Raw genomic sequence first — 72,089 nt, 5'->3', positions numbered from 1 at the left:
CCCCAAAGAGGCACTTGGCTCCACAACACAGTAAAAATCTTCACTCTCAACCCCCCCCCAGACATCTTTAAATGCTGGGAAAATCAGAAGGAAACAAGCAAACCAGGTGCTGCTCCCCTCCCCCACCTCCCTGCCCCGAATTGAAATAGGCATCTGCAAAAGTCTGGACAGTTCTAATCCATTTTCACTGGCAGATGGCTGCAGGAGGCCATGGCAGCTGAAAACAGGGTTGGGAGCCTGTTTTTGCTGGCAGAGTGCTCAGGCCACCACATGTGTCCCGGACAGGAGTGACGTTAAGATGGCTAGGGGCACCCTGATCACCCCCACCCTGGCCCTCCAAGGGCGAACACAACCCTGATGCGGCTCTCAGTGAAATCGACTTTGACACCTCTGCTGTATTAGAAGTGCATTTGACTATAATACCCTTGAACAGGGTATTAGAAGCGCATTTGACTACAATACCCTTAGGTTAAGCAACCTAAAGACTATGCAACCAATCACAGGGTGTCTTCCCTGTGACTTCTAGAATTTTATCCAATCATAATTGGTACAAATTGAGTTTTTTTCTGCATTATTTTGAAGCAAGAAATACAATATCTATACCCTGGGGGTTTTTTTAAAAGCAAAAACAAACTAAGGGAAAAATACCAGAAAGTTTTATTGTTGCAGCCTAGTTATTATTCCCTAGTTATTTCAACTCTCCTTTTCTGCCTTGCAAGAGATAGTGAAGACAGACCTCAATCAACAGGACATTCCTCCCATTCTTGAGAACTGATGTAGTACTCCAGGACTAAGAAAATTGGTTTTACCTTTTGTCAATATTTTTATTTATTGGATTTGTATGCCGGCCATCTCCGCAGACTCGGGGCGGCTAACAACAATGATAAAAAACAACATGTAACAATCCAATTTAATAAAACAACTAAAAACCCTTATTATAAAAACCAAACATACACACAAACATACCATACATAACTTGTAATGGCCTAGGGGAAGGAATATCCTAACTCCCTCATGCCTGGCGACAAAGGTGGGTCTTGAGTAATTTGCGAAAGACAAGGAGGGTGGGGGCCGTTCTAATCTCTGGGGGGAGTTGATTCCAGAGGGCTGGGGCTGCCACAGAGAAGGCTCTTCCCCTGGGGCCCACCAAACAACATTGTTTGGTCGACGGGACCCGGAAAAGGCCAACTCTGTGGGACCTTATCGGCCGCTGGGATTCGTGCGGTAGAAGGCGGTTTAGATGGCTGAAGCCATCTAAACCCTTTTGTTATTAACTTATGCAATAGAAATAATCTATCACATGGTAGCATACTGTATCTCATTTATGTATATTATCAGTAAAACTCACTGTTCCCATAGCAACAAGCATTAAGAAGCTTAGCTGATCTTTCTTGAAGGGGAAGCCTAAAACATGCTTTTGTATAACACATGTGCTTGCACTGACACATATACTTGTAACAGATGAAGGACTGATTCTTAAGCTTATAAATTTTCTTAAGTTTATGAATTCTGCTTTCATAATTGTAGTGAATGCTCTTATACTTAAACTTTGTTCCATGGATGGAAATTTATGAGAGATTCAACCTCGGAATAAGGAGAAATTTCCTGACAGTGAGAACGATTAGTCAGTGAAATGCTTTGTCTTCAGAAGTGGAACTTTTTAAGAAGACTGTTGAAGTAGTATAATGTCTCCTGCTGGAGCAGATTGGACTAGAAGACCTCCAAGATCCCTCAAGATATTATTCCATTCGATTCTAATCTGATTATGATTATGATTCTATTCGATTCCATTCTCTATTCTATTCTCTATTCTATTCTCTATTCTATTCTCTATTCTATTCTCTATTCTATTCTCTATTCTATTCTAAAATGTGTATCTTTCAGACATCACGTTTATGAATTCTGCATAAGAAAATGCCATGCATTTTATGTATTCCCAACTCATTCCATATCACAGAAAATTGTGTGGACTAGTTTTATCAAGCCAATGATAAAATAAACAGGGAACAGAGACAAAGTTCCTGCTGTGAGGAATGGTATTTCTCCCCTAAATGAATTGGCACCAAGTAAATCTGCAGTATATAGAAACCATGTGTCAACCTGACTAGGAGTCCCATATGCAAAAGCTTCCTTTCTGGTACAGTTCAAAAGTAGCTACCATGGGTCAAATATCTTAGTGAGCTTAGACTGTGATTCTTACCTGACCCTTAGTGCCTTTTATATTGTACTCTCTTTCTGATGTTTTATACATTAAAGTGAAACAGAAATAATAAATAATACAGCTGTTAGTTGGCCTCTACATTCCTCGTCTGGCAAAGAATAACAAAAGTTGAAGTCCAATACATCTGGAGGGCAGGTAACAAGACAGGAAAGAATGTAAGCAGTTACTAGAATAGAAACTGCTACAGTAACTAGGAAAGTCTTCCTCCAAACTTTGTCTCTGTTCCCTGTTTATTAACCATCGGTATGATCCAAACCACAAAGTGTTATAAAGGGAGCAAATATTGGATTAAAAGAGGAAACAGCTTCTAGGACTACATACCTGAAAGACAGATTAAAAACAAAAATAAAATACTTTTGGAGTGTGTTTTTTTCCTGTTTTGTTTTTTTGTTTGTTTGCCAATCACATTGCTATTAATCATTTTTACCCTTGTCAAGAAAAGAATTCTGACAGAAGACAATTTAAAAGCTTTATCTTCCCTGGACAACTAGCAATACCAAAAGAGTCTTCCAGGACATTAACTCCTCTGATTAACTTATCCAGGGATCTATGACAATTCACCACAGCCAACTCTCCACAGGACTACTTTCCATGGCCAACTCACCATGGGATAACTCACTGTGAGACAAGAATTGCATTATTATCAAAGAAATGGTGGAATAAAATCATTTTAAAAAGGATGCAAAAGGAGATAAAGAATGAATTGACTGTGGTGAGTTAGCTGTGGCAAGTTGTCCCATTCCATTATCCAGAGTTCTCTGTGAGAATGTGAGAACAGTCACAGACTATTATGTAAATCACAGGTGGGGAACCTTGGCCCTTTTATGACTAGTGGACTTCAACTCCCAGAATTACTGAGGTGGCTCGGGAATTCTGGGAGTTAGTATTTAAATAGATAGCATTTAGATTTACGTATCGCTTCACAGTGCTTTACAGCCTTCTCTAAGCAATTTACAGACAGTAAGCATATTGCCCTCAACAATCTGGTGCCTCATTTTACTGACCTTGGAAGGATGGAAAGCCGAGTCAACCTTGAGCCTACTAAGATTCGATCTGCCAAACTGCTGGCAGCCAGTGATCAGCAGAAGTAACTTGCAGTACTGCACTCTAACCACTGCACCACCGAGCCTCTTGAAGGCTTCAAGCCATAAAAGAGACAAGGTTCCTCACCCCCTGTTGAAAATGGTTCTGACATTTCAGGAGTAATAACCATGACTATGTGGAATTGTTGTATCTTACAGTGAAGCCCTTAGTCCAGCAAGATTCACACAAATGATTCAAGAAAGAAAGATTCACACAAAGTTTCTTTAACCAGCTTCAATGCCAAGAAATAGGAGTGAAAAGATTCAAAATCTTGAAAACTGAGGCAGAAACCTTTCAACCTTCTGTTATTAGCGAGTCCATTTTCACCGAAGATCTTAAATCATTTTTCCTAAATGTTTCCATGAAGGAATGAGACTACATTTATTAGATAGGCCAATAATGGTGTCTTTCCAACACCCAATTGTTTGTGCTTAAGGACTCTTTCTTTTTTAGTTTCAGCACAATCTCCTAGACATTTTCGGAATTGAAGTTGTAAAGGTGACGATTCAATCAGAAATAGTAAAACTGAATTCACAGAAGTGGGCAGAAGTATTGATTGCCTCCTTCCGACATCTAAGAGGTACAAAGATATTGATCTATGGTGCAATCTATTCATAAATACATCCCATTGAACTGAAAAGTCTTATTCCAGTATGTGACATTTGCTGGCTCTGCTTTAAGTTAAAAGTCCACGGTTGAGTCATTTCAGATGGCAACTAAAATCTTATGAATACACACAGTAAAGCAGCATGCATAAAAGAATAAGCCTCCACAGGAAAGGATATTATTAATAAATAAAACATAAACTGATTTATTAAGAGTTATCTGCTGGCTCTCCAAGAGCCAGTTTGGTTTTGTGGTTAAGGCACCAAGCTAGAAAGTGGCAAGTTCAGCTTTAGTCATTCAATGAGTTTGGACCAGTCATTCTCAGCTCAACCCACCTCACAGGGTTGCAGTTGTGGGAATAATAGGAGGAAGAAGACTTACTTACTTACTTACTTACTTACTTACTTACTTACTTACTTACTTACTTACTGATTTGATTTGATTTGATTTGTATGCCGCCCCTCTCCGTAGGTTGAATATGTTATCACCTTGGGTTGTAAAAAGAAATAATTAGGCATTAATACACAAGTGTCACAACTTACATGTGCTTAGATCAAAGCCTTTCTCACTGCATTTTTGGTGGAAAAGCCAAAACCACAGAATAAAACAGTGGGGGGGAGGTTCAAACCTCTCAGAATCACCTAGTCCAGGAGTTGGCAACCCAGGGCTCCAGAGCTACATGCATCTCTTTTGCCCCTCTCCTCCAACTCCGTTGGGTGATCACACCACTGGCTGGTCCACCCCTCTCCCTCCCCTCTCAGTCACTCCTCACCTGGCTTGAGAAGGTAATGATGACGGCGAGGGGTGGAGACTCACTCTATATTCCAGAGTGGGAATGAAGCACCCCTCTACTTGCTGGGTCTCACAGGTGCTTCTTCTGGAGGAAGGGAGAGAGAGAGAGAAGAAGAGTGAGACAGAGACAGAGAAAGAAAGAGACAGAGAGAGAAGAGACAGAGAAAGAAAGAGACAGAGAGAGAAGAGAGAGAGAAAGTGACACAGAGAGAGAAAAAGAGAAAGAGAGATGACACAGACAAAGAAAAAGACATGGAGAGGAGAGAGAGAGAGAGATAAAAAATAAGAGAGAGGGAGGGAGGGAGGGTGGGAGGGAGGGAAGGAGGGGAGAGAGAGACCTGTTTCCCACAGAAAACACCGGGAGCCACAAAATCTGGGTAGACATGGCTGGGGGTATGTCATGTGACTGGGTGGAAGTGATGTTGAGTTGGCCACGCCCATTGAGGTTTCGTGGCTCCCGGTGTTTTCTTTTCTGTGGGAAATTGGTCCAAATAGCTCTTTAAGCGTTTAAGATTGCAGACCCCTGCCCTAGTCTAACACAATCTTATGTAGCTGCTTAGTAATACTGCTGTGATTGCTTATTTTCCAGAAATAAACGTCCCCCTGGGAAATAAGCAATTACAATTTTGCCTTTATTTAGGATTCTCCTGCTTAACCGTGGGACGTGAGGTTAACAGACCATGCCTTAGAGCAAGTAACAGAAAAATGCAACTGATCAAAATGAATACTGTATATTCTCTGTTGCCACTTTATGTCTGTATAGCATGAGATTTGTGTCTAGGGAATTTAGCCCTCTCTCCTTCTTTGGCGAGAGAACAATCTCAGAGGAATAAATAACACAATTATAAAAAAAGGGAGAAAGAAAAAGTAAACATGATTGAGTTGTTTTAAGTAGTCACATGTAAAAACAAGACCTTGACCAGCACATACGAAAATAATAATAACCTTGGCTCATTGGATATTAATCTACATTTACCCAAGTAACAGTTCCTTTGAATCAAAAATTCCTCTCTGATTCAGATGTACTTGTTTGTTTTCAGGAAATACTCGGCTTAAATCCTCAGCCCAAATAAGAGATTGTTAAGAGGGCAGTTTCAATTTTCCATGCCTTCTCCCCACTAGGCACTTTTATTTATTTATTTTTATTTTATTTTTATTTGTTTGTTTGTTTGTTTTGTCAAGTACATATTAGAGGTATGTAAAGATATAATAATATTCATGATACTAGTAACAAGAAAAATAAGAAGAAACATTAGATATAATAATATGCATGGTACTATTAGAAAAAAAAAAAAAAGAAAGAAACATTAGGACCAGGGACGGAAGGCACGCTGGTGCACTTCCTTCTCTCAGTCTTTTCAACTTCACAGGAAGGGGGTTTGAGAAAAGCACTTGTGAACAACCTGGCCATTTGGAAGAGAGGCTGGGAGGACATTTTGTCCTATCTTCTGACTGAGCCAGCAGAACGTCTATTGCAATGGTAATGGCTGAGAAAAGGAAAGTAGGAGGGGCTAAAGCATTAAGGGACTGGAAACCAAGACTTATGAAAAGAGACTGAGGGAACTGGGCATGGATAGCCTAGAGAAAAGGAGAGCCAGAGCGGACATGATAGCAGTCTACAAGTATACGAGGGGATGTCACAGAGAGGAGGGGATCACTTTATTCTCCAGGGCACCAGAGGGCCGGACGAGGAACAACGGCTGGAAGCTGACCAAGGAGAGATTCAACATGGAGATAAGGAGGATCTTCCTGACGGTCAGAGCGATCAACCAATGGAACAACCTACCAGCGGACGTTGCGAACTCCAACACTCTGGACATTTTTAAGAGAAGATTGAACTGCCACTTGACTAGTGTGCTACAGGGTTCCTGCTTGGGCAGGGGGTTGAACTTGATGGCCTTCATGGTCCTTTCAACTCTAACAATAAATAAATAAATAAATAAATAAACAAACAAACAAACAGCTAAATAAATAAATAAACAAATAAACTAACTAACTAACTCACTCACTCACTCACTCACTCACTCTTAACCCTGGGCAATTCCCACTCCCACCTCCTTTTTCTGGTTTTCACATCCTCCTAAGGTCAGATTCTCATTAAAAATAAATTGTGGAAGTTTCAGGCATGTTTTTTTTTAATCCCAAGAGCTAAAAGCTGAAAAGCAGAGCCCAATGTTCTTTTTCAGCCACATGCTCTCTGTTCTTTCCTGCCAAATGCAATCCCAGGCCACAAAGCAGAAAGAGATGAATCCAATCTTTGCCTTAACATCTAGGCTGAAGTTGCTCATCTCATCCTCCAATTATCCTGCATTTCTCAAGAAATGCACAGAGTCCCCTGTGACTGATTCTAAAGCCTCTGTGAAGATAGCAAAATAGTAGAAACGAATCTGGCAATATAGCAGTCACTTAGCAGAGGAACTCAGAAAGAAAGGTAGGCTGGAACATTGGATCAAGAAAAGATAACAACAAATTTGTAGAGCATTCCTTGTAGCAAATTCTTAATTATTAGAATATATTCTGCTTTGAAAAGCACAAGTAGTGGGGAAAAAATCTTTCTCAAAATAATTGCTAAATATAAGTATCAGCGATTCCTTACATATTATGCTTGTAAAATTACACATTACATTTTAGCACAGATACATTCTTCAATCTGGTTATTGCAAAATACGAAAAACACAAACATAAACTTTGGCGGTCTCATATACTGTAAGTTCTGCTAATTAATTAATTTGTTTTATAACTTTATTTTTTTATTATTATTATTTTATTTATTCTTTGTCCAATATACAATACATATGAAAGAGAATAGACATTAAGTAATATATATAAAGATAGAAAGTAAGAAAGAAGAGAAGTAGAAGGGAAGGAGAGAAAATATATGATATATGAGATAAAGAAAGACAATTGGACAGGGGACGATAGGCACATCAGTGCACTTATGTACGCCCCTTAAATCAAACATTGTAACTCTGGATGGCAAGAGTTAGAAAGATGCAATTATTAAGCAGTGTTGTTCATTTTAATTGTTTTAAATCTAATTATTATTACAGTGTTAAATTTTATCTTATTTTTCTCCCAATATTATATGGTAAATTGAAAAAAAACTCAATTGAATTTGATTCCTGGTGACTCCATGGACATGTTTATATAGTTATTTTTCCAAGATCCACCAAATTTAGCTAGGTGAAGATAAGACTTCCTTCCAGTTAGAAGCAAATTCTGATCACTTCATGGACATGCACAAATATTTTTGGTTTGTCATTGTCTTCTGCAGTTTTTTTTAAAGATCTATTATTCCTAGTATTTTCATGTTGTCTCTCATCTAAATATAATGAAACCTCATTATAAGTTACAAGAGCTTAATTCAAAGCCAGGACACAGACCATAGATAGATAGATAGATAGATAGATAGATAGAGAGAGAGAGAGAGAGAGAGAGAGAGAGAGAGAGAGAGAGAGAGAGAGAGAGAGAGAGAGAGAGAGAGAGAGACAGACAGACAGACAGACAGACAGAGCTGTGCCTTAAAATTCCTCCTTAGTTAATTTCAATAACCAAAACATGTGAAATATTTTCTGTATTTCTGTTTAAGGGGCAGGTACAGAATGCAAGGGCAAATCAATATACATACAGATAGAATAGCTATTTTTTAATTCTAAAATCAACTATAAAATCAAAATTCAATTACTGAAGAATAAACTTGCTTCTAATAGATGCAAGTTAATAGCTATTCTAATATGCTACATTCACAGTTAATTATGTTAATTTCATAGCCATCAGATAACAATATCATAATGTACTCCTAAAATAGTTAGTGATGCTGCAGATCCCCAGCCAATGAAGGAGCACATCTGGAAGGTTGCAGATGCTTCAATCCATTCCACCATCTGCCACTCCTTTTAGGATGCTTTCATAGCAACAGTACTATTTTATTTATTTATTTATTTTGTCCAATACACAATGAGGGTTTTAGTGGGTATATATCTATATACACATAGTAAAATACATGATGAAGGTTATAGAGGAGATACTCATAGTAAAATATATTTAAGAGATAATAGAAAAGAAGTTATAGTAATAGAACATATCAATGAAAGAATAGAAGATATATAGGAATAGAAGAAAGGTATAGGAGATATAGGAGAGCAATAGGACAGGGGATGGAAGGCATTCTAGTGCACTTGTACACGCCCCTTACTGACCTCTTAGGAATCTGGATAGGTCAACCGTAGATAATCTAAGGGTAAAGTTTTGGGGGTTTGGGGATGACACTATGGAGTCCGGTAATGAGTTCCACGACAACTCAGTTACTGAAGTCATATTTTTTTACAGTCAAGTTTGGAGCGGTTAATATTAATTGTTCTTCTCATCCTTCCATAACCTTTGAATTGCTCTCAGACCTACTGATCACACAAGCCCTTATAAGCAGAAAGCCAATACAGTACTAACATTCCCTAAATTTTGCTGAAGATGTTACCTAGCCTGGTAATGAAATGTTCAGAAACTAATCTACAAGCTCAGAGAATGAATCTCATAACACACACAAAACCCCCATAGTCCTCATGTTTTGACAGTAATGGAACCTCCTCATTCCACACTTGTATTTTACAAATAGTCGTAAAACAGGCCACCCATATGATCAATCTTATTTGCAATTTTTGTTTGCAACAGTCATTAACCAAATATGGTAGTCATAAAGCAGCTACTTCAATTGTTAAGCCAAGCAATGGTTTGTTATGGTAAGGTATTACCACAACTTGGAAGTAAATGCCAGTTTTCAGCAAAACCACTGTAAAATTCCCTGCAGGATAGCAATAGCGCTCAAACTTATATACCACTTCACAATGCTTTACAGCCCTAAGTGGTTTACAGAATCAGCATATTTCCCCCAACATTCTGGGTCCTAATTTTACCAACCTCGAAAGGATGGAAGGCTGAGTCAATCTTGAGTCAGTAAGGATTGAACGACTGGCAGTCAGCAGAATTAGCCTGCAATACTGCATTTTAACTACTGCTCCACCCCAGCTATTGAGCTGCATATACAGCCATAAAAATGGCTCACTTGCTGAGAGCCTGAATTGCAGTCATGTGATAGTGGGGGGTGCGGTTGGAGCTTTGAATCCAGTCATAAATAAGGTCAATATGTAATCAGTCATAAGTTGAGGACAACCTGTATTTAAATTTTAACTCAAAATATATGTTTTTAAAACAAGGATTAAAAACTAATAAAAATGAATATAGGAAAAAGAAATCAAAGGGAAAGCTAAGAGCGAAAGAAAGAAAACAAAAAGATACAAAGAGGCTTCCGATCGTGTAAGTACAAGTATAAATTTAACCCTTCTTCTAAAATTAGATCAAGTCTCTTTTCTTTCTTCTAATCAATTCTATCTAATTGTCAAAATCATAAATCACAACTTTATTCTTTTTGTTTTATGCCAAAAAAAATCAATAAGGGGTTACCAGGTAGTAATATATGTAGATATTGATTTTTGCCTAATCAAACAATTTGGCCATCTCAGCAGGTTCTATCATTTTCATCAATCATTTCTCTCTTGTAGGTATTGCCAAACATTTCCATCTTTGTGTATACTATAATCTTGCCGTGGTTATCTTACACAAAAACAAAGTTCCATGACATTTCTCCAACTGCTTGTCTCATTAGTCTCAAGAGGAAGATTCTTTAAAATCCTTTGAATCTAAAATTCTTCTAGCTTTTTGCACATCTGCAAAGCACAATAAAAATGATCCTTGTTCACATTTCCAAAAAGCTTGAAGTGCTTTTACGTATTTCAGACAATTTTTCTGGTGTCATATATCAATAATGATGCTCATTTCCCTATACCTGGACAGTAAGGGAATTTATCTCTAAACAACCATCCCCATAGCACAACACTACTATGTGAGTGAGAAAAGAACTGCAAAAAAAACCCTTCCAGCAGATTATGTCCAAATCATAGCTCTCTAGGGAGAAATGCTAAATATTAAAACTGCTTGAGCTTTGCCTGACCTCATACTTTTTGATACTAAAGCTTGTTGCAGAAAACAGTATGTTTCATTGTTACAGAAAACAGCAATACTAATATTATGGTGTAATCAGCGAATAAGATGAATAAAGAAGGCTGAACGCCAGATAATTGAGGCCTTTAAACTATGGTGCTGTAGAAAACTCCTGCGAGTCCCTTGGACTGCAAGGTGAACAAACAAGTCAGTCTTAGAGATCAATCCTGACTGTTCTTCAGAAGGCCTAAAGATAAACCTCAAATACTTTGGCTACCTAATGAGAAGGAAGGACTCAGTGGAGAAGAGCCTAATGCTGGGAACGATTGAGGGCAAAAAAAGAGTGGGACAACAGATAATGAGGTCACTGGATGGAGTTACAGTCGGTGTGAGTTTAAATGGACTCAGGAGGAGGATGGTAGAGGACAGAAAGGCCTGGAGGAATGCTATCCATGGGTTATCGTGATGGGTCAGACACAACTTCGCGACTAACATAGAAACATAGAAACATAGAAGTCTGACGGCAGAAAAAGACCCCATGGTCCATCTAGTCTGCCCTTATACTATTTTCTGTATTTTATCTTAGGATGGATATATGTTTATCCCAGGCATGTTTAAATTCAGTTACTGTGGATTTATCTACCACGTCTGCTGGAAGTTTGTTCCAAGGATCTACTACTCTTTCAGTAAAATAATATTTTCTCATGTTGCTTTTGATCTTTCCCCCAACTAACCTCAGATTGTGTCCCCTTGTTCTTGTGTTCACTTTCCTATTAAAAACACTTCCCTCCTGGACCTTATTTAACCCTTTAATATATTTAAATGTTTCGATCATGTCCCCCCTTTTCCTTCTGTCCTCCAGACTATACAGATTAACAAAAAAATCGGTGAATTGAGCAAGATGTGCTGCATGAACCTCAATAAAGCTCAATAAAGCTTTTGAGCTGAATGAGCATGGTTTCTTTTTCTGGTGTCTATGTATATATTGCTGGCAGTTGTGGATGGCATCTTCAGAGGCAGAGTACTTTAGGGAGTATTTCTGGGAAACCCACAGGGAATTAACAGGGACTTTTAAGTCCTGTTCAGTCCCTGTTGTTAAAGCCAGTATCAACTAATCTGTTATTTCTGACAAAATACTGCCTATATCAGGATACTTGGGAGTATCTTAAAATTTGAAGATTCGAATATAAATCATTAAAGCATTTTATATATGTTTAGTGAATACTTGTATCAAACTGGCAATTTAGAGTAATAAAAACTGGGTAGGAAGCTGAACCAAAAGCCTAAGTAAACATAAGTTTGAATTTATCTTTGTATTTCGAGTTTCTTTAAAAACAGTAAAACTTTTCAGAAAACCTTACATAAGTACATGTACAATAATTACGTTTCTATACATGCTCACTGAACTGAGACAAATACTAAGCTACCTTTTTTTTTACTTAGGTAAATCCAATGTTTGCCTTCCCAATCTCGTGACCACCAGTTGTATTCCAACTGCAATTCCAAAACACTGGGCTCCATCACCACGGAGACACCATTTGGAAGGTCTCTGTTAATGTATGAGCAGAGTAATCCTTGTTTAACAAAGTTGTGCACACACAGAAACGTTTAGATTGAGATTAGTTGGGGACAATTACTCAACCTACCACAGATATACTAATTTGAATTAGTTTACTTTGAGAAATAACATATTCAGACAGACAGTCTAAAGTCATACACATAGTAAGAATAACAATCCAAATATTACCGAGTACATAATCTTTGTTACTAGTTGTCTTTGTCATACTCAGTAAACAAGGATACCAAGCCTAAACACATTTTAGCGATCAAACACTTGTAAGAGCTCATGTTAAGACTTACAAAGTGGCGCTCAAGGCGGCAAGATGCGCGTATCATGCCGCCTTGACTGCATCAGCGGAATCTCGCCTGGCCGTTCTGTTTAGGGTGACCGGCTCCCTTCTTAACCAGGGGGGAGTGGGGAGCCCTTGCAGAGTAGTGCCAAGGACTTTAACATTTTTCACTGATAAAGTCGCTCGGATCCGGGCAGACCTTAACTCTGATTGGATAGCAGAGTCGACTGACAATGAGTCAGTTGAGGTGACTGGGGCCCGTACTTGTCCATCTGTCTGAGAAGAGTTTGATCTGGTGACACCTGATGAAGTGGACAAGGCCATTGGAGCTGTGAGTCGGCTGGCGGGACCAAGGGGAAGAGCCTTCTCTGTGGCGGCCCCGACCCTCTGGAACCAACTCCCCTCAGGGATTAGGACTGCCCCCACCCTCCTTGCCTTTCATAAACTTCTTAAAACCCACCTCTGCCGTCAGGCATGGGGGAACTGAGACATCTCCCCTTGCCTATGCAATTTTATGTATGGTATGCTTGTGTGTATGCTTTTTATATAATGGGGCTTTTTAGGCTTTTAATGTAAAATTGTTATTTTAGACGTAATATTAGATTTGTTATTACATATTTTTTTATCTCTGTTGTGAGCCGCCCCGAGTCTGCAGAGAGGAGCGGCATACAAATCTAATAATAATAATAATAATAATAATAATAATAATAATAATAATAATAATAATAACTACAATACAGAGAGATTGCAGAGAAAACACAGAGCAATCCTAACAGTGAGTAGGCATTGACAATGAGTAGCTCAGACAAAGAGAAACAGAGAGGGTGATTCAGAGAAATAAACTATGAACTCTAGCTCCCTCATGTGGTAGTCTGTAACACCTGCAGCCAATTAGTTAATTATATTAATTGGATTTTAGTAACTTATATTGTATATTGTTTTCTTTGATGTGTTGTGAGCTACCCCCAGTTCTCAGAGAGGAGTGGCATACAAATTGAATGAATGAATGAATGAATAAACATTGTCAACCCAATAGTTATGGGCAGAGTCCCAACAGTCTCATCTTGAAGAGGGGCCCTAGTCAAATTTACTAGGGCCACCAGGTATAAAAAATGCTTGAAAGCTGCTGCCAAGTAGTGATGGTTCAGATTTATGCTCCCTTGATCGACAGCCCTGCATTTACAGAAATGAACAGGAGAACCGAATTGCACCTTAGCAAAATCATATGTAACCCTATTCCAAGGGTGTGACTTTTTTCCCCAAGAGGCAACTGGTCTCTTGGGGTTCTATTTTGAAGATGTTTCGCTTCTCATCCAAAAAGCTTCTCGGATGAAAAATGAAACGTCTTCAAAGAAAAAAACTAGAAAGTCCAATTGCCTCTTGGGAAAAAAAGCACCTTTGGGACAACCAGGACCTGGGTGACTGAGAATCTCCACAGACAACCTTTACCTGTCTACCGTCACTCCCCCTCCCCCCGCCATCTCTTCTTGCTTGGGTTGTATTTCAGAGCGCCCACATTTTATTTATTTATTTGTCAAAACATGTACAAGATAACAGGTGTGGTATAAACGTAAACAAAAGCAAGTAGGTGTAGGTAAATTTGGACAATAGGCCAGTAAAACAGGGACGGTAGGCATGGTGGTGCACCCCCTTTACTGACCTTTTATGGAAGGGGTTGAGGTCGACTAAAGTTTTTGGTGTATGGGGCAGAAACCATAGAATCAGGTAGTGCATTTCAGGCATTTTGTTGTGAGCCGGCATGGAAATCTTTAATAACAGTAACAGTAACAATATCAATAACAGAGCACTCTGTTTCTGAAGTTATATTTTCAGCAGTCGAATTTCAAGTGGTTTACATTGAGTTTGAATCCATTTGGTGCAAGTATGTTGTTGAGGTTGAAGATGAAGTATTCATTGACCCGTAGAACATTTTATGAAGTAAATCTAGATCAAATCGAAGGCGGTGTAGCTCTAGGTTTTCCAAGCCCAAAATTTCAAGTCTGGTGGAATAAGGTATTCTGTTATTTTTTGACAAGGTATTCTTGTCAAGCCGGTGTCGGCAAGCGCTTCACACAGCGTCGACTCTCGGTCGAAGAGGGACTCAAGAGCCTCACGCATCTGCGCAGGGGCGGCCTAAGCCAAGCACCGGCACATCGAGGAAGCCAGAGGGCCCCCTGGTGCCCGCCGGCCGACGATGCAGCGAAGGCGGGCTTTTGCCGAGCGAGGCGGCGCTGACTCAGCCAGGGCCGAAGGAAGCGCAGGGCAATGGCGCTCAGCCCCCCCGAGCGGCAGCCGGGCCCGCCTGAACCCCCATGCCCGGCGGCGCCCCAGCAACAGGAAGACGAAACCGACGCCGAGACCACCCTCGACCCCCAGCAGCTGCGCAGCCTGGAAGCGGAGGCCGGCGGGATCCCGCTCCACTCGCCTTGGACCTTTTGGCTCGACAAGTGAGTGCAGGCGGGTAGAGACCGGATGGGGAAGCGGGTGAGAAAAGAGGGAGAAGCCGCTGCCTGCGCCCGGGCTCGGCGGTGGGGCGGGAGGGCGTCGTTCCCGGGCTCCCCGCGCCGTCGCCGCTGCCGCCGCCGCCTCCGGTGCCGCCGGGGAGAGAGTTGGCCTTTGTTGGCTTTCTCCTCGGCCCTCCCCCCTTCCCCACTGCGCCGGCAGGTCTCCCGCTTTTTCAAGGGCGAGGAAGGCGAATTGCCCAAGCCCAGGAAACCGGAGTCTTTCTTGCTCCCCTTTTGGCTCAGCATCTCTGGACCTCAGCCGGGTTCCCCTGGGAAGCCGCGTCTGACTACCTGCAAAATATGCCCTCGGGCTACCACCTCAGTCTACTGTCGTTCGCCTTCGGCTATTTCTGGCAACGTCGAAAGCCCCCGCCGCAGCTGTCACGATGACGGGAGAATAAGTAATTTTGAAAGCGAGGCTTTTAAAGCAAAACGCCGAGGGGTGGGTGAGGGAGCTCTGCGGTGGTCACTCTTTTCCCCTCCCCCGCAGGCTTGTAAAAGTGGGCAGAAATTCAACAAGTGCACCTCCCTCGGATGCCCACCAGAGGTTTTTTTTTTTGGAAAGCACAAGAAGGCTGGCTTGACTTAGTGCCTCACCTCTAAATTTTAAAAAGTGCAGCTTGTTTGTGGACAGTTTCAGAGAAGGTGTGTATGAAGATACCCCAGCTATCTAATAACACAGGTCTAGGGGGGGGGTTGTAATCATCGCAGTTGACCTTGTACTTTTCTGAATCATTTTTTTGTTCCAATTTCAAAAATGTATACAGTTTTTCTGTAGCAGGTATAGTTTCCACAGAGCAGCATCATTAACATAAAGTATAGGACAGTGTTTCCCAACCTTGGCAACTTGAAGATATTTGGACTTCAACTCCCAGAATTCCCCAGCCCCCATTTGCTGGCTGGGGAATTCTGGGAGTTGAAGTCCAAATATCTTCAAGTTGCCAAGGTTGGGAAACACTGCTACAGGACAGTGATGGCAAACCTATGGCACAGGTGCCACAGGTGGCATGCGGAGCCACATTTTATTTATTTATTTATTTATTTATTTGTTGGACTTGTATGCCGCCCCTCTCCGAAGACTCGGGGCGGCTCACAACATGTAAAACAGTCACAACAATCCAATTAATTAAAATTTAACGATTTAAGAAAAGAAACCCCATATGATAACAGACACACACACAAGCATACCATGCATAAATTGACGTGCCCAGGGGAGATGTTTAGTTTCCCCATGCCTGACGACAAAGGTGGGTTTTGAGGAGTTTTCGGAAGGCAGGAAGAGTAGGGGCAGTTCTAATCTCTGGGGGGAGCTGGTTCCAGAGAGCCGGTGCCGCCACAGAGAAGGCTCTTCCCCTGGGACCCGCCAACCGGCATTGTTTGGTTGACGGGACCCGGAGAAGGCCCACTCTGTGGGACCTAATCGGTCGCTGGGATTCGTGCGGCAGGAGGCGGTCTCGGAGATATTTGCTGGCACACGAGCCATTGCCCTAGCTCAGCTCCAATATGCATGTGTGTGCCGACCAGCTGATTTTTGGCTTGCACAGAGATCCTCCAGGGGGGATGGGGGACAGCATTTTTACCCTTCCCCGGCTCCAGGAAAGCCTTTGGAACTTGGGGAGGGTGAAACACGTGCCTACTGGGCCCACCATAAGTTGAGAAATGGTCTGTTTCCGGTTTCCTGAGGGCCTCCAGGGGTGGGTAAAGCTGTTTTCACCCTCCCCAGACATTGAATTATGGTGTGGGCACTTGCGCATATGCGATAGCACACATGCACACTCTTTCGGCACCTGAGGAAAAAAAGGTTCACCACCACTGGTATAGGAAATATACTAGCAACATTAAGAAAACAGTAACGTCAATATAATCCAATAACGTAATAACAAATTTTGTGTGATAGAGCAAAACTAGGCATATTTTTGCAATCAACACGTCAAACTCCATAAAACAGACATATTTCCTTTGCTGATAATTTTTTTGTGTTGACCAGTATCATTCATCTTTTATGGCTTAGCTTTAGATATAAATTGAGTTACCGTTCCCCACCCCTCACCCCAAGAATTACAGTTGGAAGGGACCATGGAGGTTTTCTAGTCCAACCCCCTTCAGGCAAGAAAGCCTTGTACCGTTTCAGACAAATGGTTGTTGAATCTCTTCTTAGAAACAAGTGGCTAAGCGGCTTGATTCTAGTTAACAAAATCAGAGAAAATGGTTGACTTTTGATATTTCAGGCAAGTTTGCTGAACTGAGTGCCTGCTTCTGAATTCTGAATATTAAGCATCACACTAATGCTATTTTAGAGATTTAATTCATTTTTCTAGAGGTCCATGACCTATCAATCTTATCCTAAATATTTATTTGTTTGTTTATTTATTTGTGCAATTTATATGCCACCCAACTCCAATTGGACTCTGGGCGGCTTACAGTAATAACAATAATAAAAACACAGTGTAAAATGGATCACAATAACAACAATAAAAACAATATAAAAATGCATTAATAACCCTTAAAAACCAATGGTCTCAGGCCCGCCGGAAAAGCCAAGTCTTAATGGCATTCTGGAAGACCAGTAGGGTGGGGATAGTGCGTATCTCCGGAGGCAGTTAATTCCAAAGCGTTAGAGCCACCACAGAGAAGGCCCTGCCCTGCTGTCCCGCCAACCAACATTGACGGATGGGACTTAGAGAAGGCCCACTCTGTGGCCCCTTATTGGCCACTGGGGAGTATGAGGTAGAAGGCAGTCCCATAAATAGTCTGGTCCTGATGTTCTGGACTGCAAATTCTATCATCCTTACTAGGATATTTATGATGGAAGATCTTAGGGGTTTATTATTATTATTATTATTATTATTATTATTATTATTATTATTAATTTGGGGTTGTGAGCCACCCAGAATGTGGCATAAGATGGGTGGCTATTTGTATATTTAAATAAATTAAATAAATAAAAGTTTACTGATGGCAGTTATACCCAGTGTATTTTAGAGAATTTCATAATAGTAAAAACTGCCTTAAAGTAGGGATTCCCTGGCTGGAAAAAAGTATTTTAGAGTGCTTTGATGTGAAAGTTTTGTATGTATCTCACTTACCCAAATAATGAAGATAATTTAAGGGGAATGTTAAATGGTTTGGTTGGTTTAGTTGAAAACACATGGGAGACCTTCAGGATATTTGTAATAGTAGTTTTAAAAAAGATATACTAGTTGAATCATAATTATCTTTAAGAAGAAGCATACACCCTAAGGAGACTTATGGTATTCATCCTCTGCCACTCCTAATTCATTATAGTATTATCTTTTAAAAAAATAAAATCAAAGACTAATAGGCAAGGCTTCTAGATAAAATTCTTGCTTGCACAGGCCTGAGCTAGTTTTGAAGGAATTTAAATTTTGAATTTTACTACTTCCTGTTTAAGCATTATATTGCTTTTTTTTAGTCTATAAACCTGACCACTTTAGTTCAAGCTGAACTTTTAATAAATTGTTATCTGTCCCATACTTTCTATCTTGATCTCTTTCTGCATTCTTTCTCATTCAATATTTTAAAATTGGGCTGCCTGAGAATCTATACTCCCTACATGTTAGTAAACACAGAAAAAACACACCCCTTGTGCCCCCTCTCCATTTTGCTGCAAACATAATCATTTCTAAAAATAACAAAGTATTTTTCTGGCACATTTATAAATCATGTTGACCTTTTCCCAGATTAAAACTCCCTCCATCAAAAATAATGTCAGTAATTCCCAAATTAGGCAGATATGCTTGTTTGTACTGAATCAAATGATGGTTGTGATTTGTTCGGTTTTTTCTAATTCCTTGATATCCCAACACTTATTTCCCTCCCAGCCCAGTCAGGTCATGTAAAAGTAGTTGAGTTTCTTTACAGAACTGGAGTTGTAACTTGAGAAAGAAAGGAGTCCTTAAGGAATAAACAGCTTCCTCTGAGGCAAGGCACTCTGGACTAAAATATTTAGGACCAATTGTATTTTATTAGCACTCTTGCCTGCTAAAGAGCTTGTCAATAGAAAAGGGACAAAACCGGATGATTGGTTTCCCATTTGAAATTTAAAATGGAGTTCAATCTGACTTTTTAAATTATTGTTGTGAGCCGCCCCAGTCTTCGGAGAGGGGCGGCATACAAATCTAATAAATTGAATTGAACTGAATTGAACATAGGGTCATAGAGTGCTGATTTATGGCACTTATTTTCCCATACATATTAATTTGTTACTTAGTGAAAGTCTCTAGGTATTTTGAAGTATCACAAACAGTTAAAAGTACTTGGAATGTAAGTGTACAGGGAATAGCATTCTGTACTCCCAGTTTTCCTTCCTTTTTTAAAAAGTTAGATTCCGGCATCTTCATTATGCAATTAAGCACAAACCATTATAATCTCATTCTGGAGTACTTTTCTTCCCCCAGTCATTAAGAGGCCACACTGATTTGATGGCAAGTAATCAAAATCACGATGATGATAAGGATGCCTAGATTGGCACTTATTCCAGACTGATGTTTTCTTGCAGTCTTTGAATTGCACAGGTCTTAGGTCAGATTTTTTCTTTCTTTCCATGAATGTGTCCCTGTTGATTGAAAAATAAAGGGCTATAATAAATACCCTGCTCAGAATGTTATTTTGGAATCAAAACCAGTGAGATGGAGGTCACAGATGCCAACATCAAAAAATCCTGGTTTAATAATTACAATTGGGATTAGCAATCCTATCTCTTAGCAGAATGGTCTTTAAATGAAACAACTCATGGCCATACCCAATTTACAATTTCATCTCTACAGGGATTATTAAGTCAATCACCTAGGGCAGGGGTCCCCAACTGCCGGTCCGCGGACCAGTACCGGGCCACAAGGCATGTTGCACCGGTCCGCGGAGTCAGCAGCTGCTGTGGAGCCGGCGAGTGCCAAGCTGTTTCCTATCTCTTTCCCCTCGCGTTCACTCAGGACCGCCGTTTCCCTCGGGCTGAGAAAACTTTTACTTGCTTGCTTGCTTTCTTCCTTTCCTGTCTTCTCTTGTCGAAAGTGGTCTATTTCCTCCTTGCGAAGCCCTCGCAAAGCCCTTGCTCTGCCTGCAGCTCAAACGGAAAGGCTTTGGCATTGTGCAGCTCTTTTTTTGCTAGGCTCCCCCACCCTATTCCCGGGGTCCTGGGTAGGAGCGAAGCCAGTGGTGTGCGTGTGACCATGAAACCCCCACCACCAGCTCCGGTAATTTTCTTTTGGAAGGATTCCTTGCTGCAAGAAAATTACCGGATCTGGTGGTGGGCACTCCAAGCAGGCAGCGATCACAAAGGAAGGTGACTGTGTCCATGGAGGCACCTCCCCCTCCTCTGGGATTCCTTGCTGGAATCCCAGCCGGAGCGGGCGATGGCGGGGGGGGGTGTCCTCTGAATCTGCTGAAAGGCAAACGGCGGTCCCGAGTGAACGTGAAGGGAAAGAGACAGGAAACCGCCCCTTCCTACACTTCCTCCCTCTGTCACCTCGGTTCCCCCGCAAAATTAAAAAGGGGGGGAGGGAAGAGAGACAATGGAATGATAAGCTATACCCTCATGCTTAATCCCGCCCAAAACCACACCCCTTTCCGCCCCCACCAGGCCATAGAAAAATTGTCTTGCTGAAACTGGTCCCTGGTGGAAAAAAGGTTGGGGACCACTGACCTAGGGCTATTAAACATGGTGTTACTACCGATAGTTCTTGACTTACTATAGGTAGGCCTTTAATTACAATCACAGTTGAGCTCAAAATTTCAGTTGCTATCCCCCCCTCCATTTTTACACTCTTTTTTGCTATGATAGTTAAGTGTACCATTATAGTTGTTAAAGGTTATGTTCCTCCATTGAATTTGCTTGTCAGATGCTCCTAGGAAGATTGCAAATGACAATCCCAGGATCCCGGTACCCTGCAACCATTGTAAATGTGCTCTGGTTGCCAGGTGTGTGAATCACGACTAAAGGGATACTGAAGCTGGCCTTAAACCTTCATTTTCAGCACTGCCCTAAGTTTGAAGAGTTGTTAAACAGGGAAGTGGTGAAACTGGGAGGGAGGGAAGGAGGGAAGGAAGGAAGGCATCAAAGACGTAGAATAGTGAGAATAGTTTAAAAGGTCTTGTTAAAATGATGAGTTCTTCTCCTGCATGAGAGGCAGAATGAAAGCGAAGAAACCACTGCAGAGATCTCTACTGTTCATTTATGTTTCAAGGTTTTTAATTAAGTAGAAGAACATTCAAATAGACAAGATTCCAAAGTTAAAGTATAATCTCCGTTTCGGACTATAATTCTGTAATAGAGAGATAGTTGAGTAAATATTTTCTAAAATTAGAGTACATGTACATTTCCTGAGAATAACCATAGTAGCTAGAAGACTATTAACAATATTGCTTGTAGTAAATATAACCCCTTATGTATTGTTTTATATAAAACAATACAAATTATTGTTTATTCATATCTGATATGAATTAGATTCACAAATATGTAGAGAATTGATGGAATATACTCTTGCAAATAATATCAGAGAAGATAGTCATAGTAATATTGAAATTAAGAACAGGATTTTTCTAAAATAATTTCCATATTCAGATAGCCCTTGGTTGGCAATTGGAACCAGAATTTTCACCACTAAGTGATGTAGTTGTAAAGTGTGACACCCTATGACATATTGTTTAGTGAAGGTAATAGGGATAGTCTTGTTGTCGTTGTAATCCCAGGACCATGCAGGCTGTTAAGTGGGAGAAAATTGTGGGTCAGTGTGCAGGAGTCGTGAAGTAGGATTGCTATAAACAGGCGCGCTACTATGCATGGGGGTGCCATGGTAGATGGAGGGTGCTGCAGGGAGGGGCAAAAGAATGTTGGGATGCCATGTGGATGTGTGTGCTATAGAGCATAATGCTGTGGGTGTGTACATTGTAATGGAGTATTGGCAGGGAGAGAGTCCTACAGAGTATAAAGTGCCTCAGTTTCCCTGGGAGAAACAGTGCATGGGGGGTGCTGACTTCCTCAATGATTTTGCTTGTGAGAAGCTAGCAAGGAAGATAGTTACATCATAATTACTGTGTTATGATCTCTGCAATGTTATGTCACTGGACCTGTGTCCCTCCTGGCTGGTTTCGGCCAGTAGGGAGGTGACATGGAGTTGGGTCCAGGAGATTGCCAACGCTTCATTGAGGGAGGGGTCCTTCCCAGCTCCCTACAAAGAGGCACTTGTGTGCCCCCTCCTCAAGAAGCCTTCCCTGGACACAGCCGTATTAAACAACTATTGTCCGGTCTCCAACCTTCCCTTTATGGGAAAGGTTGTTGAGAAGGTGGTGTTGCTTCAGCTCCAAAGGTCCTTGGAAGAAGCCGATTGTCCTAGGCCCTCGACAGTCAGGATTCAGACCCGGCTACAGCACGGAAACTGCTTTGGTTGCGCTGATGGATGATCTCTGCGGGCCTGGGATAGGGGTTTAACCTCTGTCCTAGTGCTCCTTGACCTCTCAGCAGCTTTCGATACCATCAACCATGGTATCCTTCTGTGCTGACAGGAGGGGTTGGGAGTGGGAGGCACCATTCTACGGTGATTCTCCTATCTCTCTGGTCGGTTACATTCGGTGTTAGTGGGGGGTCAGAGGTTGACTCCTAGGTCCCTACCTTGTGGGATACTTCAGGGGTCGGTCCTCTTCCTTCTGCTGTTTAATATCTACATGACTACTGGGTGAGATCATCCAAGGGCACGGGGTGAGTTACCATCAGTATGCTGATGATACTCAGCTATACATCTCCACCCTGTGTCCACTCAGTGAAGCAGTGGAAGTAATGTGCCGATGTCTGGAGGCTGTCAGAGTTCTGGATGGGTGCCAACAGGCTCAAACTCAGTCCAGACAAGACAGAGTGGCTGTAGGTTCTGCCTCCCAAGGATATGTCCATCTGTCCATTCATTACCCTGGAGGGAATTGCTGACCCCCTCAGAGAGGGTCCTCAACTTGGGCATCCTTTTCGATCCACGGGTGACTATAGAACACCATCTTTCGGCTGTGGCACAGAGGGGCGTTTGCCCAGGTTCTCCTGGTGCACCAGTTGTGGCCCTATTTGGACAGGGAGTCTTTGCTCACGGTTACTCATTTCCTTATCACCTTGAGGTTCAACTACTGTAATGCTCTCTACACGGGGCCACCTTTGAAGAGTGTTCGGAAACTTCAAATTGTTCAAAATGCAGCCGAGCGGTTATGGGCCTTCCAAGGCATATCCATATTTCACCATCACTCCGCGAACTATATTGGATGCCGATTAGTTTCCAGACACAATTGAAAGTGTTGGTTATGACCTACAAAGTCCTCCATGGCATCAGGCCAGACTACCTCCAAGACCGCTTTCTTCCACACAAATCCCAGCACCCGGTCAGGTCCCACAGAGTCGGCCTTCTCAGGGTCCCGTCAACCAGACAATGTTGTTTGGTGGGGCCTAGGGGAAGAACCTTCTTTGTGGAGGGCCCAGCTCTCTGGAATCAGCTCCCCCTGGAGATTCGCACTACCCCCACCCTCCTTGCCTTCCATAAAAATTTGAAGACCTATCTATGCAGCCAGGCTTGGGGCCATTAGATCCTAGCCCCCTGATCAACAAGTGTTTTAATATGTTTTGTGAGTGAATGGTGATGAATGTTTTTAAACTATATTACAGCTTTTTAAATTCTTTTTAGTCATATTAATTGGATTCTTAGATGTATTTGTTATGTTGTTTTGATATGTTGTGAGCTGCCCCGAGTCCTCGGAGAGGGGCAGCATTCAAATCCAATTACAGTAATTGAATGAATGAATGAATGAATGAATGAATGAATGAATGAATGAATGAATGAATGTGACTTTGCTTCTGAGCTCCCAGATCATGATCATGAAGTTGTGATGGCCACAGCTTCATGAACCAATAGTAGATCCCCCTTTCTCAGTGCTGTCGTAATTTTGAGCAGTCACTGAATGAGTTTCACAAGTTGAGGACTGCCTGTGTATTATTTTTTGATTGCTGTCCTTCAATCTCCAAAGCTGCAAACACTAGATTAAAATAGTGAGCCGATTACTTTGGGTTCATTACCAATTAATGCTGTCTACTTAAGCTGGTGCATTCAAAGTCTGCCAAGGTTTTCTAAGCAGATGTTAGGAATACTGCAACATTGTCCCTGGCCCATTTATTGAACTAGACAGCTGTTGGATTTCTTCCAAATCTACTCGCTGAAATATCAGCATTCTTGGATCTCCTGTTCTTAACATTTTGCTTCTGTACCAGTCCGATGTTCTATAAATCAGACTGTGAGCTTATAAAATTCTGCTGCTATGTATTGTTTAATTCCTCTTATGCTTTTCCCACAACTATGATTTGCCCAAGTGTTACAGCAATTAGTTGGCAACACAGATGTTACAGTTATGAAGTTTCATAATTAGTATATCCTCTTGGGCATTCCAAACCTGAGATTTCTTGGAACTGGAATACTGTATTGGATTACATACCTTGCACACACACACACACACACACCCCTTAGTTTTACAAAGTTATTCTGCCATTCTTGCCTGTACTATAAGTTTGTGTTCATATTTTGCAGTATACAGTATTGGTCTCCTAAAATGCCTATTTAAACAGGAAGTGGAAAACACAGTCCATAGTTGACAGTACTTTTACTAGACCCCTCCATAATGCAACAAATGATGTGCAAACGTTTGGATTTCCCAACATTCCTGTTGATCTAAATGGTACATAAAGCAGTATTATATTTATTGATTTGATTTTACTTCTATGCCGCCCAATCCCATAGGACCTGGGGCAGCTAGATGGAAAAGAGAAAAACGATTCAAGTGCTGTGGAATTTTCCTTGGTCACAATCAAGGAAAAGCTTTAAATTGGAACTCTTTTAATAATATACATAGTGTTCTTTCCTTGTGGATTAGAACCCTTAACCTGTTTTGTATTATGGGAAGATTCCGGCATTTTCTAGATTTAGATATATATTTATTTTAACTTGTTTTTAAAATCATAAATAAACAAAATCACTAATTTTACTAATACCTAATTGTCTTTGCTCTCAAATTGTGATTCAGTGCTGCTATCTTCAGAGTATTTCAAGAGAGCCACATTTATTAAACTGCTGTTAAATGACAGTCCTCTACAATGGAAATCACTAGAGAATCACTGTTTAACCCTTTTTTGAAAAATGATTTGCTATTGTCTTTGGATCAACTCAATCGTGTCACATGATGTATTGCGACGTATCACAATGTTTTTTGCCTTGGTGGAGCCGGAGTGGGCGTGGCCTGTGTGTGACACATCCTGCCCCTGGGCCGCAAGATTGACACCCTTTCTATGGTATAACACAAGTGAGAAGTTATTGTTTGGGTCCACACAATCATATTTACTTACAAAAAAGGAAATTTCTCTAACTTGAGAGGGTTAACAAAAGAGACTAAAAGAAAATAACCAAATAAAGCGAAAATATTTACAATGTTTGGACAGCATCTAATATCACAATAAAACCCGAATGTATTCCACAACCAAGTCCAGGAAGTGGTCAGCATGGCACTCGAGCAATGCCCAATAAGCTGTTAAAACTTCTTGGACATTGTACAAAACTTAAGTATAAAACTTTCGGGAGAAATAAGAATTTTCTCCAAAATCAAAACAAAGAGTAGCACCTACTTTGACCAAAAAACTATAAAATCATAATAAGAAATATAAATTAATAACTTCATTAAAGAAAAACAAAGAGTAGCACCTACTTTGACCAAAAAACTATAAAATCATAATAAGAAATATAAATTAATAACTTCATTAAAGAAAAAAGAAATGAAAAGGAAAATAAATAAATTATTTAAATAAATTCAAAGAAGAAAACTAAGAGAAGCAGTCAGGCTGTGTGAAAGGGATGTCCAAGAAGGTTATGGAGATATTTTAAAAGCCTTTGGCAAAGTTCAAAACTCCAGAGCAAATTAGTAACTATGGAGTAAAAAGCCTATCCATATATATATATAACTGGTTTAAAAGCTTTTGCCTTTTAGAATTGTCTTATCAACAGCAATGGAATATGCTTGTAAAATAGCATTAAAAATCTTAGAAAAAACATGGAGATGTGGGAATATATCTATATCTGCAAAGATCATACTTATGCAAGCCATGGTATTTTTTGTGACTATGGAAGTAAAAGTTTCCTTTTTAAAAAACAAACAATGTTGATACTGTTGAATTTTTAATTTTGGAAATTCTGAGACTGCCATACAAGAAAATAAATAAATGGGTGATAGAACAAATCAATCCACAGTTATTATTTGAGGCAATGGCCATGCATACCATGCTTTGGACACATTAGTAAAAGACCTGGTACTTTGGAAAAACCTGGATAGAATTATTAGCAGCAATGGATACCATTGGAAGAACTGAAGATAAAATAAAATTCAGTGATGAAAAAAGTAAGGTTCTACATTTAGGCAAGAAAACCCAAATATATAAGTATAGAACAGGCAGTACCTGGCTCAATAATAATAACTGTGAGAGGGATCTTTGAATCCTAGTGGACAATCACTTAAATATGAATCAGCAGTGTGCTGCAGCTGCCAAAAACAGTCAACATTAATTATCATGAATTAATAGTAGATAAAATCAAGATCACGTGAAATGTTAATACCACTTAATACCATATCACCTTAGTACCACCTTGGTAAGACCACACTTGGAATACTGCATCCAGTTTCTGTTGCCACAAGGTAAAAAAGAAGTTGAGAATCTAGAAAGAGTGCAGAGAAGAGCAATAAAGATGATTAGAGGACTGGAGACTAAAACATTTAAAGAATGGTTGCTGGAATTGGTATAACTAGTTTAATTAAAAGAAGGACTAGAGTGACATGATAGCAGTGTTCCTATATCTCAAGGGTTTCCACAAAGAGGAAGTCAAGCTATTGTTCATGGCACTTGAAAGCAAGGGAAGAAACAATGAATGGAAACTAATCAAGGAGAGAAACAACATAGAACTAAAGAGAAATTTCTTGACCATTAGAACAATTAATCCTTGTCTTTCGCAAATTACTCAAGACCCATCTTTACCGCCAGGCATGGGGGAACTGAGACATCCTCCCCCAGGCTTTTATATTTTATGTTTGGTATGTATGCTTTGTATGATTTTAAATTGTTGGGGTTTTAGATATGTTTTATTTTAATATTAGATTTGTTTCACTGTTATATTGTTCCTATTACTGTTGTGAGCCGCCCCAAGTCTTCGGAGAGGGGCGGCATACAAATCTAATAAATAATAATAATAATAATAATAATAATAATAATAATAATAAGTGAAACAGCTTGCCTCCAGAAGTTGTAAATGCTTCAACACTGGTTGTTTTTAAGAAGAGATTGGTGTAGGGCAGTGATGGTGAACCTTTTTTTCCTCGAGTGCCGAAAGAGCATGCATGTCTGCTATTGCGCATGGGCGAGTGCCCACACCCATAATTCAATGCCTGGGAAGGGTGAAAATAACTTCTCCCACCATTGGAGGCCCCCTAGAAGTCAGAAACGGCCTATTTCCCAACTTCTGGTGAGCCCAGTAGGCTTGTGTTTCGCCCTCCCCAGGCTCCAAAGGTTTTCTTGGAGCCGGGAGAGGATAAAACGCCCTTCTTCATGCCCCCGGAGACTCTCTGGAAGCCAAAAACGTCTTCCCAGAACCTCTGTGTGAGTCAAAAATCAACTGACCAGCACACACATGCACATTGGAGCTGAGCTAGGGCAACGACTTGCGTGCCAGCAGATATGGCTCTGTGTGCCACCTGTGGCACCCATGCCATAGGTTCACCATCACTGGTGTAGGGTTTGCTGCCTGAGCAGGCAGTTGCACTAGAAGACCTCCAAGATACCTTCGAACTTGTTCTGTTATTCCGATACTTAATAGCACATAAGTTGGTTAAAAACAGAAAGGAATAAATGGGCAGTTTAAAGGTAGTAGGAAGTGGAGTCTCAAGGATCTTGTGGCCGGTGTAACTTGTTTATCAATTATCTTGATCGATAGACAAAGTAAACACTGAGGTGGCAATATTTTTTACTATCCACTAAGGTGGATAGTAAAAAAAAAAAGTTCATAGTAATACAAAACAAAAGAGATTGAAAATTTCCAGACTACCTTTAAATCAGAAAAATAACCAATCAAGAAGCAAAAAGCTATTTCAGTTTAAGTAGATATAAAACGATATACCTTTCTGGGGGGAAATCTAAGCTGGGGGAAAAAGAATCCTAACTTCATTAAACCTACATTGATGGATCTGAAGCTTTGAAAACAATAATTAAAAGAAATAATTTGATACTATTATTGGCTATTATGTCTATATGAAGAATGTGCACGTTTTAAGTATTTGAGATCTTGTGCTAGTGTGGCACCTCTTATTCTGTTCATTATTTGGGTTATTGTGTAAATTTTGGGAAATTGTTGCTGCTTTAAGGAATGCAACTGTCATGCTGACATCTGAACAGTGGGTTTAATATTGCCTATTCTCTGTATGGTAAAGTAAACACAAATCTTCCAACATTAAGGTTTGCTTTTAAAAAAAAAAAATGGAACTACAATGATTAATCCTTGTAAAGGCAAACAATGAAAAAGGGGTGCATGGAATCCTTGTACTTGTTTAGTATGTTTAGCCATTATTTCTTTATCTGTTTTGTAAGGTTTGTGCAATAGTTCTAAACATACACCCAGTTTGTTTTTCTTTCAAAAGCTGCAAGGATGACATGTTGTCATTCCCCAATTAATATAGAATATTTAGAATACATGTATGGTAGGGTAACATTGATCTATGGCTCCTTTATTCACACAATAAAATGCATAATAAAACAAATAATAAAAGTATGACTGCAGATACTCCTAAATCGAATCCAACATTCTGTCACTTTATTGCCCTCGTTTCATGCATGGCAAGTTTCTCCATTTCACTATAATATTTGTCAGTTACATTTTCACCAGAACAAATTGCTAGTGTATATTGGGTACCTATATTATCAATAGAATGAATGGCTGCTGGTAGATTAATTGTGGAATACAACATAATGTATAATACTTACATTTAAAACATTCATGCTGTGTTATACTGTGCCAGGTTCTGATGCCTTACAGTATTTGCATATACTGTACTAAAGTACAGTAGTTCCAGTGAAATTAGGTTTTTGTTGAAGTAGGATTTAGGTGATTATTATTTAACTTGTAATAGTAAATTCATAGTGATTGCCATCTAGTGGTAAAAATAGGAGTTGGATAAAAGGATTTGTCAAAACATGAGTGTGATGAATTTAACATCCATTTAATCACTGCGAAAATGCAGGATATAAAATATACCACCGGGTTAAAATAAAAGCTGAAACTAAATATTAGAATTAAAATTAAATTATGGACAAGGTATATAATTACTGTAACAGTGAAATAATTCCCCCCAACTTTATTCAATATCTGAATGTATATAGTTATAATGTGGATTTATGCATTCTTGCTTATAAATGCAATTGTATTTTGGGAATTTAATCCAAGGCGGGTGTACAATTGCAGTCTAAACTGCTTAAGTAGCTTTGAATACTTTATGATTTAAATAGACTAACAGAGTGAAAGATTGTGACTTGGCACATTTTTATTGCGTAAAGTGTATAAATTTCCCTGTTTTTTCACTGTGTGATTTTCTTCATCACTATGATTGTCTGTATCTGTGCATTTATTTATAGAACTTACAGTAGACATTGTTTTTCATTTTGAAAACAATGAAATTATTGTCTCTGAAAAGTATGACTATCCTATACAATAGAATACAAATATATAAAATGATAGATTGATAAAATGATAATAGAGCTGAGGTGGCCCAGTGGTTAGAGTTGCAATACTGCAGACTACGTCAACTGACTGTTAGCTGCAGTTCGAATCTCACCGGTTCAAGGTTGACTCAGCCTCCCATCTTTCTGAGGTGGTTAAAATGAGGACCCATTGGGGGCAATATGCTGACTCTGTAAACCACTTCGAGAGGGCTGTAAAACCACTATGAAGTGGTATATAAGTCTAAACGCTAGTGCTAGTGCTAAAGCAATACCAATAACAAAGAATTATTAGAACAGATAGCAAAAGGCTAGATATAGAAAAACCTAAAATGTTTGAATTATCAATGAAATGTTCAATTTAAAGTACAAATACTTTGCAATATGTACTCATCCAATATTCGCAAGGAATTTGTTTCATGTTGTGGATTATCAGTAAACCAATCTCCACATCATAGCTAATCATGGTTTTGCCAGCAAGACATTTCTAGAATGCAAAGGTTTGTATGGAAATAGGTAATCCTCCAATAATATGATCTAATTCTAAAGCCTTGGACCTGGCTTGGTATCTAATTGATGTTCACTCTTCCATACAGAAATATTGTTTTTGATTAAAAAAAACCTTGCACAACTTAGTCATGGTATTTTGCAACATGCTGCTTAGAAGTAATCCCCATGTAAAATATGTTTAAATAATTAAAATAAATCCTGAAATTATTACGGTACATTATAGGTGTGTTACACTCGATTTCATTGAGGGCCATATCATGGTTGTGTTTGACTTTGGGGGGAAGGGGGGGCGTAGCTGGGGTAGGAGTGGTCAACTCAACATCACTTGTGTTTAGGGCTCCTGAGCTCCGTTTTGGTTGCGACAACAACCAGCAGAGGATTGCAGGAGGTCATTGCAGCCAAAAATGGAGCTGGGGAGCCTGTTTTCACTGGCAAAGGCACCATGGGCCGGTACTTCAATGTTTCCAGGACAGCCCGGTGGGCCAGATCTAAGCACCCTCTGGGCTGGGTCTGGCCCCTGGGCCTTGAGTTTGGCACCAGTGCATTAGTGCATTGTTTGTCAACTTTAAGATGTTGGCTAGGGAATTCTCGGAGTTGAAGTCCAGCAACATCTTAAAGTTGCTGAAGTTGAGAGACACTGCATTAGCACAATAGCCATTAATTCATGATCAACACTATCCAAGAGACACTAAATATATCACGCCAACTAAAACCACTAACATGTTTTTAGCCACTGATAATTTCGCAGGTCACACCCAACTATAAACCTTCCTCCTGCAGGAGGATACACCAACCACAGTGCATAAAACTAAACTGAATATGGGAAACACTCACAGAACCTAAATCTTAGTAGGAACTATCTTTACCCAATTACCCTTTTATGGTCTGTTATTGCACACACACATTGGCCGTGAACATTCATGTTCTGTATGCAATAGAAAAGAAGAAATGCATGTTATTTTGAATGTCACACTGATGTCACAACTATCTCCTAATAGCTGCATTAAGATATAATATTAAGAACCATTGAAGATTTTAAAAGAGTATTACATGTTTACAGTATTAGCATCTAGGATAAACAGCTGTTATGTGTGTAACATTGATTTTATGATCACTGCTTTTAATTCTCTGATGTGTATTGAGTACGTTTTTTAATACAGTTGTTTTCTTTTACATATAAGGTCCCTTCCTGGTACCACAGCAGCTGAATGTGCATCAAATTTGAAGAAGATCTATACAGTAGAAACTGTACAGGTAAAAACATATGTTAAGCATGAGAATTATATAATGGAATATAAAATTACAGTAGTACCTCTACCTAAGAATGCTTCTACTTACGAACTTTTCTAGACAGAAATGGGTGTTCAAGATTTTGTTGCCTCTTCTCAAGAACCATTTTCCACTTACAAACCTGAGCTTCCGAAACTGTAACCAGAAAGGGCAGGGAGAAGCCTCCGTGGGGCCTCTCAAGGAATCTCCTGGGAGGAAACAGGGCCAGAAAAAGCGGGGAGAAGTTTCTGTGGGGCCTCTCTAGGAATCTCCTGGGAGGAAACAGGGCCTCCACCCTCCCTGTGGTTTCCCCAATCACACACATTATTTGCTTTGACATTGATTCCTATGGGAAAAATTGCTTCTACTTACAAACGTTTCTACTTAAGAACCTGATCACGGAACGAATTAAGTTCGTAAGTAGAGGTAACACTGTATATTGGTCTCAAACTTTAGGAAGGAAGGATTTTTTAGCCAAAGGAGACCCTGACCATTTTACTTGTTGTCACTGCATTAACTGCCAGTGATTGAAGAGAATTCAGGCAGTTTCTATTTTAGCTGAAAATACTATTCAGTGAACTTGGATTTTTTTGTGTGTGTAAGGCAGGTGCTTTATAACTGAGGTATAATCTTTTCCTAAACAAATGGTAATTTCATATTGTTTGCTGGTATTTGTAAATAAATAAAATCATTATCCATCTAGATCTTCTGGAGCGTTTATAATAATATTCCTCCTGTGACAAACCTGCCTCTAAGATGTAGTTATCATTTAATGCGTGGAGAAAGACGACCACTGTGGTATGTATTCAAATGATTGGCATATTTGGGGAATCTGCTGTATTTCTTAGTTTGGGGGGGGGGGCAAAAGACACTGGAATGTAAAAGACATTGGAAAACAAAGAACAGATGAATATTAGAGGGTTTTTTTTACTGTGTCTAATATGGGAGATTACATTAAGATGATTCGTGTTTGTCTTTCAAAGCTTCATGGATTGTTCTAGTTAAAAGTTCATGTTGTGCAATACAATGTTTGTCTATTGCATATATTTGAACTAAAACACACTTTGCAAAATTTTGGTAGAACTTTACTAATGAATGCTTGCAACAATGCGGAAAAGCCCAAGGTCTGCTGAACTGAGTATTAGCTTGCTTACTTAGAGGAACTTTTGAGTTTGCAGTGGTAGACTGGTTGACCCACTTTTTCATGTAATGGTTTACTGTTCTATCCTGACGTCCCCACTGTATCAGCAGATTTCACTTACAATTGTAGTTTTGTCATCTGCATCCTATCATAAATCAGAGATGAGTAGCTTGCAGGCCCCATTTGCTATAGTGCCCCTCATTTCAGCCCCCTCCCTCCTCCCATTATTTTAAATTTTGGCAGCAAGCTGGCAAAGAGTAATAGTGAATCTTAGTGAGTAAAACAAGTAAAATAGTAAAATGTTATCCTGTTGTAAACTGATTTACTTTAAAAACAATCTTCCCCAAATGAAAAAGTGGCAAGAATTTCATCATCACCATTCTATAATTTCATTTCCCCCTGTAGTTGTCCCTCACTATGTAAAGTGAAACATTCCTTTTCAAAATTGCTTATATTGTCTAAAGCAGTGATGGTGAACCTTTTTTTCCTCAGGTGCCAAAAGAGCGTGTGCGCATGCTATCGTGCATGTGTGAGTGCCCACGCCCATAAGTCAATGCGTGGGGAGGATGAAAACAGCTTCCCCCCACCCCGGAGGCCCTCTGGAGGCTGGAAACAGCCTGTTTCCCAACTTCTGGTGGGCCCAGTAGGCTCATGTTTTGCCCTCCCCAGGCTGCAAAGGCTGCCCTGAAGCCATGGGAGGGTAAAACCTCCCACCTCCATCCCCTCCAGAGACTCTCGGGAAGCCAAAAACACCCTCCCAGAGCCTCTGTGTGAGCCAAAAATCAGCTGGCTGGCACAAACATGCACGTTGGAGCTGAGCTAGGGCAACGGTTCACGTGCCAGCAGATATGGCTCCGCATGCCACCTGTGGCACCTGTACCATACGTCCGCCATCACTGGTCTAAAGTGTTCCCCCATTTTGTAAACAGAAATGATGGTGAAAGACTGTAGAGATTCTTAGTCATCCGGGCCATGGTTGTCCCAAAGGCGCATTTTTTTCAGGAATCAACTAGACTTCATTTTTTTCTTTGAAGATGTTTCGCTTCTTCAGCTATGACAGGATAATGGAGAATGGAAGGATTTATGTTCCTTGCTGACAGCTGGTCATTTGCATCCTTTTATAGGGTTGTTGAAGCACTTGGAGGTTTATCTCTGTCCTCAGGGTCACTTGAGTAGTGCTGCTGCTTCCTGTTGTCTGCAGTTTTCTTCTTTCTTTCGCTGGAAATCCACCCCTACTCCCACACCATTCAAAGGGTGTTCACCTCAAATTGTATAGCTATTTGAATATAAAAATGGTGGTGGCTATTTCAGATTGTTCAGTAAGGCCACCTGAGATCATGAACATAATTTCATATTTTGCCTGGAAACAAATTGACAGCCACTGAAAGGTTTTGTATTTACAACCTCAGTGCATCTGAAATGTGCCAGATTTTGACACATTCTCACAGTGATGGTCATGTATTCAAATTCTTCTCTCATCACCTCGAGGCTCGACTACTGTAATGCTCTCTACATGGGGCTACCTTTGAAGAATGTTCGGAAACTTCAAATCGTGCAGAATGCAGCTGCGAGAGCAATCATGGGCTTCTCTAAATATGCCCATGTTACTCCAATACTCCGCAGTCTGCATTGGTTGCCGATCAGTTTCCGGTCACAATTCAAAGTGTTGGTTATGACCTATAAAGCCCTTCATGGCATCGGGCCAGAATACCTCCGGGACCGCCTTCTGCCGCATGAATCCCAGCGACCGGTTAGGTCCCACAGAGTTGGCCTTCTCCGGGTCCCATCGATTAAACAATGTCGTCTGGCGGGACCCAGGGGAAGAGACTTCTCTGTGGTGGCTCCGACCCTCTGGAACCAGCTCCCCCCAGAGATTAGGATTGCCCCCACCCTCCTTGCCTTTCGGAAACTCCTTAAAACCCACCTCTGCCATCAAGCATGGGGGAATTGAAACATCTCCCCCTTACCCATGTAGTTTTTGTGTATGATTCGATTGTGTGCTTATTTTTTTATATATTGGGGTTCTTTTGGATTTTTTAACCTAAAACTGTAATTTAGATTGCGAAATATTAGATTTGTTACTATGTTTTGTTTACCATTGTTGTGAGCCGCCCTGAGTTTACAGAGAGGGGCGGCATATAAATCCAATAAATCTAAATCTAAACAAATCTAATCTTCTGCTGATAAATCCTGCTATTCTCCTGTGAGGCGCTAAGTAGAGTCCAAGCATGGAACAAATTCTGGTCAGTTGTTAGAGTTTAATTTTAGCTTGGAAGTACGCCCTCTATCTGCTTTCCACTCAGTTTTCAAAACTCAGTCGAGTAGAAGGGTCGTCCAGGTTCCCTTTTTAAAAACAACTGACCTTTTTCCTGCTTGGACTCTCCTTCAGCTTGTATTTCTCCTCCACATTATTGAGGATGTTTTCAAAGTTGCCTCATTGTCCCAGAGCTACTATTGCTGCTGGGGGTGCAGCAAGAACCTTCTGGCAGACAGGATAATAAAAACATAGGCTGAAAAACAGCTTCTATCCCAGGGCAATAAATATATTGAATTCTACTGAATAGTGCAATACTATTGCAATATTGGGTTTTCAATTCAATTGTATAGAATGTGAAGGATGTATGTTTGTGTTTATTTTTATAATTATAATGTACACTGAAGGTGGCATATAATTTTATCGCATGATGTGCAGTGACAAGAAAGTAAACTTAAAAACTAAACTAAACACTATTGTAAAACTGTATAGTAAATCTTGTGTTTTTTCACAAATCAGGGAAGAGGAAAGCAATGCCAAAGGTGGAGTATGGAAAATGAAGGTCCCCAAAGATAGTACGGTATGTTGTTTCCATGTGCATGTAATATTATTATTATTATTATTATTATTATTATTATTATTATTATTATTATTATTATTATTTATTAGATTTGTATGCCGCCCCTCTTTGATGACTCGGAGCGGCTCACAACAACAATAGATACAATAAAATACAAATCCAATATAAACTATATTAATCCCCCCATGCTTGGCGGAATAGATGGGTCTTCAACATCTTACAGAAGGCAAGGAGGGTGGGGGCAATTCGAATCTCGGGGGAGTTGATTCCAGAGGGATGGGGCTGCCACAGAGAAGGCTCTTCCCCTAGGTCCCGCCAGACAACATTGTTTAGTCGATGGGACCCGGAGAAGGCTGACTCTGTGGGACCTAATCGGCTGATGGCGGCAAAGGGCGGTCCCGTAGGTATTCTGGTCCGATGCCAGGTAGGGCTTAATAGGTCACTATCAACACTTTGAATTGTGACCAGAAACTGATTGGCAGCCAATGCAAGCCGCGGAATGTTGATGAGAAATGGGCATATCTAGGGAGGCCCATGATAGCTCGCGCAGCCGCATTCTTCACGATCTGAAGTTTCCGAACACTTTTCAAAGGTAGCCCCATGTAGAGAGCGTTGCAGTAGTCGAACCTCGAGATGATGAGGGCATGTGTGACTGTGAGCAGAGACTCCCTGTCCAAAAAAGGGCCGCAACTGGCGCACAGGTAAACCTGGGCAAACGCCCTCTCCGCCACAGCCGAAAGATGGTGTTCTATTTATTTTATTTATTTATTTATTGGATTTGTATGCCACCCCTCTCCATAGACCCGGGGTGGCTAACAACAGTAATAAAAAACATCAGGTAAATCCAATACTAAAAACAACTAAAAAACCCTTATTGTAAAACTAAACATCCATACAAACAAACATACCATGCATAAATTGTAAAGGCCTAGAGGGAAAGAATATCTCAGTTCCCCCATGCCTGACGGCAGAGGTGGGTTTTAAGGAGCTTATGAAAGGCAAGGAGGGTGGGGGCAATTCTAATCTCCGAGGGGAGTCGATTCCAGAGGGCCGGGGCTGCCACAGAGAAGGCTTTTCCCCTGGGCACCACCAAGCGACATTGTTTTGTTGACGGAACCCGGAGAAGGCCCACTCTGGGACCTAACCGGTCGCTGGGATTCACGCGGCAGAAGGCGGTCTCGTAGATACCCTGATCCGGTGCCATGAAGGGCTTTATAGGTGATGACCAACACTTATGTTGAGGTATATTAATGTAGGGAGACTCATATCACATTTCAACTCATACAAACCTGTATGAGCTATATAACTTGGAACATACAGAGCATTATTTAGTGTCACATAATTTTAAAAAATGGTCAGTCCTAAAAAGAGATGAACCCTGACTGATCTTTAGAAGGCCAGATCCTGAAGATGAAACTCAAAATACTTTGGCCAACAAATGAGAAGGAAGGACTCACTGTAGAAGAACCTAATGCTGGGAAAGAGTGAAGGCAAAAGAAGGTGATGAAAGAGAATGAGGTGGCTGGATGGAGTCACTGAAGCACTGGACATGAGCTTAAATGGTCTTCAGAGGGTAGAGAATAGAAAGACCTGGAGGAATATTGTCCATGGGGTCACGATGGGTCTGACACGACTTCACAACTGACAAGATAAGACAAGTAAAAAAGCCAAAAACCTGTTCATAAAGCAGGAAATCCCTTCCTTTTATCTCTTTTTGCACATCTTCCATATGCTTTGTGTAGGGGAAAGATTTTTCAGCACACCAACACTCATCAAGAGAACACTTATTTGCTTGCCTTATCTTAAGGGTTGTAACACTTACGTTTCATATCACAGGCAGATTTTTCTAATTTTGGCTTGTTCAATGCATAAAACTGGAATTACTAAATTAAAAGGTTTTGTTTTTCAGTGATAAAACCCATGCTGCCACCCTTTCTTTTTTGTGTCTGGCCATTAAGAGCCAAGATATCTAGACTTAGACTTTGAGCTGTAGGGCAGAGGAGTTCCAAATCACCAGAACTATACTTTATGGACGGACAAAAGGTGATGTATTGAATAGTAAATATAAGAGTAGTCATCATTTACCATTCATGGGATTTATTATAAATGGACAAATTAATAAAATTCTATGCAGAATGAGCAGGAAAACTGACACGAGGCAATAATTGTTGTTGTGAGCCGCACCAAGTCTGCAGAGAGGGGCAGCATACAAATCTAATAAATTATTATTATTATTATTATTATTATTATTATTATTATTATTATGTCAGTACAACACAGCAAACGAGATCACTATGCTGGATTATTATTATTATTATTATTATTATTATTATTATTATTATTATTATTATTATTATTATTAATCTAACCAAATCAGTTTCTAGAAGAAAGAATCCTCTTTCTCTGTGTCCTCAGTTAGGAATGTGCAAGGTTTTTATAAAACATGATTAAAAGGTCATTTGTTCCATTACTTGTTCAATTTATCACCTTCCAATCCAGAAATATTTTTAATGCAAACAATTACGAATGCAAAGTTATAATATGCATAGATAAAATAATATGGTGGGTATTGCAAAAAAATATCTTGCAGGTCAAACTGGATATGTCATTGTTACTGTGGCAGAATCAGCATCTTAATCCCCACCCCTTTTTTTTACTAGTTTGCAGTTTGGAAAGAGTTACTGTTAGCTACAATTGGAGAACAGTTTTCAGACCATTGTGCAACAAGTAAGTCTATGTTTTTATTATTTGATGTTTGCTTTAACTTGTGAGCATCTTGTGCCTAAGCTTGCTGACCATTTTAATTTAGCTGACCAACATTTGCTAGGACTTTCACATTCAGAGTGGATTGGTTTTTGGCCTGAGTCAGCTGGTACTAAAAGGTACATGTACTGATTTTTCTCAAATTTATCTAAGGCAGGAGCCAAGAGAAACAGTAGGTTTCATACAGTCATAGGTGTAAATGTTTGACATGTCTGATAGCAGACATGTCAAACATTTACATGTTTGTAATCATTTTTGTAAGGATTAGCTTACAAAATCTGCATGGGTGCAAAGTGGAAACAAAGCTATCACCACACCTACACAAAAGAAAGAGGGGAAAAAATAGGATTTTATAAAAGATAATGCCACGCTTTATCAGCTAGTACTATTGTCAAGCAGAATGGAAAGCTTGATTTTCATCCTGGTGTGTAGCTTATTGACTAGAAAGAGAGCAGTTCTTCTTGATGAGGTCAAAACAAAGAAAGAAGAATTTAGGTCATGGAGTCAAATACATAATCAGAGCAGGAATCTAAATTAAAAATATCCCCAACAGATGGGGCTTTCTCAACTCTGCTTGAACATAGGTAATAAATGGAACCCACCCTGCTTGACTAGGTCACTTGATTCCATTGTCAAAGTGCTCTTTCCATTGGGGAAACCTTCACTTGTGTGTCATCCTTTCAAGTATTTATCATTTTTATTCTATCGTGTATTATTATTCACTCAGGGTTCTCTTGACTAAACATACCCTGTTCTTTCGGTGTCGATATATGGGGCTTTGTTTTTACCCACAAACGTTCTCACTGAAATCATCTTTCTTGGTTTTCATCGGTTTCAGTTTATCTGAATCCTTCAAAAAGTGCAATGAAAGAAAGAAAGAAAGAAAGAAAGAAAGAAAGGGGGAAGGGACAGGAACAGAGGAAGGAAGCAAGGAAACTTATGAAAGGGAAGAGTAAGAGAGGAATGAGTGAAGGGAGGGAGGGAGGGAAGAAGGTGGGAAGGAGAAAGAAAAAAAGAAATAGAGGAAGGGAAGGTAAAAGAGAGAAAGAAAAAGAGAAAGAAAGAAAGAAAGGGGGAAGGGACAGGAACAGAGGAAGGAAGGAAGGAAACTTATGAAAGGGGAGAGTAAGAGAGGAATGAGTGAAGGGAGGGAGGGAGGGAGGGAAGAAGGTGGGAAGGAGAAAGAAAAGAAGAAATAGAGGAAGGGAAGGTAAAAGAGAGAAAGAAAAAGAGCAAGAAAGAAAGAAAGGGGGAAGGGACAGGAACAGAGGAAGGAAGCAAGAAAACTTATGAAAGGGGAGAGTAAGAGAGGAATGAGTGAAGGGAGGGAGGGAGGGAGGGAGGGAAGAAGGTGGGAAGGAGAAAGAAAAGAAGAAATAGAGGAAGGGAAGGTAAAAGAGAGAAAGAAAAAGAGAAAGAAAGAAAGAAAGAAAGGCTCACTGAGCATCTCTCACTCTCTCTCTCTTTCTATCCCTCTCTTTCTCTCTCTCCCCCCTCTCTCTTTCTCTTTCTCTCCCCCTCCTGGACTCCCGGATCGCTCGCTTCTCCGGCCAGCAAGCCGGCTGCCCGGAAAAGCATTGCGCCTTTTCAATGCCCTTCCCTGTGCTTCGGAAGCCGCCGAACGCCGTCAGAGGGGCGCGTCAGCGGCTTCCGAAGCACAGGGAAGGGCTTAAGCCGCCGCCTTTTCCCTTCCCCGTCGGAGCACACATGCTTTGCACCTTCCTAACTCCCTCCCCCCCAGCCAAACCCCCAAAGCATGTTTACTGCCACACGATTTAGCCAGGACAGGAGCGAAGTAACGTGGAGGATTGGGGAGCTGAAACCGGGCGCTTTCAGCATTCCAATCCTTCACGTTACTTTGCCGCTAACTCCTGAGGCGCGGAAGTTCGCCTTTGGCGTTTGGCTTCAGAAGCGGCGCGGCTGTTTTAAAAGGACGCTGCAGGCCTGGGGGGCTTTCCAGAACCCCCCCAACCCCCAACCCGGGTTTGGTGGGGGGCTAGGAAGCCCCCCAGCCCGGCAGCGTCCTTTTAAAACAGCCGCGCCGCTTCCGAGCTAACTCCTGAGGCGCGGAAGTTCGCCTTTGGCGTTTGGCTTCAGAAGCGGCGCGGCTGTTTTAAAAGGACGCTGCCGGCCTGGGGGGCTTTCCAGAACCCCCCCAACCCCCAACCCGGGTTCGGTGGGGGGCTAGGAACCCCCCCAGCCCGGCAGCATCCTTTTAAAACAGCTGCGCCGCTTCCGAGCTAACTCCTGAGGCGCGGAAGTTCGCCTTTGGCGTTTGGCTTCAGAAGCGGCGTGGCTGTTTTAAAAGGACGCTGCTGGCCTGGGGGGCTTCCCAGCCCCCCACCAAACCCGGGTTGGGGGGGTTCTGGAAAGCCCCCCAGCCCGGCAGCGTCCTTTTAAAACAGCCGCGCCGCTTCTGAAGCCAAACGCCAAAGGCGAACTTCCGCGCCTCAGGAGTTAGCTCGGAAGCGGCGCGACTGTTTTAAAAGGTCGCTGCCGGGCTGGGGGGCTTCCTATCTCCCTGCTAGCCCACTCGGAATGTGAAATTCAAAACAGCGTTCGGATCCCCCCACCCCCAGCAGAAGCCAAGGACCCCCAGAGTGGGGCAGCAGGGGAGGCGACCGCCTCTACACTCACCAAGTGCCGGGATACGAGCCGAGAAGAGCCGGGCTGGCTTACTTTCCTTCCTTTCCGCGCTGATGCAGAGCCACTCGAACAAAGCGTCACGCCCCCCTGACGCTTTTGGCGGCAAAAGAGCCCAGCGTCGCTTCGGAAGCCGCCGAAAGCGTCAGAGGGGCGCGACGCTTTGTTCGAGTGGCTCTGCATCAGTGCGGGAAGGAAGGAAAGTAAGCCAGCCCGGCTCTTCTCGGCTCGTATCGCGGATTTGAGCTCGGGAGACGAACAAAAATGTCTCTCCCCTCCCAGCTCTTATCTCGAGTAGCTCGTAAGTAGAGCAGCTCGTATGTCGGGGTTCCACTGTATATGATTTGGAAATGATACAGTATAACATTTGCCTTTTTGCAGTCACAGCATACCACTGATTCATATTATTTTATTTATTTTTATTTATTGATTTTGTCCAATACACAATGAGGGTTTTAGTGGGTATACATATGGTAAAATACATAATGGAGGTTATAGAGGATATACTCATAGTAAAATATATCTAAGAAAGAATAGAAGAGAAGATGTAGGAATAAAACATATCAATAAAAGAATAGAAGAAGAGATATAGGAATGGAAGAAAGGTATAGGAGTATAAAGGTATAGTTTGCAATCAAACAGAATATTCTGTTTGCAATTAGGTCGTACTTAGAACCCTTTTTGCAAAATATCATCTTCTGTATCTTGTTTGTTTTGTTTCCAGCATTTGATTTTTGTTTCCTAAAGTGAAAAGATTTTCACGTATTGTCATTAAAATCCATCATGTTATTTCCTCTAAGCTTTCAAGATCTTTTTTGAATTTGTTTCTTCTATTATAGCCCCTACTCCATATATTCATCTGCAAATTTTATAAATGTTCCCTATATCTCTTTATAAAAATCATTAATAAAAATACAGAGTACAGGAGCCATATCTGAAGTAGCCACTCAATTATCCCCCTCCACTGTAAAAAGGAGCTTTTGATTAGCATTTTGTATATTTTTTAGACAGTTTTATATGCATTTAATTGTCATGCCTTGTCGTCCATTCCATACTAAATTTAAAGCATAAATCAGGGAGATCTCATCAGATTACTTTATTAAAATCAATGTATGTTCCTTCTCCATTATTCCATATTCTGTGGAATAACGATAATGCTTGTTGTTGACAAATCTGTGTTGATGTCTTGTAATGAGCTGAGGTGGTGCAGTGGGTAGAGTGCAGTACTGCAGGCCACTAAAGCTGACTGCTAGATCTGCAGGTCAGCGGTTCAAATCTCATCACCGGCTCAAGGTTGACTCAGCCTTCCATCCTTCCGAGGTGGGTAAAATGAGGACCCAGATTGTGGGGGCAATATGCTGGCTGTTTAAAAAATGCCATTGCTAACATGTTGTAAGCCATCCTGAGTCTAAGGAGAAAGGCGGCCTAAAAAAATATATCAAATAAATAAATTGTCATACTTTTTTGCAAGATGTATACAGATTGTTGTCTTTATGATCTGTAATAAAATTGTCCCTGGTTCATATTGATTGGTCTGTAGTTCACTGGATATTTTTCCCCCTTTTGAAAATGAAGACAACATCCTGTTGTCACCTGTACTATGTTAGTTTATATGATTTCTTCAAAAAGATTAGGCCAGCTAGTTTAGAACAGAAAAGAAAATAGAATAAAGCTGGAACGGATCTTGGATGTCTTCTAGTCCAGGCCTATACTATTTCAGATCAGTGACTGACTAGTTTCCTCTTAAAAACCTCCAGAGATAGAGCACCCATGATTTCTGAAGGAAGCTATTCCACTGGTTAATAGCCCTCACTGTTAGGAAGTTTCTCCTTAATTCAGTGTTTCTTCCAGGTTGCAGAGAATAATTAATTCCAGGTTAATTCCAGGTTGCAGAGGATAATTAGAATTGCAGAAAAAACAATTACTACCAACCTTCCTTCCATTGAGGACCTATATACTGCATGAGTCAAAAAGAACTCCCACCCTATAGAGCAGGCTTTTCCAACCTTGGCAACTTGAAGATATCTGGACTTCAGCTCCCAGAATTCGCTGGCTGGGGAATTCTGGGAGTTGAAGTCCAAATATCTTCAAGTTGCCAAGGTTGGGAAACGCTGCTATAGAGCACTGCACACCAGAACAACTAGATACAAGAACAGGTTTTCCCCATATGCCATCACTCTGCTAAACAAATAATTCCCTCAGTATTGTCAAACTATTTACTAAATCTGCATTACTATTACTATTAATTGTCTCATCATTCCTATCACTCATCTCCTTCCACTTATGATTACATGACTGTAACTTTGTTGCTTGTAACCTTACAATTTATATTGTTTCCCAGTATTTGATTGCTTATTTGTACCCTATGACTATCATTAAGTGTTGTATCTTATGATTCTTGACGAATGTATCTTGTCTTTTTATATACACTGAGAGCATATCCACCAAAGATAAATTTCTTGTGTGTCTAATCACACTTGGCCAATAAAGATTTCTATTCTATTCTGTGAGAGAGCCGGGGTGGCGCAGCAGGTAGAGTGCTGTACTGCAGGCCACTGAAGCTGACAGTAGATCTGTAGGTCAGCGGTTCAAATCTCATCACCGTCTCAAGGTTGACTCAGCCTTCCATCCTTCCGAGGTGGGTAAAATGAGGACCCGGATTGTGGAAGCTCTGTTAAAAAGTGCTATTGCTAACCTGTTGTAAGCCGCCCTGAGTCTAAGGAGAAGGGTGGCATTAAAAAAAAAAATCAAATAAATAAATAAATAAATAAATCTATTCTATTCTAATAGTATATTATACTATTCTATTTTATTCTTTTATTATATTATATTATACAGTACGGTATTATTTGGACTTTACTTTTCTTTAAAATCAAGAGCACAAGTTCTACAGTTGCTTTTCTCGTAATGTTCATGGCTGCTTTCTGTTCCTTGACTTACGCTTCCCTTCTAGTTAGTGTTACATCATTGGTGAAATTCAGCAGGTTTAGACAGGTTCTATAGAACTGCTGCCAGCGATTATGTACAGTTCAGAGAATCGGTAAATCACACCACTGACTGGCCCTTCCCCACCCTTCCTACTCACTCCTTCTCTCCTCGTTCTCGGGCTCATACACAAAGAGCAAATGTAAGAAGGAGGCAAGAGGCAGCCAGGTTGAAGACTTGGCCAAACTTTTCTGTCTGTTCTGTGGGCGTGGCTTTGTAGGGTGGTGCCACTCCACTCACTGCCTTGAGTGATGTCAAGTTGACCATACCCACTCAGTCACATGACCCATCACCACCAATCCATGCCCACAGAACCGGTAGGGGAAAATTTGAATGTCACCCTTGTGTTAACATCTAGTATAAGTGAGTCTCTTACACAATACTGAACCCTCTGAAGCTCAGTATAGAAATAATGAGGTAGAATTTTTAGCATCGCATGTCAAAGAACATAAACATGCCTTTTCATTGTGATTGTTACACTTTATTTAATAAGCTCGTTTCGTGTTTCTGTTTGTGGGGTAAGAGTTCTGTATTAAGTTGAAAACATTTCTATCACCTGACTCCCAACAACTCTGGTCAAAAACATTGAAAACAGTACCAAAGTAAATAAATTGAAGAAGGCAAAGTTGGCAAAGATGACAAAACCGGATAGGAATGAGAAATAACAGATCTCCATAGCCCAAAGGAGGCTTCAATCATCCTTGCCAAAGGCCTGGGCAAAGTCTTTTAAAAAGCAAAATAATATTGGTTTTTTCCCCCCCCTACAGATGATGAAGTAATTGGTATTAGTGTCAGTGTTCGTGACCGAGAAGATGTTGTTCAAGTCTGGAATGTAAATGCATCATTAGCAAACGAAGCTTCAGTTTTAGAAAAGATCCATGAGCTTCTGCCCCAGACGTCTTTTAAAGCAGTTTTTTATAAACGTAAGTGGTCTCCGCACGCGATGTAAGTAGAGTGCAGTGTTTACAAACTCGTAGCAACAAAATCTGTTTAAGACTCACGAGCTGTCTTGCCTTTCAGCCCATAAAGAACATCATGCTTTTGAAGGTAGGCGTGGGAGGCATTAACAAGGACAGAACTTGGAAGATTTTTCTAAGGACACCGCAACAGAAAGTTGGACAGAACATTTACAAAAGCACCACAACTTTTAATGTATTTTTGTAGACCTTCGTATTCTTCTTGAGCCGCTGGTACTGAAAAGCAAGAACTGCTGCCTCAGTAGCTGATGCTATTTTGATTTCTCAGCTCAATACATCAGTTTCTTTTAGTATTCCTTTCTTTTTAAGGTAGAAGATTACAGCAATTCTCGCTATCTGCTTGAACGGCAAATGTGCACAAGCATGATAGGCTTTTTCTCCTCCCCCCCCCCCCCCCCCCAGATCTGTATCTAGATAAATCATAGCTTAGGGCAGTTTTTCCCAGCCTTGGCAACTTGGAGATATCTGGACTTCAACTCTGGGAGTTGAAGTCCAAATATCTTCAAGTTGCCAAGGTTGGGAAACATTGCCTTAGGGAACCATGTTTTCTGAATTTGTTTTTAGACATTCCTATCATGTTCACATCTAGTTGTAGATTTCTTGCCCCTCGCTCCCCAAAATGTGCACTGTTCTAATCTGCAATGACAAATTGAATCATGCCAATTCTATCCAACCTCCATTAAACATATGGAGCTTTCACTACTGCTATCCGGCTTGCTTCTTAGCACCCCTCAGTCTTTGCACTTGATAATGCTCATGCTGTAAAGATGTTTTAATAATCACTGAACAGAGCTTATAAACTGGGAATACAGTTCTATTTTGACAAAGTCTGGAAGGGAGAGCCCTTAAGAAAGATTGACTTGGTTCACACCCATTAATCACGCACCCCCATTCTTGAAATTCTAAGCTAGGTAATGCTTAGAAGCACTGTGATTATGTATCTACTGTGATTTCTATGATAGTAGCAGCAGTTGCTACAGTTGTGCTGTTAGTGCAAGACTACAGTCAAGTGTGAAGCAGTCAATTGTTAGTTGATGTCTGTTTTATGGCTATTTCAAAAATCTTAACGTAGAATGAATACGTTTTCATTGGGAAAACCTACAACTTTTATTCCTTGCGTTCAATTTTTTTTTCTTATCGCAGTATATTTTATGTATCTCTGAAAAACAGATAGTGTTTTCTGCTATGTTCTCACTTAAAATACAAAACTTCACATGCCTATTCTTCACACTTATAATAATATACCTCCCCCCATCATCCTCATTATGATAACAACAGATAACTTTTTTTATCCTTTAAGGTCAATATCAATTGAATTTTATGGTTAACATAATCAGTACAATTTTGTGTAGTTACCAGTTATAGCGCCTTAAGTACACTTTTCTGCATAGAGAGAAGTCAGTTATATTTTAAAGCATGAATGTGAAGTTTTCAAATTAGTTCGTGTGATTTCCTCCCCATACTAATTTATTGGAGGTTGCAATACATTTTTATTTTTTATTACAAAACCAAAGATTTATTTAGCTCCTCAGCAGAGGACACCGATATGCTAGAGGGAATGTCCATTCCCATCTAAGCAAAATTACTGGATTAGTATTAGTATTTTGAAAATTGTTCTGACTGCACTGATATCAACTCACATTTAATCGTATAAGAAGGTGGCTGTTGGAATTCAGTACATTTATGAATCAAGTTTTTTCTTTTTAATTTTGTATTAGTTCATCTGTATTTATGAATTAAACTTGTGCATTTACCAAACCTTATTAAAAGTTTTATAAATTCATGTGTATAGTCAATTATTACATTTCATTATGTCTACACTTTTTAGAAATGTAAGGCATCTCATACGTCAATATACACAGATACATATTCATGAATCTTTCAAGAATTTAGTGCCGTATAGTAAGTACATCTACTCATAAAAGTTGGAAACGAAGAAGGTATAAATAGAATGGCACAAAACATTAATGATGATTTGTCCCATTGAGAAAACTGTTGATAAATGGATTGAAATATGATTCACTTAGGACATTCTCAAGACATTTTAGGCATACCACTCTCAACTTCCCCTTCATGTAATTTAGTCTCTGTGATAATACAGGAAAATATAGAATGGTCACTTCCTCCTCATGTGGCAGAGTGATCCAGTAATTATTTTGCCAACTTTCAAGGTAAAGGAACCTTCAGAAACTTGATCATATTCAGAATACACCGAGTCCCTGGGGTGATCCACATATTTGATGATGTCCGTCTTACTTTTCTAATGAGTCATGGGAGAGGGATGATTCAAGTACTGTATGTGTTTAAAGACATTTGGCTAATTCAATTTTTTTCTGCATGAAATGTTTCAGTAGCGATAGCGCCTTCATATTAGCTGTGCAAACAATTTTTTTGCAGAATCATACCAGCCCATCTTCCTATCAGTAAAACGATCAAGGTTGCCCTAATAACGATAAGTCATTGTATCATGTAGACTTGAAGGAAGCTTTCTTTTAGTGGCAAAGTACTGTGTTTCCCTGAAAATAAGACCCTGCCTTATATTTTTGGAACCCTGAAATAAGCACTTGGCTTTATTGTCATGCACTCAAAAGGCTGATTGGGCTTATTATCGGGGGATGTCTTATTTGGGGGAAATGGTATCTTCATGGGCTAATTAACTGGATAAAAATGTAATTCCTTCTAGAGAATGATATCTGCAATAGCTTAAGCCATAGGACTATTAAAACCTTTGGCATCTTGTATACTTGGCCCTAATATACTGGAATCGGCTCCCCCCAGAGATTCGTACTGCCCCCACCCTCCTCGCCTTCCGTAGGAGTCTGAAGACTTATTTATTCCACCAGGCCTGGGGGCATTAGATCTTGCCCCCTGGCCAATGAATGTGTTGAGAGAATGTGGAGTGAATAGAATGATTACTTTTTTATTGGGGGGGGGGGGGTTGGGGGGGTAAAGTTTTAATTAGTTAATTGGATTCAAGATATTATGTACTGTGTATTTTATATGTTGTGAGTCACCCCGAGTCCTCGGAGAGAAGCGGCATGGAAATCCAATAAATAAATAATAATAAATAAATATAGGTAGTCCTTGGCTTACAACTGTTCATTTAGTGACTCTTTGAGTGGGGTGGGTGGGGTTATGGTATGGATGAGGTGAATGGAAATGGTATGAATGATATATTTGGCCCACCTGAAGCTAGAGAGGCAGGAGGGGAGGGGGCACCTCTGTCTGGGGTGGCAGAGGGTCGGAAAATTCTGGTGCTGCTGGGGAGAGGCAGATATGGCAGGAGCCACGGAGCTAGCCGTTCCAGGGGAAGGAGAGATCGCTGCTTAATAGAAATCCCATCTTCCGGCTCCCTGAGCTCAACTCTGGGTACTGCTGACGAGTGTAATTCTGGCCCTGGACTCAGACTGCTGCTACTCAATGCCAGGTCGGTGGTAAATTAAGCTCTCCTCATCTGGGATTTGATCTTGGATGAGGAGACCAAACTGACATGTGAAACGTGGCTGGACCAAGAGGGAGGAGTTCCTCTCTCTGAAATCTGCCCAGCCAGGTTTCAGATATGGCATCAGCCTCGACCCCAGGGAATGGGGGAGGAGTGGCTATTATAGCCAGGGAGAGCCTTTGCCTGTGTAGACTCGTTGCTCCAGAGATTGCAGGTTGTGAGTCCCTCCTAGTGAAGTTGGATTTAGGGGTTCAGGTGGGCTTGTTGCTCACGTACCTGACTCCCATCTGCGTGTTAACAGCCCTGCCTGTGCTGCTCGAGGAGGTAGCCGGGCTGGCGGTAGGATTCCCCAGACTTATTGTCTTGGGGGACTTTAACCTGCTGTCCCTTGGTGAAACCTCTGGGCTAGCGCAGGAGTTCATGGCCACCATGACAGCCATGGACCTGACTCAAGTAATACAGGGTCCGACTCATGAGGGGGGGCATGCACTCGACATGGTATTCCTCTCTGAGCAATTGAGTAATGATCTGAGACTAAGAGGTTAAGAAGTGTTGCCTTTGTCATGGTCAGACCATTTTCTATTGCGGCTTGACTTCCTGGCTCCAATCTTTCCCCGCAAGGAGGTGGAACCGAATAGGCAGTTCCACCCCAGACGCCTGATGGACCCAGAGGGCTTTCAGAGGGCACTTGGAGTTATTCCAGATGCACTCGTCCACAGTTCGGTGGAGTCTCCTGCTGAGGCCTGGAACAAGGCTGCAGCGGAGGCTCTTGAGTGGACTGCGCCATTGCGACCTCTCCACAGCACTAGACCCCGTAGAGCTCCATGGTTCAACGAGGAATTCCGGGAGTTGAAACGCCAGAAGAGACATCTACAGAAGCAATGGAGGAAGAGTAAGTCTGAATCCGATCGAACACTTGTAAGACCTCATATTAAGACTTACAAAGTGGCGCTTAAGGCGGAAAGATGTGGGTATCATGCCACCTTGATTGCATCAGTGGAATCCCACCCGGCCGCTCTTTAGGGTGACCTGATCCCTTCTTAACCAGGGGGGAGTTGGGGAGCCCTTACAGAGTAGTGCCGAGGATTTTAACACGATTTTCGTTGATAAAATCGCTCGGATCCAGGCGGACCTCGACTCCAATTGGATAACAGAGTCAACAGACAACGAGTCAGTTGAGATGACTGGGGCCCGTACTTGTCCACGTGTTGGGAAAGAGTTTGATCTGGTGAAGTGGACAAGGCCATTGGAGCTGTGAGTTCCGCCACCTGCTTACTGGATCCGTGTCCCTCCTGGCTGGTCTCGGCCAGCAGGGAAGTGACACAGAGCTGGGTCCAGGAGATTGTCAATGCTTCTTTGGGGAGGGGGTCCTTTCCGGATCCCTACAAAAAGGCAGTTATGTGCCCCCTCCTCAAGAATCCTTCCTTGTACCCAGCCATTCTTAACAACTATCGGCCAGTGTCCAACCTTCCCTTTAGGCTCCAGCTCCAGCGGTCCTTAGAAGAAGCCGATTATCTAGGCCCTCAGCAGTCAGGATTCAGGCCCGGCTACAGCACAGAAACTGCTTTGGTCGCATTGATGGATGATCTCTGGTGGGCCCAGGACAGGGGTTTATCCTCTGTCCTGGTGCTTCTTGATCTCTCAGGGGCTTTCGATACCATTGACCATGGTATCCTTTTGCACTGGCTGGAGGGGTTGGGAGTGGGAGGCACTGTCCTTCAGTGGTTCTCCTACCTCTCTGGTCGGTCGCAGTCTGTTAGTAAGGGGTTAGAGGTCTGTGGAGAGGGGCAGCATACAAATCCAATAAATAAATAAATAAATAAATAAACTTCTAGGTTACTCCCTTGTGGGGTACCTCAGGAGTCGGTCCTCTCCCCCCTGCTATTCAATATCTACATGAAATCTACATGGGTGAGATCATCCAGGGGCATCAGCTGAGGTATCATCAGTACGCTGATGATACCCAGCTGTACATCTCCACCCCATGTCCAGTCAATGAAGCAGTGGAAGTGAGGTGCTGGTGCCTGGAGGCTGTTAGGGTCTGGATAGGTGTCAACAGACTCAAACACAACCCTGATAAGATGGAGTGGCTGTGGGTTTTTCCTCCCAGGGACAATTCTATCTGTCCATCCATAACTCTGGGGGGGGGATTGTTGACCCCCTCAGAGAAGGTCCGCAACTTGGGCATCCTCCTCGATCCACAGCTCACATTGGAGAACCATCTTTCAGCTGTGGCGAGGGGGGCGTTTGCTCTATCTGGACCGGGACTCACTGCTCACAGTCACTCATGCCTTCATCACCTCGAGGTTCGACTACTGTAATGCTCCCTACATGGGGCTACCTCTGAAGAATGTTCTGAAACTTCAGATCGTGCAGAATGCAGCTGCGACAGCAATCATGGGCTTTCCTAGGTATGCCCATGTTACACCAACACTCCGCAGTCTGCATTGGTTGCCGATCAGTTTCCAATCACAATTCAAAGTGTTGGTTATGACCTATAAAGCCCTTCATGGCATCGGACCAGAATATCTCTGGGACCGCCTTCTGCTGCATGAATCCCAGTGACCGGTTAGGTCCCACAGAGTTGGCATTCTCTGGGTCCCGTCGACTAAACAATGTCATTTGGCGGGACCCAGGGGAAGAGCCTTCTCTGTGGCGGGACCCAGGGGAAGAGCCGCCCTCTGTGGCGGCTCTGGAACCAGCTCCCCCCGGAGATTAGAACTGCCCCCACCCTCCTTGCCTTTCGTAAACTCCTTAAAACCCACCTCTGCCATCAGGCATTGGGGAATTAAGACATATCCCCCGGGCCTATACAATTTATGCATGGTATGTTTGTGTGTATGTTTGCTTTTAATAAGGGGTTTTTAGTTATTTTTAAATTATTAGATTTGTTGTACGTTGTTTTATTGTTGTTGTGAGCTGCCCCGAGTCTGCGGAGAGGGGTGGCATACAAATCTAATAAATAAATAAATTCAAAGTGACAAAAAAAAGTGATCTATAACCATTTTTCACACGACCATGGTCACATGATCAAAATTCAGATGCTTGGCAATTGGCTCGTATTTATGATGGTTGCAATGTCCTGGGTCATGTGATCAGCTTTTGCTGATCGCATGAACCCCTTGACAAGCAAAGTCAATGGGGAAGTCAGATTCACTTAAACACCATGTTACTAAGCTAATTGTAATCAGTGATGGGCTCCTACGGGTACGGTCAGGTATGCAGAACCGGTAGAAAAAAAATGATTTTTTTTCTTTTTTTCCCCTTCTGGGCTCTGGATATGTTTTTCCTATCGCAGTAAATGAGGTTGAATGTGTATAAATTTAGAAGAGCTGTGCGTGCATGTGTGTGTTTGTACATATACATATAGTTTATATAGTAGATAATGTATATTTTTGTGTGCCTGTGTATAATATGTATGTACACATATAGTATATATACATAGAATTAAATACTATATTTTGGATGTTCAGTTATAGTAAATAGGGAAATTGTATCTCTTTGAGGTGAGGTTACCCTAACCCAAACCCAAACCCTTGACGTGAGTGAGTCAAGTTGACCACCTTTAAGCCAGTCACATGACCTTTAAGATCCCCACGGTCACATGATTGTCAAACCACTCCCACCTGGCCACATGGCTGGCAAGCCACACCCACAAAATAAGCCACACCCACAAGGGTGGTAAAAATATTTGCAACCCTTCACTGATTACAATGATCCACTTAACACCTGTTTCAAGAAAGATAGTAAAATGAGGCAAAATTCACTTAATAAATGTTTCGCTTAGCAACATAAACATTGGGCTCAATTTTATAATAAGAAGGATAGACATTTCTACTGTCATTCCTCCTAGCTTGATTCTGATAATATCTAGGCTGGTCTCATCTGAGCTGCCCTCAAATTGTGTAAGTATGTTGTATGAACTGTTGGATCAGTCCAGAAGCCACTCTGGTCCGATGCTCTGTTCCACAGTGGTCAATATTTAAGGGGAACCTTAGAAGCAGAAGCATCTTAGCTTCTTCCCTTTTGGGTTGCCCAGCAACTAACAGTTTGAGGCATATTGGAGTAGATTCAGAAAATAAGCTAGAATGAGCCACTGGGAATATATCTTGCCAACTTTTGCATCTAAACAAATATGCTTAGGATTTTTCCTCTTTTGTTAATAATTTCATAGTGCTTGAGTTCTCATAAGATTTCATGCCAATAGCTGTTCTTGCCTGGCTTTCTTTCTGTTTGTGCTTTCCCCTTGTTTGTGCTTCTCAATGAGATAGGATTTTTCAGTTATTCAAAGGGTTGTATAGATCCCCCGAGGAGAGTGTTATATTTAACACAATGCCTTTTTAATGTAAATTCCCCTTAACAAGGAGGGCTGTCCCTGAGGCATCCTGATTAAAAGAGCTGCTACAGCAGTAATTACACAGTTCGTCTAAAGAAATAATTTGTAGATGTTATAATTCTGAGATAAAGCTATATCTTTTCTAATTTTAGGTTCTAGTCTTCCCCAACTGCCTGGTTTTCCTACATTCTTATTTTATTCATACTTCTGCTATTTCTAATCTCTTTTCTTGAATAGACTCATCTGAAACAAAGAATTTGTCCATTGCTTGAGATAGAAATTTATGCTATTCAATCACCTTTGTACTCTATATACTGTAAGCTCATATATACAGGGGTGGGCTGCTACAGTGGAACGGGGATGTGTGCTCACCCCCATAGCTCTGAGAGCTAGTGGAGTCCAACGCAATTCTACTGCAGCGGTGCAGGTAGCAGAATTGCACATGGAGACGCAGGTGCGCCCATGTTTCAGTGCATTTTTTTGCTTCATCATGCATGCCGGAGTGAGTCGGGGTGGCGCAACAGGTAGAGTGCAGTACTGCAGGCCACTGAAGCTGACTGTAGATCTGTAGGTCAGCGGTTCAAATGTCATCACCGACTCAAGGTTGACTCAGCCTTCCATCCTTCCGAGGTGGGTAAAATGAGGACCCAGATTGTGGGGGCAATATGCTGGCTGTGTTAAAAAGTGCTATTGCTAACATGTTGTAAGCTGCCCTGATTCTAAGGAGAAGGGTGGCATAAAATTGAATAAATAATAATAACAAAAAGGAGACAGAAGGACTAATACTGGCGGCACAAGAAAAGGCCATTAGAACAAATGCTGTTAAAGCCAGAATTGAAAAATCAACAGACGATCCAAAGTGCAGACTCTGTAAAGAAACAGATGAAACAATCGATCACATACTCAGCTGCTGCAAAAGATCGCACAGACTGACTACAAGCATAGACATGATGCTGTGGCACAGATGATCTAATGGAACTTGTGCCGGAACTACCATTTACCAGTGGCAAAGAACTGGTGGGATCATAAGCCCGAAAAAGTGGTGGAAAATGAGCAAGCAAAACTACTGTGGGACTTCCGACTTCAGACTGACCAAATTCTGAAGCATAACACACCAGACATTGTGATCGTGGAGAAAAAGAAAGTATGGATCATCGACATCGCAATCCCAGGAGACAGCAGAATTGAGGAGAAGCAGCTAGAGAAATTAGTGAAATACGAAGATCTAAAAATCGAGCTGCAACGACTCTGGCATAAGCCAGTGAAAGTAGTCCCAGTGGTACTTGGCACGCTAGGCGCAGTGCCAAAGGATCTCAGCGGACATTTGAAAACCATCGGAATTGACAAAATCTCCATCTGTCAATTGCAAAAGGCCGCTTTACTGGGATCGGCAAACATAATTTGCCACTACATCACGCAATCCTGGGTGCTTGGGAAGCACCTGACTGGTGATGAAATACGAAATCCAGCATAGTGATCTCGTTTGCTGTGCTGTAATGACATAATAATAATAATAATAATAATAATAATAATAATAATAATAATTAATAACAACATCCCAGGGATCATGTCCTTGTCAATGGAAGACAAATGGAAGATGCTCAGGAAAATTCTAAAAATGTTTCTCCTGCCATGAGATCAATCTGAAGCAATGAACAGAGGTATGTTCAGAAATAGACTTGTTTTACTGCCAAGAATTCTGAATACAGAGGACTTCCCACTACAGTAATTAACACAGCGGAATTACCTGTATAAACATTTTCACAACTACCAAAACGTCAAATTTCTTCTGATTATACTTTACTTGGGGGGGAGGGAATTAATGAGCAGTGTTCTAGGTTAAACAGCTAATCTTCCACTTGTAATGATTTCTCATAGGATCAGAAGGGAGGAATTAGAGAAAAGATTGAAATGAAGGTACCCAGAATTTTGATCTAAAATATCACCATCAATCTTAACTGTACTTAAGCCTGACAGATTTCCTAATTTTCTAATTTGACAGTTTAATGAAGAATGAAGTTATGTGGGGGGGGAAATCTCATACAGCTTGAAATACGCAACTAGCCAATTTGAGTAGAGGATGGGGACTGTGTTTAATATATGCAAATACCGAGAACTAAACTAAAATAGAGGTGCACTCCATTAATTTTTTGTTAATCTTCAAAATACTTTTGGCTCTTACAAAATATTAACTAATACATTTGGTTGCTTCATGGATATATAAATGTTGTTTTCCAGGTAACAGCATGGAAATGAGTTCCCCTACTATACTTTTAAACATCCTATAATCTACATTTTCTGTTAGAGGTTTCCTAATTACATACCAACCACATCGCTTAGCTTTTTCAGCTCTGGCAGGACTAACTTTTTGCCTCGTATAAATTACTGAAATAGATTAGTGGAGCAGATTTTCTTTAATGGTTAGAGGCCAAGCATTACATTATTTAGAGTGGCAATGTAGGAAAACATGCAGAACTGAATTTTTTAAAATATTTTTTTTCAGTAGCAGCCATATCTGATCATGTGAAAATAGGAAATTATTTCTGGCCCATCTCCCTTTCTCTCTCTCTCCCTCTCCTCTCCTCTCTCTCCCTCCCTCCCACTACTCTCACACCTGACATGACTATAATCTGAGCTTCACATGGCTCAGTGGTTAAAAAGAAGCTGAACGTATCAGCTGGAATGATGACGGGTTCAAGACCTGAGCACCGTGCAACAGGGTGAGCCTCCCTACCTAGCAGTTTGAAAGCATGCAAACCTAAGTAGATTAATAGGTATTACTTTGGTGGGAAAGTAACAAAGTTCCATGTGTTTTTGGCGTATGGCTATGCTAATCACATCACCATAGAGAATGCGTTAACATTGAAATTAAGAAAAAAAAGAAGACACTGATAACTATAAAATTTGGAATGATCTTTATAACTGGTTAAACAAAAGAAAAGGAAATTAAAATAATAAGATAGACAAGAATAAGATTATTGTTTCTTTTCTATTTAATATTCCATTAGAGAAATTACAATGAACTTAAGTATATACACATAAATACTTTATGTATAGAAATGATAATTTTTTTAAGTTACTAATATTAAAGATAATCTTAACATAAGGCGGTAAACAAATATTAAACATATGGATAAACTCTTAACTAACCAAAGAATGAAGGAATACCAATAACCATTAGCCGAACGACAAATTAAATCTAGACTTTGTCTTTTGTTTCTCTAATACCTTCTTATTACCCACAAAATATGAAATAAATATAATATGTATTTTTGTTTTTACCCCCCCTTCCCCCCTCTTGTTGTATTGGTTGTTTTCAAATTGGCTGTTGTAATTGTCGTTGTCTTTCTTTGATGTTATGTTACATGTAATTGTCGTTGTCTTTCTTTGATGTTATGTTACATGTTATGTTTAATGGAAAAATTCAATAAAAATTTATTAGAAAAAAAAGAAGAGAATGTCAGACAACGTTGGCTCCCTTGACTGAGAAACAGAAATGAGTACCATGCCCTATAATCAGATAGGACTGGACAGGGAAACCTTTACCTTTTAATCCCATATGTCAGTGCCCCAAATAGTATCTGAGAAATAAATCAGATTCCAGTCCAATTCTTTCATCCAAGGTTCGATTTATTAGCGGAGCCATGTTGGTCATGCTAATGTCACCCCAATACTAACTTCCTTCCAGTTCCTCACCCAGGTTAAGGTTCATCCCACATCCCCATACCCACAAGTTCATCACGAGGAGCAGTCCAAGTGCAGGGATTTTACCGACTTCCTCTTTACTTCAGTTGTTGCAGAACAAAAGATGACCTTGGGCTCTGAGAAAGGAATTTGTTGTGGCTAGTAACATTCTCTCTCATGCAGCTACCCCTCCCATTTCCCCTAATACTATTCTACTGTGGCAGGCCAAAGTCTCTAACTCTGCATGATGGCTTCAACCTGACATTATACCCATGTAGCCCAATTCTGTTTTGTTTTTAAATAACTACCATGCAGATGGACAGGGTTCTCAGTTCCTTTACACCATTTCTTTCCAACACTCTATTAGGTGAAGAAGAATAAGAAGTATCAAGTACCAGTTACAGGAGTAACTTTCTAACCCAGATATTGAACATGTTGTGCTGTCCATGTCAATCAGACTAGCCTAAATGGATGGATGCTGGAATAAAGGTGAAAGCCGGCGAAGGGGCTGATATAAGTGGTACAACTTTGTAAAAAGAAGAAATATAAAACTAAGCTGTTATACTTAAATAAAAGCTTTTATTTTAATTAACCTGACCTTTACATGAAACTTTCCTAGGCAATCTTCCAAACAAATAATGACTAAGAAACAGACAAATGTATCCATGGAAATAGACACATTCTCCAAACAGAAATCTTAACCAGGGAACGTCAACAAAAAGTTATCACAGGACAGTCAGCTTTACTTTTTCTATAGTGTTACAAAAACTACATTTTAAATAGAAAGATAGTCAAAATAAAGCCACATATTTATGCCCTGTGCTTCTACAGAACTGAAAATAGCTTCAACTAAATGGTGAACGATTATGTAGCATTCCAATATGAAGCTATAATTTATTTGGATTATGCATATTGTCAAAATCCAGACATACACTGGATATTTCAAGATTGTCAGGACCATTTTTTATATACCAATGCAGAAAGTGATGACAACCCCACCCCAAACCCCTACCCTTATGAAACTATTTGCAGGGGAAATAGTAAAGCAGAGGCTGTTGTATGTCAGAGGAACGTTTCAGTGGCACAAATGATAATCCAGAGGGGTAGAATGAATGGGCTTAGAGAGGAAAATGAAAAGATAAGAAGTCCTAATAACTTTTTCCTGCGTAAGAGAAACAAGGACATCGCATGACACTGTTCCATGTCTCTTCCCTTTGGGTTATAAATGTAGAACTAGCAAATTTGAGACAATCCCTGAATCAGAGGTGGATTTCAACAGGTTCTGACCAGTTCTAGAGAACCAGCAGTGGAATTTTTGAGTAGTTCAGAGAACCGGTAAATACCCCCTCTGACTGGCCCCCCGCCCCCATCTATTCTCTGCCTCTTTAGTCCCAACTGATTGGAATAAAATGGAGATTTTATAGTATCCGCCCCGAGTCTACGGAGTCTATGGAGTACCCACCCCGAGTCTACAGAGAGGGGCGGCATACAAATCTAATAAATAAAATAAATAAATAAAATCCTTCTCCTGCTACTTTCACAAAGCCATGCCCACAGAACCGGTAGTAAAAAAAAAAAGGAAACTTATCACTGCCCTAAATGATGTAGCTGAATGCATCGTTTTGCAGTATGGGGTTGTTGGGTTTTTTCCTTAAGGCAACAACAAACAACAAAAAGGACCTTGTCACTTAAAACAGAGTACAGCACCAGGACAAGACTAGCCAAGAATCAGGAGAAAGACTTTGGAGATTAAGCAATTTCCACACCAGGCTCAGAACTGAGATAATATTACAAGCATGGTAGTGCTCAGATTTTTTTAAAAAATCCAATAAATAAATAAATAAATAAATAGATAATAAATAGATAAATAAATAAATAAAGTCCTTTTTTAAAAAAAAAGTGAGACTGTAAACATAAAACAAAATAGAAATATCAAAGTTGGAACTTCAGGCAATGAATCAAAACTTTAATCAAATGTGATTTGGTTACATCTAATTTAAATACTGCAATAAAAATCATGCTATATGGCTCAAATAGTATAGTCAGCATAAGGAAATATTTGAGATATTTCTGGGAAGTTTTGTTAAGTGGTGAAATTATTATTAATTGTTATGATTAAATTTACCGCCTATTTCACTGGGGGCCTACTCTTAAATGCTTCATAAGCAAGTGATTGTTTCCTGACAAGGTCCTTGTTGGTGACTTTATAGAATATTTCATGGATTGCATGGCTAGATTATGATGAAAACGATTTTGTCTGATTCTCTGAGATTGACTGCCTTCACAAGAGTCAATGGAAAGTTGAATGAATAATACAATTTTCATCTCTGGTGCTAAAAGTCACTTCTTCCTAACATAGGGTGTGGTTTGTATATCTCATGCATAACTGTTAATGGCCTCCATGTGCTATATGGACAAGGAGACAGTGTAATTCTGACTGACAAAAATGTTAATCCTCCATGAATGGTAGTTAAGAGCCGAAAATGCTCTCATGTCTCTCAAATGAGCAGTGATCTGTATTCTTATAGACTGACACTGCAACCCCTCCTAAGCTGTTCTACCGTAGACAAGCCAGTCACACATATTTCATGGTTTACTGATGCCTAATTTCCTCCATCAACCCCTCTGAACTGTCTGTGTTCAGTATCAGTGTCTATGACATGTTATCTTTGATGGAGAGGGTGAGGAGAAATGGTTTCCGCTAGAGCTGCTGTCAATAAAATTCCATAAATCAGTGAGTCAAAGAAGGATGAAGGCAAAGTCCTCTACAGGAACCATCTATCATACCTCAAGTAGGATAGAGTCCGTTTAAAAAAAAAAAGCTTATAGAGGGAAACAAGGCTTTGATGGCAATTTAGGATGGAGTTATCGGTAATTGTTTTATAGCTTTATGATTTTGTATAATAAATCTATCTTTTTCTTTTTAAACTATGGTTTCATTTTAACTCTTTTATAACAGAAACTGTACTTAAATACCAAGGCACTCAATTCTAACATCACATTTTGATTAATGAAATGGTCCTGAATAACTGGGAAAAAATCCTTGAAGTTGTAGTGGATGTCTCAGCTCAAATGTCAATCTTGTGTGATGAAAGAACCAAAGAAAAGCTACAAGAAAAATCAAAGATAAATCTTCTATTATACTATGGGTTCTTTACAGACCTAACGATTAACCACGCTGAAATATTAGATGTAGTTTTAGAGTCTCAAAGGGTATAGGAAAGGACAAAAAACAGAATAAGTGGCTTGAATCAATAAGGAAAGGTGAGATTTGCTACTTTTTATTTTATAGAAGAAACCAGAAATGCATACATGATAGAGGATTATAAAAGCTCTATAAAATGATCACTGGTAAAATGAAACTGGTAACAGACTCAAACTCAACCCTGTTAAGACGGAGTGGCTGTGGGTCTTGCCTCCCAAGGACAATTCCATCTATCCATCCATCACCCTGGGGGGGATTATTGACCCCCTCAGAGAGGATCCGCAACTTGGGCGTCCTCCTCAATCCACAGCTTACATTAGAGAGCCATCTTTCAGCTGTGGTCAGGGGGGTGTTTGCCCAGGTTCTCCTGGTGCACCAGTTGCAGCCCTATCTGGACCGGGAGTCACTGCTCGCAGTCACTCATGTCCTCCTCACCTCGAGTGTTCTGAAACTTCAGATTGTGCAGAATGCAGCTGCGAGAGCAATCAAGGGATTCCCCAGGTATGCCCATGTCACACCAACACTCCGCAGTCTGCATTGGTTGCCGATCAGTTTCTGGTCACAATTCAAAGTGTTGGTTATGACTTATAAAGCCCTTCATGGCATCGGACCAGAATATCTCCAAGACCGCCTTCTGCCACACAAATCCCAGTGACCGGTTAGGTCCCACAAAGTTGCCCTTCTCCAGGTCCCATCGACGAAACAATGTCGTCTGGTGGGTCCCAGGGGAAGAGCCTTCTCTGGGTGGTCCCGACCCTCTGGAATGAACTCCCCCCATAGATTAGGATTGCCTCCACCCTCCTTGCCTTTCGTAAACTCCTTAAAACCCACCTCTGTCGTCATGCATGGGGAAATTGATTCCCCTGGACCGTTTTCCGTTTTATGCATGGTTTATATGAGATGTATGATTGCTTTTTATATTAAGGGTTTTAAATTGTATTAATCATTGGATTTGTACTGTTTTGTGTTGTGAGCCGCTCCGAGTCTCCGGAGAGGGGCTGCATATAAAACTAATTATTATTATTATTAATAATAATAATAATAATAATAATAATAATAATAATAATGTATTCCTGGTCTCTAATAATTGAACTCAAGCTTATCCAATCAGGATGAATAACGAAGGGTTTCCAATACACATTCATTCTCACAGTTGCTGTGGAAGTTAATAGTTTATTCAAGTTCAAGAAGATAACAGCAGACACAATTTGTGAGGGAAACTTGCATGTATGATTGTGTTTTTAAATGAGTGTGCAGAAGAATTATTAAAATCTAGGTGAGTGCTGCTAGCTAGCCTAGAAGTCAGATTTTCATGAGCAGAATCCACATGAACTGCATGCAAGACTTGGAGATCAGATGGTTTATTCCAACAAGGGCTTATGGGGCAGGTATGCATCTTAAAATAGTCTGCAGCCTATTGCCTTTTGTTAGAGTTTAGTGTACTTCCTTGCTGGCCTTTGCTCTGCTTTTCACACTACTCGCCTGTTCTGTCCCCATTGTGAACCCACCAAGAAATATGCACACACAAATAGATTTAAACACTAATGATTTAACTAGCAGTTTAGTCTTTGTAAAAGTTCAGGAAATCAGACATCACTGAAGAGTGGTGTGGTTAAGCCTAAAATAGTCTAAGGGCATGGCCAATTAGCCTGCTGATCTATTCACGATGAGACCTCCTCTTGCATAGCCATTCATGCCTTCTAACAGCCCTGTATGCCCTAGCATCAAGAAGAGGCTCCTCCTCTTCTCCCAAGTCCCTCATGTGTACCACAGGAGGTGCAGAAGGCCCTGGTTGGCTTTCAGCCTCTGACACTAAATCCTCTCCAACTTTCTTGCTATCAGAACTGGGTGCCAGGTGCAAGGGCCGATGGTACCGCACCACAACTGCTTCTTGATCCATGGGATCCGTGACCAGCTGCTCAGGACGTGGATGGGCCACAACATTGCCCATCACAGGGACTGGGTCAGTAATAGGTTTTAAAACTTTTTACGACCATTTGCGCATGCGCAGAAGCATCCCATGCAGTAGGTGAAGCCTCACACCACCAGTACTATTAGTTCTTAGAACCAGGCCAAACTGGGAGCAACCCACTGCTGGAGTGGGTGGCCTTTCATCATCATCATCATCTGAGTGCTCTGGCTATTCAGGATATGCCTGTGTTTGATTGGCCTCAGGATAATTCCTGGCTTTGTGTCTCCTGAGGCTGATATTCCACAGATTCTTTCCTTTGGAGGTTTTTCTTCAGAGTCATTGTCTAATACCTGGCACATGACATAAGATTTGTAGAAGAAGCAGTTATGTCAGCTTCTAACATAGATTCAGAGAAGTGTTCCTGCCTGGCATTGACGGCAACAATACTTTTTGCTAAGAATGACAGTACAAGTCATTCATACCATGAGCTTCTGGTAGGTTGTGGAGAGAAATAGTATTCAATGATTGCTGGATTACTATATGTGCATTTTATGTTTTCACAATCCTTTAATGCAAAATTCAGGCCACTCCTCTATTTTAATGAAGCTCTTTGGGTTGGCCATGGAAGAGGAAAGGTAGTGAGATCAATAAAGCACAGCTCCAAAGACAGGCACTGTTCTGGCTGGATGGATCAATTATCAGAAATAAAGACCCACAAACATTGTTTCAAAAGTACCCATAGGCAAAAGTCTATTGGTAACACAATTTCTGAAATACAAGGGTTAACTCAAGGAATGTCACACTGTCTGCATTTCTCTAATTAGCAATAGATAAGAAAAGTCTGGGATGCCAGCCAGATAGAATCATAAATCTCCGCTAATTATGTGTCTTTGGTTTTAACTGCATTCACAGTCCAGAGAGTTTAAACAACTCATGCAACAGGCAGGAATGGAAGTCTGTGGAAGCAGAAGTCTCTCAGCTCTGAGGCACCTTCCTCCATGATAGGGAATGTTGTTTGCCACCCCACCCTTTCCTATCAGCCTGTCTTTATATACTGCCAAGGTGTGGACAAATGTCCCATATATCTATTTAACACCAAGAACTCCTTCTTGTGAGATATTCATGTCTTGATCTCATCCTCCTTACCCCTGTATCTAACAGGGGGGCCTGACCCTCAAAGTCCCCATTGTTCTCTGAGTTAGACAACACCATAATTGGGGGTTCTACAGTCCCTGGTGGTTCCTCAGTCTCCAACTCCCCTTCACTCTCACTCTCAGATTCAAGTGACAAGAATACTGGCCTGCGATGCCAGTGGTCATCCATCTCCTGGTCCTTGAAATCCGTGACCAGCTGAGCCAGATGTGGACCACTCATAACAGGCACATTTTCACAATTCACAGCTGCTCAAATAATGAGAAATGGCATGACACTCAAAGAGTTCCCCCGGCTCCAAAGCCACCAGAGAAATAAGCCAATATATTAAATGGGAAGGAGGATAAAAACAAAACTATGCCTTGCTATGTTTTCTTGGCCTTGCCATCTCACCAATGTACAATTTCTCAAAGACAATGTACGGAAAATATGGATTAGGGAAGGTACGTTGAGATCTAGAAGCACTGTACACTCTAAGGTGCACGCCCGCGCACCCCAAAACACCCCCGTGCACCCTTTTCCAAGGCCGCACAAGGAGCCGCAGCCACCTCCACCCCCCCAATGCCTCCGGCCCCCTCACGCCCCTGGCTTCTCGCCGCTGCCCCCCGCCCGCCCGCTCTGCCCCTCTTTCTCCTCCTCCGCTTCCCACCTTGGGGCGCGGCTCCTTCTGCAGTGATGGCTGCAGTGGCTGCGGCTTCTCATCCTCCTGATCTGGCCGCTAGCCACTCCAAACGCTTTGGAAATGCCCGCCCCTCTCACAGTCCCTTCGCCGACAGCGCTTTCATCCCAACTGTCAGCAAAGGGGCTGCAGGAGAGGCGGGGCAGGTGTTCTTCTCACAGCGGAGGCCGGCGAAGGTTAGTTTGAATGTCGGGCAGCCCTCACCTGTTTTTATTAATAGTTATGTTTTTGGTTTTTACTGGTTGTTTTAGTTTTCATAGTAATAGATTTTGGTTTTAATAAAAAAGAAGGTATTTATTTATTTATTTGTTTGTTTGTTTATTTATTTATTTATTTATTTATAGTTCTATGCCGCCCAGTCCCAAGGGGACTGCCGCTCAGACACTATACTTTTCCGCCCACCCCGAAAAAAAATTAGAGGGAACATTGTCTAGAAGTGCTTTTTTTTCAAGAAGTGTGGTGGGAGAACAGAAAGATGAAGATGTGAGAACCAAAAAAAAAAAAGAGGACTGGCTGGAGGAGATAGCTGATTGGCTCCTGGTGATTGGCGTGTGCTCACTGCATTCTGAGGGCAACAGTTGGGAAGTGAGAGGGGAAGTGCAGGGGAAGTGCTTCTGTTTGAAATAGCCCGAAGTTAGCTGCTTGCTAGAAATCCTACGAGTAAAGAAAGAAACTGTAAATTGTCTGAGAGAGCCAGTGGTATTAGCCAAAATCTCTTCAGTGAGTAAAGATGCAGCTTTTTTCCCCCCCCTTGGCAATAAATCAGTTTTTCTTTAGGAGCCCTTTGTGCTGAATATAAATATGGGATGAGCCGTAGAGAGACCTGGGAGTTTATACACAATAAAGGAGCGTCTGAAGATAAGTCTGTTTTTATTCCTTCAGAGCCAAGGGGCCTGGAGCAGCTTACATTTAAATGCTTCAGCTTGTCTAGGATGTACTTTATGTAATCTGTTCAGAGTACAATTTTCAGATCAGTGTGTATCCATACATTTCTGGGAGCATTAATATCTTCATCCAGCGCATCCAGCTTTATCTACAAGACCTAAAGGAAGCCCAATGCACAACCGGCATTTTGTACAGCCATCATGATAAAGCGCTCAAAACAGTCTTAACAATGTTTATCCAGAAGGGATTTTTAAAGAACCTCACCCAGACACGTTCTTCCCCATTCTTTTACCCTCCTGCCTCCCTTTCCATAATCTTAAGTTTTAAAATAGTGACTGGTGGGAGTGGGGGTGGGGGTGGGAAGACGGTGCTTGGAGCTCTCCATTTTCAAAACAAAAATCATACCTATATCAGTGAAACTTCTGGGACCTCTAATCAAACTGCTGACAAGAAGAGTCCACACCAGTAAGTCATTTAAGGACAGCCGAAAATAGCAGGTTTTTGAATAGCTTCTGGCTTAGCTAGTGGAGGCTTAGCAGAACAGACACGCTTCAACATATGAGAATAGAAAGTTATAAAGCGCAAGCATCTGTCCTGTACTTGATGTGTGTGAACCCTCTGTTCCTGCCACCCAGGATTCAAGTGGACCTGTTGGCCGTTTGCCAAATAGCAAAATCGTATATCAACGGCTGGGTTTGAGGAATTTTTTTTTCTCGCATATTTTCCCTGAGGCAGTGATACAAATTTCTTAGAATTAATCCATAGAAACAATCAATTTTGTTATTTATCAATTGCTTAATAAATGATACATATTAATTAATAAATTTTAATTTATTAATAAATTAATAAATTATTATTATTATAAATAATAATATTATTATTATTAAAAATTATTATTATTATTATAAATTATTATTTCGATTTCTAGGCCACCCTTCCCCATAGACTCAGATTGCACAATTGATCAGCGGAACAGCTGACCTCTGGACGTTGTGGGTGCTCCATCACTGGAGAAGAAACTGGAACGCCACTGCAATGGTGTAAGTTCTCCTGCTTGAGCAGGGGGATGGATTAGAACAGTGTTTCCCAATCTTGGCAACTTGAAGGTATCTGGACTTCAACACCCAGAATTCCCCAGCCAGCATTCGCTGGCTGGGGAATTCTGGGAGTTGAAGTCCAAATATCTTCAAGTTGCCAAGGTTGGGAAACACTGGATTAGAAGACGTTCGAAGTTCCTTCCAGGTCACTCCATGCATGGTATATGCACAGGAACAATGCTGCTTTACAAAACCATTTTTTCTATATTGTATTAATTAAAAAGTAGAAGTAAGAAGCAAAATGGGTGAAGAACAGTCATTCGATTTCCTTTAGGAATTCATATCCTGTCATTGAAAAGAATTGTCACATTGGACATAGGATGAGCCACGGTGGCGCAGTGGTTAGAATGTAGTAGTGCCGGCTACTTCTGCTGATCACCTGGCAATTCGGGTCTCACCAGGCTTAAGTTGACTCAGCCTTCCATCCTTCTGAGGTCCCAGATTGGTAAAATGAGGACCCAGATTATCATGCTGACTCTGTAAACTGCTGAGAGAGGGCTGTAAAGCACTGTGAAGCGGTATATAAGTCTAAGTGCTATTGCTATTACTAATGTCAAGCCAGTATGGAATATGATTGCCTCCAAACAGATAAATATTACACAACTCTTTTTATCTTCATTGTATTTAGGAACTCAAATACTATAAAAGGAAGATTTGATAGAAACAATGTGGTATTTGTATTGAAGCCTTGTGTATTTAGACTATACTGCAGAACAGAAATCAAAATTCAAATAACCTTGGTATGATGAAAACACACACTATGGATTTTGTTCATTGTTCTGTTGATATTTCCCATTTGGCTATTGGGTGAAACTGGATTTATTTAAATTTGCTCTAGGGAAACCAAGGTTCTTGGCAATCATCGTTGATCTATAATTAATTGATGGCTATTTACTGAGAGGTGGAGAGAAGTCACATTATCTCTGTAGGCTTATGGCTGGGGGATCTGTATCTGTCTGTCAAAGATTCAGAAACTCGAGTAAAAGCTATTTTCTCCTCTACTTGGATGTTGGGATTGAAAATAGGTGACTTCCATGCTGCAGCTTCATATTGGTGGCCCTGAATTTGTTATTAAAAGAAATTCCATTTCTATGCAATTCCAAAGCAATTGCTTCTGTTTCTCCTTCTCTTTATTCTGTAAAATCAGTATTGGCCTACATGCAGCTCCAGATAGGTGTAACACCAGACAATGTCTCCCAAGCATTTTTCAGATAAGGCTGACCTCCTTCGGCAAGCTAGTATGAATACTATTGCCAAGAATATTTTCATATTTATTTCAGTACAGTTCTTATTAAACAACTTCTGTTCATTTATTCGATTTGTATAGGCACTCATATCAAACCAATGACTTTTCGTTACATATAGTACATGTTGGAAGGATGAGCAGTAAATTAAGCATTTTTGGGGGGTTATTGTTGATTAGGTTCTAATCTGGCACCAAAGTTGGATTTTACTGCTTTACCACATCTAGCATATATGTGGTATGTGAGTTCTCCCTTTTCTGTAATGTATTTGTTCTGTCTGGATCACTCCAGAAGCCAATACCAACCCAAAAAGAGAAGCCAGACACACTGGTAAAAGGCAAAGGCAGTTTATACAATTCAAGGAAAACACAGGTAACAGAAAATGTCCTTACAAACAGGAAAAACGCTGGAACTTCAAATATATACACGAAGGGAATAGTCCATGAAGCAATACCAGATTCTTGCTGCCAAGACGAAGCTGTAGATAGCAAACAGACGCCTCCCACGAGTCTTCCAGACTGCGAGGCCACAAGCCAAGATCAGAGACGCTGAGAATCAAAACAGGTCACCGCAACTCCAATTGATAACACTCCATATGGCTTCAAGGCCTTGCCTGCCTTTTAAACCCTGCTGATGAGGACCACACCCAAACCCAGCTGTTTCTAATTCAATGGTGATAATATTTCTTTAACTGCTCCTTTCATTGCTCTGAACGTCTCTGTTTCATGTCTATGATAGCTTGTGCGTCATCACCTAATGACTCCAAGCTACTGGCTGGGGAGAGCCCCCCCCCCAGGGCTCTCATGCTGTTCTCCTTCATCCCATTCCTGACTCTCCTCTCCCCCGTCCGACTGTTCAGCCCCCTCCTCTGCGCTGTCATCCTCCTCCGGGCATGGAGCCAGCAGAGACACAGCTGATCGCTGAGCAGCCTCAGGCTGAATCACAACAGTATTGGACTACAGGCTTAAGATTTACTAGCTCTCTGGTCAAACCAGCTGGGGAATCCTGTGAATTTTAGTCCACATTCATATAAAGGACATCAAGTGGGGTGGCCGGTTTACTGTCTCATGACTCTCTCAGCGTCCTTCCTGTCAACAACTACTACAGCTTCAACCACAACAACACGTGAGCACACAAAACTGCTCTAAACTCGACTGCAGGAAATATGACTTTAATAACCGAGTAGTTGATGCATGTAACTCACTACCAGACTCTGTAGTATAATCACCCAACCCCCAAAACTTTACCCTTAGACTATCCACTGTTGACCTCTCCCGATTCCTAAGAGGTATGTAAGGGGTGTGTATAAGTGCACCAGAGTGCCTTCCATCTCCTGTCCTAATGTTTCTCTTTTACTAGTACCATGTATATAAATATCTTTGTGTACCACCAATACGTATTTGACAAATAAATAAATAAATAAAAATAATATTTTTGTAAAATCATCAGATAAGTGCTCTTAAGCAAGAATGTAAATGCTCACGGTTACTTAGACTATTTGTTTTGATTATTCACAAACCTAACCTTAAGGTTAATGGTTAAGATTACTCCTTATTGCCCTTGCAATAAGTTAAAACAGTGATTCTCAAACTACCATATGAGCTTTGAATGACAATACTTTCAATGATGTAAGTCACCTACAGATGGCAGTACTGACACACTAGAATTCACATACGTTCTTTTGCATCCTTCACTTCAATTCTGCCCTCAGAAAATATTGTCTGGAAGTTTTTTATAAAATGGAAGCCTTCAGTAAATATTCATTCATGCATTTTTGAGTCCAGGAATCCTTTCCATTTAAATTCATAGACAAAAGCAGGTCGTTTATTCTGACAGTTTTGTTGACATTTGTACTGTGTGCTGCTGGGCCAAAAAAATCTAAATATGGTGAACCAGAATAGTTTATTTGTGTGTCCAAGAATGAAATGAACAACCTATGACAGTAAAAAGATTTCACAAGAGAGTGTGTGATAAACTGATGAACACAATTGGTGGGTCACTCAGAGAAATTGCTCTCATGCTTGGCATTTTACAAAAATGAATGGATCATGTTGTTAATATTCTTCAATAATAGAAGGTTTGTGCATGATTGTTTTCTTTCATGGTAGCAGCACAAATGAAAGCTGCAAGAATGGTTGTTATGCTACAAAAATGAGGGTAAGGAATTTGTTGTATCATGATTACTGAGCAAACATAAGTTCATCATTATGCATCACTCCATGGAATATCATCACAAGGCATATTCAAAAAGCAGGCTTTGGCGGGCAAAGTCATAGTTACAGTTTTATGAGGACACTGATGGTGTGAGCTGTGGTGGTGCAGTGGCTAGAGTGCAGTATTGTAGGCTACTTCTACTAACTGCCGTCTGCCTGCAATTTGGCAGTTCAGATCTTACCAGGCTTAAGGTTGACTCAGCGTTCCATCTTTCCGAGGTGGGTAAAATGAAGACTCAAATTGTTGGGGGCAATATGCTATAAACTGCTCACAGAGAGCACGAATCCCAGCGACCAGTTAGGTCCCACTGAGTGGGTCTTCTCCGGGTCCCGTCAACCAAACAATGTCGCTTGGCGGGACTCAGAGGAAGAGCCTTCTCTGTGGCAGCCCCGGCCCTCTGGAACCAACTCCTTCCAGATATTAGAATTGCCCCCACCCTCCTTGCCTTTCGAAAGCTGCTTAAAACCCACCTCTGCCACCAGGCATGGGGGAACTGAGATACACTTCCCCCTAGGCCTTTACAATTTTATGCATGGTATGTCTGTCTGTCTGTATGATTTGTTTTTATATAATGGGTTTTTAACTGTTTTTAGTATTGGATTTTGTTATATACTGTTTTATTGCTGTTGTTAGCCGCCCCGAGTCTGCGGAGAGGGGCAGCATACAAATTCAATAAATAAATAAATAAATAAATAAATAAAAACATGTTTATAAGTCTACGTGCTACTGCTATTGCTATTATGAATTTTTTTTAATGTGGTACTCCTATCAACTCAGAGGATTACACTGGGATACTCAACACTATGACACAATTATTGAGAGATTTGAAGTACAAGAAGGAAATGCTGATGACACAGAACAGTATTAAACTTCATATTTCATCAATCATGGAAGACGTAACTGCAAAGTTGGATCCCATTAACTTACCCCATTCACCATACATGTGGTATGCGAATTCCCCCTTTTCCCTAAACCAGGGGTCCCCAAACTTTTTACACAGGGGGCCAGTTCACTGTCCCTTGGACTGTTGGAGGGCCGGACTATAAAAAAAAACTATGAACAAATCCCTATGCACACTGCACATACCTTGTTTTAAAGTAAAAAACAAAATGGGAACGTACTATTTAGAGGGGGGAGAAGATCTGAAATTCATATACTGTATGTTTATGTTTTGTTTTTAATTTTCTTTTGTTAACATCTGATTGGCTATACAAGGTTTTCTTGGCTTATGAAAAATGTATAAAGAAAGAAGGAAGCACTTTGGCATAATGGTTAATAAGTTAGAAATATAATTGGTGTTGCACTTTTTGAAGGAACATTAATGAGGGAATTTAATTAAAAGAAAATGAATGTAACTGGATGACAAAATTAGAAAAAAAACCTTTTGCAACTGTTTTGATGATTGATATTAGTTACTAACAACCTACCACATTTTATTCATGGAAAATTAGATGGTACACTGTGTTGTTTGAATGTATGTTGAGAGAAAAATTAAAAAAAATTACCTCCCCCCCCAAAAAACAGTCCTTCCTTCCTCTGTCCCTCCATTTCATTCTTCCTTCCTTCCTTCCTTGTTCCCTCCATTTCTCCTTCTTTCCTTCCTTCCTTCCCTCCTTCCTTCCTCTCCACTTCTCCTTCCCTCCCTCTCTTTCCCTTTTCTTTCTTTCTCTCTCTCTTTTCCCTGTCACTCACTGGGGGGCCGGATAAATAGCCTCAGTGGGCCGCATGTGGCCCGCGGGCCGTAGTTTGGGGACCACTGCCCTAAACTGAAGGAATACCTTCAATGGGCATTTGTTTAACTCAAATGAAGAAATGGAAAAGACTGTCAAGATCTAGTTGAAGAGATTAAGTATGAAGTTTAAGACATTTGGCCATTACAGGAAAAAGTGTGTAACAAATTGTGATAATTATGGGGGAAAATAAATATAGTACTCTTCAATTTAGAAATTTATATATTTATCAACCATCCAAAGTTGCAACAGCACTGAAAAAATGACCAGTCCTTGCACCTATAACATTTGCAGCATCCCCATGGTCACATGACCAAAATTGGGATGTTTGGAAGCTGGCATATGTTTATGACAGTTGCAATATCTAGGGTCATGTGATTGCCATTTACAACTTTTAAAAATCATGTGATTCACTTAACACTGCTGCGATTTGTTTAACATTCTTGGCAAAAAAAGATAGTAAAATTATTATTAATAATAATAATAATAATAATAATAATAATAATAATAATTAGATTTGTATGCTGCCCCTCTCCGCAGACTCATTTAACAACTGCCTTGATTTGTAAAAAAAGTTGTGGTTCCAATTGTGGTCATAAGTCAATGACATCGGGTAATGAACGTTCTCATTTCAAAGATGATGTTGGATTTATTTTGATATTCATTAAAATATCTGTATTAAACTAAAGCCATGGAGGTGGAGCTATTAGTTTTTATTGACCATGAACCAGCGGTACCAGCGGTGGATTGTTCCCAGTTTGGCCTGGTTCTAAGTACCGGTAGCACTGGTGGCAGGAGGCTCTGCCCAGCTGCCTGGGACACTTCTGTGCATGTGCAATAGCATCATGTGCGTGCGCGAAGGCACACGTGAACCAGTAGTAAAGAGTTTTAGAACCCATTACTGCCATGTACCATTGGTAGTCTGCAGAGTTCTCTGTGGCCTCCGTTAGCTGTCACAAGCAGGATTCTTACAGAATTTACTGAATTTGATTCCTATTGAATTTACTGTGTGAAACTGCATCCAATAATTGAAAACTGGCTCACTAAAGTATGCTAGTTAAAATAGGAATAGGAAAGTTAGTGCTACTGTTCAGAAAACCGAAAGAGTGAACAATATTCAAATGTATTTATCAGCTGTGAGTCCACATGGCATGGAGTTCCTAAAATAATTCACCTAATGTTAGATATTAGTTAGGTGCAAATTTTATTTTTCAAAAGCCTTTAAAAATAAAAGAGTTGGGAAGGGATTTGCAGTTGCAATTATACAGTAATAATGTTATCTCTCCCCCCCCCCTCCCCGTGTGAATTCCTGGGCTCTGAAAAATAAAAATGTGTGTGGTTATTAAGTCTGTGTTCCCATTTCACTGAACATTTATATAGTGGGCCACGGTTTGGGAAGTCCTACACAGATGCATAGTTTGTAGGAACTTTATTTTGAAACTTTAATAATTTTTTCATGAGACACACTATGCTGATCTACATGTGGGTTTTCCATAGATTCAGGGAATGCTTTTAGTATGGATTTATTGGATGGATTTATTACTGAGCTTTATACAGATGC

At 40.8% G+C, this 72,089-nt stretch overlaps 1 protein-coding gene across 1 annotated transcript; it reads left to right on the top strand.

Annotated features, from left to right (window-relative positions):
- Window positions 1-14,741: 14,741 nt before the first annotated feature.
- On the top strand, window positions 14,742-46,731 carry EIF4E3 (eukaryotic translation initiation factor 4E family member 3). The gene is made up of 7 exons (XM_070738235.1): window positions 14,742-14,993; window positions 31,518-31,590; window positions 32,309-32,403; window positions 35,520-35,580; window positions 38,241-38,307; window positions 44,739-44,894; window positions 44,992-46,731. Exons 1-7 carry the CDS (start codon window positions 14,812-14,814, stop codon window positions 45,036-45,038), a joined length of 681 nt encoding a protein of 226 aa, XP_070594336.1. The 5' UTR covers window positions 14,742-14,811; the 3' UTR covers window positions 45,039-46,731.
- Window positions 46,732-72,089: the final 25,358 nt, after the last annotated feature.

The sequence above is a fragment of the Erythrolamprus reginae genome, chromosome 2 (assembly GCF_031021105.1).
Source record: "Erythrolamprus reginae isolate rEryReg1 chromosome 2, rEryReg1.hap1, whole genome shotgun sequence".
NCBI lineage: Eukaryota > Metazoa > Chordata > Lepidosauria > Squamata > Dipsadidae > Erythrolamprus > Erythrolamprus reginae.
This window is presented reverse-complemented; position numbering and strand designations above follow the sequence as displayed.

Coding starts and splice junctions, on each gene's coding strand:
- EIF4E3 (XM_070738235.1), top strand. CDS start 14,812: ATGGCGCTCAGCCCCCCCGAGCGGCAGCCGGGCCCGCCTGAACCCCCA. Junction 14,994..31,517: donor TGGACCTTTTGGCTCGACAA/GTGAGTGCAGGC, acceptor TTTACATATAAG/GTCCCTTCCTGGTACCACAG. Junction 38,308..44,738: donor TTCAGACCATTGTGCAACAA/GTAAGTCTATGT, acceptor CCCCCCCTACAG/ATGATGAAGTAATTGGTATT.